Source organism: Cajanus cajan, chromosome 10, assembly GCF_000230855.2.
Source record: "Cajanus cajan strain Asha chromosome 10, NIPB_CcT2T_4, whole genome shotgun sequence".
Taxonomy (NCBI): domain Eukaryota; kingdom Viridiplantae; phylum Streptophyta; class Magnoliopsida; order Fabales; family Fabaceae; genus Cajanus; species Cajanus cajan.
Genome location: NC_138526.1, coordinates 3,228,318 through 3,300,406, shown reverse-complemented (window position 1 = coordinate 3,300,406; position 72,089 = coordinate 3,228,318). Strand labels below are relative to the sequence as shown.

The 72,089-nt window shown below is 34.7% G+C and overlaps 3 protein-coding genes and 1 pseudogene across 16 annotated transcripts; 2 read left to right on the top strand and 2 right to left on the bottom strand.

Moving 5' to 3' along the window:
* The first annotated feature begins 31,689 nt into the window (after positions 1-31,689).
* On the top strand, positions 31,690-32,133 carry LOC109806204 (VQ motif-containing protein 17-like; annotated as a pseudogene).
* A 1,981-nt stretch (positions 32,134-34,114) lies between these two features.
* CNX2 (cofactor of nitrate reductase and xanthine dehydrogenase 2) lies at positions 34,115-43,904 on the bottom strand. Of its 14 annotated transcripts, none has more exons than XR_014429976.1 (11): positions 43,682-43,900; positions 43,477-43,545; positions 43,313-43,375; positions 40,983-41,609; positions 40,598-40,765; positions 40,322-40,513; positions 36,983-37,051; positions 36,146-36,230; positions 35,904-36,022; positions 35,126-35,328; positions 34,115-34,779 (listed from the first exon to the last, which is right to left on the bottom strand). XR_014429976.1 is itself a non-coding variant. In XM_083064976.1 (9 exons), exons 2-8 carry the CDS (start codon positions 43,525-43,527, stop codon positions 36,147-36,149), a joined length of 1,254 nt encoding a protein of 417 aa, XP_082921102.1. In that variant the 5' UTR covers positions 43,528-43,545; positions 43,682-43,900; the 3' UTR covers positions 34,982-35,328; position 36,146. The 14 variants fall into 14 exon arrangements, 10 of the variants coding, with proteins under 10 accessions (XP_082921102.1, XP_082921108.1, XP_082921099.1 ...); XR_014429977.1 differs by having other exon boundaries at positions 34,115-34,565; XR_014429975.1 differs by lacking the exon at positions 34,115-34,779 and having other exon boundaries at positions 34,982-35,328.
* Positions 43,905-47,929: 4,025 nt separating this feature from the next.
* Positions 47,930-49,389, top strand: LOC145952759 (uncharacterized). Its single transcript, XM_083065723.1, has 2 exons — positions 47,930-48,428; positions 48,539-49,389. Exons 1-2 carry the CDS (start codon positions 47,930-47,932, stop codon positions 49,387-49,389), a joined length of 1,350 nt encoding a protein of 449 aa, XP_082921849.1.
* On the bottom strand, positions 48,920-50,726 carry LOC145952657 (uncharacterized). The gene is made up of 2 exons (XM_083065509.1): positions 49,754-50,726; positions 48,920-49,667 (listed from the first exon to the last, which is right to left on the bottom strand). The coding sequence occupies exons 1-2, from the start codon at positions 50,103-50,105 to the stop codon at positions 49,486-49,488; spliced, it is 534 nt and encodes a 177-aa protein (XP_082921635.1). The 5' UTR covers positions 50,106-50,726; the 3' UTR covers positions 48,920-49,485.
* Positions 50,727-72,089: the final 21,363 nt, after the last annotated feature.

Below are 72,089 nucleotides of genomic sequence, written 5' to 3'. Positions count from 1 at the left end.
AAGAAACACGTACTGTCCCTAAGGGCCCAATAGAGCACCTAAACGGGCCAAGATAGCTCTAAAAGGCCCAAAAAACTCAAAAACACTAATCCGGGGCACGAAACGGCCTTTCTCAAATTAGAACGGGTCATTCCAAGTGTTGGAATGGCTCGTTCCGAAATCGGAACAGCCTGTTTCCATTTTCAGAAAAATTTTATGCTGGACAATGTTTTTGTTCTGATAATATCTCTCGCTAATGACCTAATTTTGATGATCCGACCGTTGAAGTTAAAGACCAATGTATTAAGAAGATATAAGCAAAGTTTTAGCCTGATCCAACGGTTAATGAATGCGCTAGAGGCCTCGCAATACAGCTGAAAAATAAGAGTCTTTTATCAGACGTTGAAATTGAAGATCCATATATTGTGAGGATACCATAAGAAAGCCAACACGATCCGACGGTTAACGAGTTCTTTAGAGATCCTACATGGTGTCTAGAAAAAGATTGTATTTTTATAAAATTTAGTCCCACATTGAATAACTCTATTATGCTTTTGCCTCCTCGTTGGCTATATAAGAAACCCTTTGGCCAAGGGATTAGCACACCTCAAGTTGCATAACTTCCCCTTCTATATAAATCTTTGAGTGATAATGAGACTTTTGTAGAGTGAAGGACTGCCAAAACGCACCCCACACGCATTTGGAAAGATTCTCTTATAAAAGGCTTGCTTTGGAGGTTCTAAATTCTTTTCTTTTATTTATTGTTTTATTTATTTCATTTATTATTTTATTTATTATTTCATTTATTATTTTATTTTTCTTTATTTATTATTTTATTTATAATTCTTGTATGCAAATAAATAATCATGTAGATAATATGTATTTTTTGTCATGTAAATAATATTAAATAATAAAAGGGGATAAGGTATTTAAATTATTATTTATTATTATGTTAATATCATCGTAGGATACCGATTTAGGGTGTTGTAGGATGCCTAACACCTTCCCTACACGTAATTGACTCTCTAACCTAGGGATGGCAATGGGTAATAGTAAATCCGCCCCCGCCCCGCTAGATGAAAATTGTCCCCATATCCACCCCATATTCGTGCGGGTATCCATTGAGCGGGTATCCATGAATTTCTTGAATACCCACGGATATCCATGGATATCCATGGATATTTATAATTTTTTTAAAAAATTAAAAAATTATATTACAAATAATTTTAAGTCTATATTTAATGTCATTGAAATATTAAAAATAAAAATTCAATATTAATTTTGAACTTCTATTTAACGTTAATTTTGTTGAAATAATAATAAAAATGTAAGATAATCAATGACTTAAAATACATCAATCTTACAAGTAAGTTAAAGTCTCATCACAAAGCTACAATAATTCAATCTCATAATTCCAAATGAAAGTAAACAACTTAAAATACATAAATTTTATTGGTCCAATCAAAGCTAGAAAATTAATCAAATTATATCCAACATAATTCTATAACATGCTTAACACATGTTGGTAACTTCATCAACCTCACTTTTGTAAGAAAATAAGATGAGAGAATGTACTTTTAGGGTTATGTTGTACAAGAATAATTAGGATATTTAAGAAATATTATTAAACGGGTACCCGCGGGTATGGATGTCATCATACCCGCCCCCGCCCCATTTATAAACAGGTAAAAAATTATCCGTCCCCATTATCCGCGGGTACCCAATTAGCCTATCCATTTATTATCCATAGCGGATTTTACCCACAAATACCCACGGGTGCGGGTATTTTTACCATCCCTACTCTAACCCAATGTTGTCTATGAAGGTCATTATTGTAATTTCAAAATCTTTTCTTTTTTCAATATTTTGAGTAAAATATCGATGGTGACTCTTTCAAACTTTTTCAAAAACTATTTATCAGGGATTAGTCTAGTTTCTGGACATTCTCTAACAGATGAAATTTTCAAAATAGAGGTCCAAACCATCTGTGGGCAAGATCAGAATTTGTCGGGTTCCGACAAGAACCAATGTTTTGTGTTTTTATTGTATTTTTGGTATGTATCTTGGGTCTATTTATAGTCCATATCATGTCTTTTATGACAACATATAACCTTGCAAAGAAATGCATCTCATGAATTTTGGTTAAATGCACATTTGTAAACTCTTAACAAAGATTTGCATCCCATAAATCTTTGTGAAGAGCCATATCTCATGACTTTTCATGAATAGAAACATAACTTCATGAAAAGATACGATATTTCATTAATCTGGAAATATCTCACAATCTCCTATATATTCAAAATATATTTCATTAGGTACTTTTAAAAACCTTGATATGTATCTATTTTTAAGCACTTCCAATCACTCTAATAATGTACTTTTTCCATTCAACTCAAGACTTGATGTTACTGAAGTGTGAGTTGGGTTTCCATCATTGGTATTTAATTGGACAGGAGCTTAAGTCCCATCCTTGATGATGTTTTACACACCATATTCCGTGTCAATCCTTTCCTCAAAGTATATGTAGGATTGCTTTCCATTCTTATAAATATTATGTATATTAATCCATTTGTAAACAGATCATTTACATAATTACGCCTGAGTCTAATGTGTTTGGCCTTTTCATTATATAATTGGCCTTTGATAGTGTTAATTGACTATCACAATGTATGGACATTGGTTTCATTGGCTTTGGCCAATTGACATATCATAGAACAATTTTCTTAGTCTTTTTTCCTCCTTGCTACCTGCAACTAATGTTATGAATTTTCAACCATGGTGCATTTGGCAACACAAATTTGTTTCTTAGAATCCCAAGATATGACACCTCCACCAAAATTTAAGAACTACCTACTTGTTGAAGAATGACCTTTAATATGAGTTACCTAATTAACATCTATATAACCCTCAAACATCGAATGATACCTATTATAGTTCAAACTATAGTTTATTGTTCCCTTCAAGTATTTCAATACTCTTTGAACAACATGCCAATGGTATTTACTTGTGTTACTTGTATATCTTAATCTTCCCACAACATATGTTATGTCTGGTCAAATACATGTCATGGTATACATTAAAAACCCAATTACCTTTGAATACTCAAGTTGGGTCACTATATTCCCTTTATTTGGTACTGAATTGATGTTTTGGTCAAATGGAGCATAAATAAATTAATAACTAAAATAATCACACTTCTTTAAATTAATAATAAATTAATCAAACTAAAATAATTTTTAGAATCACATCAAATTTTTCCTAAATCTTTCATATTGAAATTTTTAAACAAAAAACTCATAGTGTTTTCCATTTCACCTATATTAGTACAAAAAATCAACATATCATATACATACAAACAAAACATGACACCTTTTTCCATTTTGGAATTTACTGTACACATTTATCAAATTCATTTAATTTAAATCCATTAACTATAGCATGACTTCATCAAACTTTCGACATCATTTCTTAGGAACTTGTCTCTTGACCTTTTACTACAAACCCTTCAAGTTATGTCATATATATCTCTTCCTCTAATTTGCCATTTAATAATGTAGTTTTGACATTCATTTGATGAATGGAAGCTAGTACCAAAAACACTTTAATGAAAGCGACCCTTACTATAGGTGCATATGTATCAAAATAGTCAAATCCTTTTTGTTTTGTGTAAATCTTTTAGCAACTAATATTGCTTTAAACTACAATGGTTCCATATACTTTCATTTCCTTTCAAAAATCATTTTACAACCTACTAGTTTTGAACCTGGTGGAAGGTCCATTAATTTCTCCTTATGGAATCCATTCCCTCTTGTATAGCTTCATTCCAAAAAAGCAACATCTTGATACTTAATTACCTCTTCAAACTTTTTTGGGTCACTTTCTATATTGTAGCAAATTAATCCATAACTATCTATGGACTATTTTTTTTATTTCAACAAGAAACATGAAAAAGTCTAATTCATAAGTTTTCTTTTTCCTAACTCTCTTACTTCTTCTACGTTTTGATATTTCCAATGGATCTTTGTTAGATACATTATTTATGAGATTATATGCATTTTAATAAACATTAACCTTAGGCCTTGGAATTGAGTTAAACTTTTATTCTTAAAAATATTGTATCTCTAGATTCAATTACTATATTTATGGGATAAGTCATTATATTCTATGATCACGAATGTATAAGATTTTATATTAATAGCATAGCCTAGAAATGCACTTTTAAAATTTCTTTTTCACCCAATTTCATTTTATTTTTTTTGGTTTAGAAACCTTTACTATTGTTCTACAACTTCAGACTTTCCAAGTAGACAAGCTTAAGATTTTTCTTTTAGAATTCGTATTGGATTATCTTGTTTCTTACATTTGAAACTCTATTTAATATGTGACATGTTGTCAATATTACTTATCCCCATATCATTTTGCTAGAGCAGAATATGATAACACAACATTTATCATTTCTCTTAATACCTTATTTTCTTATTTAAATTGTACCATTTTGTTGTGGGGAATAAGGTGCAGTTGTTTGGTGAATTATAGAAATAGACTTGAAGAAACAAGAATTATAAAACTCTCACCCTCTGTCACTCCTAAGGCATTTAATAAAGGTTTCATGTTGAAGTTCTACTTATGGCTTAAATATTTTAAATTTATCTAAAACTTCATCCTTTGAATGCATTAAATATACATAACAATATCTAGTCCAATCATCTATGAAAGTCACAAAGTATCTTTTTCCACCTGTTATAGGCCAACCATGCAAATCACAAACATCTAAATGAATTAATTCTTATATTTTAGAACTTCTTTCAACTCTTTTAGAAGTATAGTAATCTTAGTTCGCATACAAGTTGTTCATTCATAAAAAGTTCTATTTATTCTGGGAACTAAACACGAATTCATCATATAACCTAAAATTAACATGCCTTGAACAAATATGTCATAAATCACAATAGTCAACAATATAAGTAAATGTTAGTCAAGTAGCTTCATGTAACTTAAGAGGGGAGGGTGAATTAAGTTATCTAATTTTTCTTCTCTTTATTAGTTTTTCTAACTTCTTTCTTATAAAATCAATATCATAAACAATTTGTACGTAATGATGCAAAAACTTCACAACAAAATTAAAAGTATAGGGATAGAGAATTGCAAACTTGATTTTATACTGGTTCGGCCAACCTTTCCTCGTGTTGAGAATCACAGACCACCAAGGAGAACAACAATTTTCCCTTTACAGATCAATAGAAAAGATGAATGAAGTAGAACAACTCTCTTTGAAGAGTGGATTTTACACTTTGTTGATCTAGTAGAACTCTTTAGATAATATTTGCAAATGATTTTTGGCCAAGTGATTGTAAAGATAATTTTTCACAATTGAGTTCGTAACCTTTTTCTGAAAAATTATTGGTATTTATAGATGATTGTTTCATAGGTCATGACTTTTCATGAAGAGTTGTGCCTTTCTAAAATTTTCCAGAAAATAGGCTCTGGTAATCGATTACAACACTTGGTAATCGATTACAACGGTTTAATTTCAAAATGTTTGGAACGTTGTAAAATTTAAATTCAAACTTTGAAATTTTAAACTTCTGGTAATCGATTACAAGAATGGGTAATCGATTACCAGAGCACGTTTTTATAATTGAATTTTGAACATATGAGTTTTCATCCTCTGGTAATCGATTACATGTACTGGTAATCGATTACCAGACTATTAAAACTTAAGATATAGAAAAACTTCTATTTTCAAAAACTTATTTAAAAAATTATATTTGGGTTTTCTTTGAAATTCTTTATTTTAAATGGCCAAGAACTTTATGCAATATTTCTAAAGATTTCTTTTTACATATTAAGCTAGGTTGACAAGACTTATCTAAAATATTTTGAGATTTTTGTTTCTTGATCACCTTGCTTTAACTTGACCTCTTGTTTTCTTTAACTTCTTTGGCATCATCAAAATCCTTTACATACGATCTTCCACAGTAAAAATAGACTTATTATTATTATTATTATTATTAGTCACATTGAATTTGAATATGTTCTCAAAAAAGTATCCTTTCCATACAAATGTTTTCTCTTTAGGGAGAATAAACTTATCTCCCTTAAATACAAACTTGAACTTTGTTCCAGTATATCTAAAAGTTTCACATCGCTAAGGAATCAAGGCTAAAGGTAGTTTATAAACACTTTTTTTCCTTAACCCACTAAGGCATCTTTTCAAGGACAAAATTGTAACTGTCTAACGAATGTCAAAATGGACAACACCTTGGACACGGTGACCTTAATGATGTCAGCGGACTTATAATTAGAACATTGGTTCTAGAAAAAGGTCCTAGGCTAGTCTTTCCCCTTAGCCTCAATTGGGGGCTTATTTTATTATGCTTAAAAGTTTCACATCGCTTAACAATCGAGGCTAAGGGAGATTTATAAACACCTCCCCTCCATAACCTACTAAGGCATATTTTCAAGGACAAAATCGTGATGGTCAACTGAGTGCCAAAGCAGACAATATCTCAAATGCGGTGACCTTAAGGATGCCAACAAACTTACAATCAAAACATATCCTTGTCTATGTCAAATTGAGAACTTTGGAGGTTAAGAACAAACAATTTAAATTGATGAATGGCCTTATTGAAATCGCTTTCATGTTCTAAAACAACTTGGTGTTGACCATCAGTAATTTCTTTACCAACTTTAACTTTAACTGCTTCAGTGCATTATGATTCATTTTCCAAAACAACATTGATGACCTTAGTTCTATACAATTCATCTGTCAAAGTTGCGATATTCTTCACATTGGCATAAATGATACCATGGCATTGATTCACCATTTTTTTAGCATGTTGTAATTTAACCTTAACAATCTCAACCTTCTTCTTCTTTCACAACTTCTTGAAAAGTCAAGAAATTTATATCAAACTCTACTCTCAATGCATAAAATTTGTATTTCACATCATCAATTTTGATGGAGTACACTTTATTGGTTTTAGTATTTGAGACCAACAAAGCATTGTTCTTTGTTAATTTCTAACGAGTGAAAGATAACTCAGTCATCAAAGTCTTTATTCGACTATTTTCAACTTCCAACTTCTTAATCTTGTCCACCATCTTGTCAAATTTATTCTTCCAATGGTTTAGAATAGCTAACAAACGTTCTAAAAACACTTGAACAAAATCAAGGTCAACACCATGACCAAACTTCTCAATTATTACTTTATCACATAAATCCTATCTTTTTCTTTGAAAAAATCATCAACAATAAGTTTAGGGTTTCTCAATGATTTGGTGTCAATGGACATAGAGATATGATCCAATCTCCAAAAGAAAAACTAGAAGTATCATATCTTTAAAAAATTTGTTTCATAGAAATTACTGAAGAAGAATCTCTGCCTATAGCCATGGCCCCCATAGTGGGGGGGAGACAAAAAATTTAATCCAAACTTAAAAAAAAATCAACGAGAAGGTTCTCCTCACCTATACGACCATCCTCAATTGTAGAATCCATATTGGACGAGTTATTGAATCCAAGGATCAAATTGCTCAGCTCCGTAACTTCTTTAATACTTATAGGTGAACTCAAAGGTACGACAACTTGAGAGTTGATAAAATTTAAAGGTTGAGAGGCAAACTCTAGAGTCACAATAACCTTAGCAAGGGTAGCAATATCTTTTATAAAAAGGGAAACTTCAGGTTGCCTAATAAGAATATCGTCATGAACATTAGCGCCACCATTCTCAGGTTGATCATGAACATTAATGGTAACTTTTCTCTTTTTTTGGCGTGGAAGATTTGGAGCTTGAAAAATGGATTTTCAACATCAATTCGGACATCTTGGCCTCCAGTCGATCTGGAATCCTTATCAAGTAAAGCATGGAAGGATCCAACTTGAACTTATTCTTCAAATTCTTTTGGTTGTTTTTACCCATAATCCTTGTGAAGGTAGAGCAAAACATTAACTAATGAAAATAATAAAGAAACAATGATGAACTCACCAAATGATTCATAATAATCACTCTCCAAATCTTTAGAATAGTTACTTGAGCCTATAAAGTGTAAGATCTCCTTACAATCAATGGACAAAGTAACCCTTACAAGACATTTATGGCGACCTCCTTAACAGGCGAAAGGACGATACCATGAGTATCACAAACCTTATTGGGTTTGTTTACTAGTACAAAGAAAATTTGTTTTTTCTACCAACATGAAAGATGTCATCAACCTTGGGACGATTATTAAGAGGGCAAATCATAAAAAATTCACTTTTGAAATTCTTATACGAGAGACTAAATAGAGTAAAAATTCCTTGAGAATGGGTTCCATTTAATGAGATCCAACCTATAGGCTGACCATATTTCAGTTGATAGAAGTGCATAAACGTGTGCAAAGTAGGCTAAATATTCATAAGAGAACATAATACTTGAAAAGCCCTAAGGAAACCCCAACTATTAGGATGAACTTGTGTGGGAGCAACGTTAACCTTTTCACATCCAAAAGAAGTGAAAGGGGTGGATAGACCAAGATCAATAAAAGAGCATGAATACATAAATTTATAGAAAACATCAAAAGAACTAGCCAAAAATACATATTCACTCAAGGAACAAGGTTCAACAATGATAAGCACGGAAAAATGCAAGGTGACAATGACACATTTTTTTGGAGTTTATCAATATTTAGGACATTGTTGAGCTTACTTTGATATTCCCCATGTCACCTCTTACCTAATCGTACCCAGGTATGGTAATATAACGATGTGAATCATTCTTATTATGTCCATCCCTCTTCTTTTTAGAATCAAAAACAACCATAAAACCATCATCAACACTGTGAACATTCTCTAACCCCATATTTTCCCATGAAGAGTCACTACCGTCATTATTGGGAGTCTTAGAAAAGGAAGATTGTTCCCCCTTACACTAAAACCTAACCTAGGAACTTCGCAAGCAGACTTAGACATTATTTTGAAGAAATCTACTAATGCCTTACCCTTACATAAAGAAATGGGTGATGAGATAATGCACTTGGAAGAAAAGGCACAACAACAAATGAAATCTAAATGGGCTTCGAGTAAGGAAATATTTTAAGAGTAGAGAAGAAAATGATGAGTGGAGTGAGAAAGTGTAATGAATATTTATAGGTACTAGCAAAAGGGGGCAAACCAAAGACTAAAAAAAATGCACGTTTCATGGAAGTGTCGCCAAACACATGACTCTTGTCCTAAACTAAAGCCCAAAGAAGATGAAACAACATGTTTCATCTTGTGGAATCCAACGACTACAAATGTTTCAACTTTTTGAAATGAAAAGTGGTAATTAAGAACACACCCTTTCGTTACTGCAACCACATTAATACATGTATACAACAATTATCATTTTTCATATTTTTTTATTGACATGTCACTAGAGACACTAGCGCGCAGGAAAAATCCCTTTAGATGATCTTAAGTCCCTCGCGCTTATGTAAACTCGAGACTCGAGGGCTTATGTACTAACCTGAATGAGTAAGCTCGACCAATCCAACCTTTGGAGATCAATTAGTCCATCCTTAGTACGTTAGCATGATCAAAATCACATAAACCTAAACAAGTTAGTACAAGAGGAATGGTAAATGTTACAATATTGGAAAAAATAACTATATGGGAGCAATTACTAGAAATGGAGGGGTGATTGAATAGTTACTAAAGAACAATGTATGTATATTAATAAAAATAAGGCAAATGATACAATATGGACTAACTTGATCGTTAGAGTCCTTTTTGCAAGTACTCCCTCCATTGCAAAACTATTCAGAAAAGAAAAAGATCAAGGAGAAGATAGTAGGTTTTGTATCCAATATTATCACATTTTGGTAAAAACAAACTCATTCTTATTAAGTAATGGTACAAAAGCTAAATTGTTCTTAACATCAAGTACATAGTATACATCAATTAAAGTTAAGATTTTTCTCGAAGTGAATTCTAGTTCCATCGTTACTTTGACTTTGACTTAGACAATTGAAGCATTTCCCATATATAGAACATTTACAACTTTTTCCTTGATAGTCAAGAGACCTTTGTTCTTACCTTCATTTTTGAGGTGTCCTGGATTCTCATAATTGTAACAACTACCTTTCTTCTTTCTTTCTTTGTTGTTATTTCCATTGTTGTTCTTGTGAGATTTGCCAAAATATTTATTTTCTTAAAAGATTTACATGATGTCCTTTCTTTCATTATATGCATTTTCTCTTTAATAGATAGTTACTTAATATCCTCTTGTTTATGATACTCTTCTTCTAAATGATTGCAATTGTTAAGTTAGACGAAGAAACTCCCAAAAAAGTTTTGAGTAAGACAAATATAATACATGTTGTTATCTCTAACAAGTGTGTTAGTGTTTCAGAAAAACATTAGAACAGGTAAAATGAAGAACAAGACAAAAGCGTGTCAAGCACAATGTAAGGCGAAACATAAGGACTCAGACGGAAGATGGTCAATGACTAAAAAGAAATTCTAGAAGAAATTGAAAGTCTGACCATATATAAGTTTACCAGACGAAAGGAAAAGTCAATACGTTAATGACAAATGCTTAGACAAAGGTCAAAGTTTGAGCTAAATATAGACTGCCAGACGTAGATGAAAATTGTCACGCAATCACCTGAGGAGTCAAGCTTCAAAGGACAATTTGAATATCGTCCACACTCACAGAGAACACACGAAGTCATCTGAATTGTAAGAAGAAAAGAGGAAAGGAGAAAATTAAGCGCAGAACTAAAAGCATGCATGTGTCAGAAAAAGTACATTACTTTTTCAGACAAGGACAAAACTTTACAGCTATGAGACCAGAAAAGGACAAAAAGGTTCCTAGGTCTCTGCTAAACATAGACATTGCTGCTACCAAGACAAAGAACACTTCACACAAGGTCTATCACAAGAGGCGACATTTAATGCAAGAATCTGAGCATTAAATGAGAAGATCAAACTAGTCGTGAACGACTATATCTGCTTCAACGGACACTTGCAATGGGAAGATTTCACAAGACTATATAGAGGTCTCAACATCAAACCTTAGAAGGCTGGCTATTTGGCCCAAAGATGGTTCAAGCAAGAAAAAAAGTGATATCCAGCCCATGATACAACGAAACCAAAGATAGAGCGTATAGAGTCAAATATGCCATTATGTATTCATCTTTGTAAACTAAGGAGTTCTGATGGAGAAGGTAGGAAAAGTGAATGTAGTTCTTCTCCTATTCTTCACCTAGCTCGGATCCTCTTCAATGGAGATGCAAACCGAATGGAATGGAGGCTTAAGTAGATGGAGATTTTCGGAATGGAAGGAGGTTAAGCTTAGAAGGAAGTATCCAAGCTCAAGCATCAATGGATTGTTCACTTCAAAGAGAAGGAACAATGGTGAACTCCTAAAACTAGAGAGAATTCACGGTGACTTTGAGGGAGAAACTTGGCTCAATGGCTCCCAAATTTCTGAATATTCAAAGTGAATACAAAAATGTGAAGGGAGGACTTAAGTATGCACGGAAATGAAGCACATAGGCACCTAAACCAAAGCTACACAAATTTCAAACTTTGGTGCACATGTGTAAGTCCGAAAATTTAGGTACCAAGGTGCATTTAGGTCTGATTTGAGAGTCATTTAGGGTTAATTTGAGTGTCAAATGTTCAACCACCAATGGTGCAAAACATGTGACTCAAATGTAACTTAAATGGCTTCCAAATTAAACCTAGTTTAACCTAATTAGCATACTTTAGTATTCCTTGTATTTTCCTATTCTAATGACCTAATTACATTGGTAAAACAATTACAATGGAAAGGAAAAATTACAAGAATGAAAATGAGCCCAATATTGGGTACCAAAAGCCTAAAGGCCCATGAAGCCCAAAACTAGGCCCAATTAGCCTAAAACCTAAAATGCTAATGTTTCTTCCATGCATCCTCTAGATTTGAGGACAAATCTTTTTCAAGAGGGAGGGGATGATGGAATCATACTTGGGAATGCAAGAGGTGACACACTCAAAGATCCAAGAGGAGTTGGCTAGACATGAAGGTTTGGGCCAGTCAGGGCCCAATGGGCCTGATGGGCCTGGGAAGGCCCAAGTTGAACTTTTCATGGGCCATATTTTGTTATAGCTAATTTCATATGTTTTTTATACATCATGTTAGTATAAGTATCATATATTTTGGTCTTGTATTTTGGACCACATAGAATAGCATTTTAGGTTTTAGGCTAGTTGGGCCTAGTTTTGGGCTTCATGGGCCTTTGGGCTTTTGGTACCCAATATTTGATGGAAAAGGTTAGGAGGAGTGGTAGATGACTTCTCCTTAGCTTCTCCTTTGCTCGGATCTTCTTCAAGGAGATGGAAACCACAAAGATGAACACTAGATGGAGGAAGAATCTCAGATATAGAAGAGGCTTAAGCCTTGGATGGAAGCATCCAAGCTTAAGGTGCAAGGGAAAGCTCACTTCAAAGAGGAGGAAAACCTAGTAGGGTTCCTAAGGTGAAGCTTTCTCTCATGGTGACTCTTGAACGAAATTTGGCTGAATAAGCTCTTAAATTTCATTATTCTCAAAAGTGAATACAAAAGGTGAAAGAATGGCTTAAGTATGCACGGAATTGTGACCCATAGGTGCCTAAACTAAAGCCTCACAAAATGGCGCCTAAAGTTTGAATTCAAATTTGAATTTTGAATTCAAACTTTGGTGCACATGTGTAAGTCCGAAAATTTAGGTACCAAGGTGCATTTAGGTGTGATTTGAGAGTCATTTAGGGTTAATTTGAGTGGCACATGTTCAGCCACCCATGGTGCTAAACATGTGACTCAAATGTAACTTAAATGACTTCCAAGTTAAACCTAATTTAACCTAATTAGCATACTTTAGTATTCCTTGTATTTTCCTATTCTAATGACCTAATTACATTGGTCAAACAAATACAATGGAAAGGAAAAATTACAAGAATGAAAATGAGCCCAATATTGGGTACCAAAAGCCCAAAGGCCCATGAAGCCCAAAACTAGGCCCAACAAGCCTAAAACCTAAAATGCTACTCTATGTGGTCCAAAATACAAGACCAAAATATATGATACCTATACTAACATGATGTATACAAAATATATGAAAATAGCTATAACAAAATATGGCCCATGAAAAGTTCAACTTGGGCCTTCCAAGCCCATAGGGCCCATTGGGCCTAGACTGACCCAATCTTCCATGTCTAGCCCACTCCTCTTGGCTCCTTCAATATGTCACCTCTTGCCTTCCTAGGCATGATTCAATCATCCCCTCCCTCTTGAAAAGGATTTGTCCTCAAATCACGAGGATGCATGGAATAAGAATCATCACCTACATACACAACAAACCATGTATAAGAGGTGACATGTTTATGATGAGAAAATGGATTATGGATCCTAAGAGGAGTCCTTATATCTAGCCTAAGAAAAAATAAACTATCAAAATTAGACTCCCTAAAAGTAGAAATAGGCTCCTCTCCTAAGCATAACCTAGAAGTAAAACCTAAGAATGTAATAACACTATGACTAAGGCAATGAAAAGAATGATTTTTAAACACTACAATATCTTGCCTAAAATACCCTAAATGGTAGCCTAGGCTTTTCCTAAAATATAAAGAAAAGAATACTAGAAAACATCCTAAACAATTTTGAATCATATTGTTTGGTAGATAAAATGTCTTGAAAAATCTTGAAAACTCATATAAACTATTTTTGTCTTGTAGGAAAGGGTGCAAAATAAGTTCAAATAAAGATGAACTTCCCATAAGATCAAAAATAGAATATGAAATATGACAAGATGTATCTATCAAACAATATATTCCAAAATTTGGGTGCTTTATTAGAACAATTATGGTAGAAGGATTCCTAAAGAGAGGAAGGCTATCTTCCTTGGGCACCTCCAAGGAAGTAGCACAAGAAGTGGAACTAAATGTAGTCCACTCCTTCTTCACTACATCTTGAGATTCATTTTTCTTTAGAATGATTTGTTCTTGAATCTCTACTTCATGACTAGTGGTAAGATTAGAGTAAGAGTTAAGGTCTTTATTTATGAAGAGAGTATTTTGTAAATGATTTTTAGTGGTAGAACAACTCTCTTCACTCACAAGTCCTTTAGAGGAATTAATTTCCTCCTTACTCTTCCCTAAGAGCAATGCCTTTTTTCTTTCTTTTTCTCTTGTTTTTCTCAATTTTTCTTTTGCTAAAAGTTTTTCTCTCTTTTGTTTAATAATGTGAATTTCTTTCTCTAAAATTGCAATTTGTGCTTTTTTTTCAAGTTTTTCTTTTTCTTTTTTTAAAGCTTCTTGCTTTGTCCAAGGTGTTAGTGATTTAAGCCTTTGAGTAGAATGTGAAAAACCTTTTGGAGAGCTTAATTCACTACCACTTGAGAAATATTTTCTCATGATTTAAACAAAAGAATTTTTTTTTGTATATGCTATGCAAAAAGAAAATATTTTTAGACTTTTCTAGGAACAAAAATAGAACTTGGAAGTCTAAGTGTACAAATTGCACTATCAAGGGAGGTGAGCTACTAAGAGCCACTTAATAACCAAGCCTTTTCAAGTGGAAATCACTAAACTCCTTTGTGGTATCTTTGATTCCCCAAAACTTTTCACAAAAAATTTTGTATGTTTTTCACAATTTGTTTGTTTTTGAGATTAAACTAAGCGTGAGCAATTAAAACTACACAATACTAGACGTTTCAAGGCAGCAAAATAAAGCAATTAAAAGACAAGGAACTTAAAGGAAACAATGTAAGCAACTAGTCGGATATCCTAAGTGGAAGCTTGAAACATATGAAATTTCCAAGCCACTTCCACTAGCACTACACGTGAGGATGCTAACAAGGATTTAGATATACCTGACCAGCTTCTTAACACTCCCTCCAAGCTTTACAAATTGATTTTAAAATACAAGAGAGATTGCAAAATTTAAACTAGCCTAGAAAGCAATAAATGGCGGTTTTGGTGACCAATTAGTGACGGTTTTGTGTTCAACTTTTCTAACACTTGTTTAAGTGTCTTAATCCGCCACTAATCCTTCAAATTTGATGCTCCTGGACCTGCAAAGAATCACAACAAAATAGGTTAATGGTGGCTGCCTCACAAGGTGAAAGGAATGGTCACTCAAGTGAAGGAAGTTTAGGAGAAGTTTTGGTCACTAATTTAGGTCAAATTTTTAGTTCTTAGTGTCCAAAATTTTCCTACTCTTTGTTGAGCAATGCTTGATCCTTAAGCAAGGATTTGAGGCCACTTCCAGCACAGGGAAATTATTGAAAGAAAACTAGACAAGCAATAGAAGCACAATTTGGAAAGCTTATACCAAAATTGAGAGTAATAGGTGTATATGACAAGACTCAAAGAGGTTCAACAAGTAAAACTGGAAAATAAGACTCCAAATAAAGCTAGCACTCAGTTAGGAATGTTCCTAGATAGGTAATAGAGTAGATGAACAAAACAAAAAAAATTTGAAAGCAATTGGATAAGTATAGCAAAAGTAGTAGTCAAAACAATAACAAGGAATCAAATGATTTTCTATCAATACACACCTCACGACTTTTTCAATTTAAAATGTCTTATAAATTTTTTTTTAATTCTTTCTTTTTCTAGTCTCAAATTAAGACTCCAGAGAAGGTGTTTGCCTTTTGTTTCAAATTTTTTCTATGATTCCAAGCTATAGAAACCGAGACTACAAGTTAGCCAAAAATTAGGTCAAAATTCAAGTAAATTTGAGAAACTAGTGCACTAGTCTTTAGGTTTTGGTTTGGATTCCTTTTTGAGCTCTTTTTCTTTTGAACTTTAGGTCTTTTCTTTTGTTTTAGGCTCTGTTTTATCTCTGTTTTCAGCCTCTAATTTTTTTTTAAAATTGAATCCACAAGAAAGAGTGCACTAGAAGTAGAATTAAGCACTTGAAATTTTGAGTCAAAAATTTTTATAAGATTTTCAATGGAAAGTGATTTGAAAACTTAAGAACACAATGGAAACCTAACTCTAAAGAAACTTGCTAGGACTAATAGCAAATTATGAACACAATAAGGTAAAAGAAAAAGCACATATAGGTAGGCAAAAGAGAAGCAAAAACTGAGAGCAATATGTAGACACAAAGTTCAAAATAAAACTAGGTTAAACATGCTATTCAAGGAATTTGCAACATATAAAGACTAAACACAAACTTCTAAGACAAAACATAGATTCAAAACCAAAATCTAAATGCAATGCATGAGGTCCAATCACGGACACATACAAGGAATGGAGAGACTCAAAATAAACTCAAAATAAGCACAAACAAATAGTTCCTAAAACATTGATTGTGGAAGAAAATCAAGAACAATCAACAATGGATCTATGGAACAAATTTGATTCAAAACACTTAGATCCGAATAGAAACTCAAAGAAGACAAGAAGAACACAATGATCAACACAAATTCGGACACAAAAAGATGAAGCACTTATCTCCTTGAAGAACCTTGCTCTTGATACCAAAAATGATGGAAAAGGTTAGGAGGAGTGGTAGATGACTTCTCCTTAGCTTCTCCTTTGCTCGGATCTTCTTCAAGGAGATGGAAACCACAAAGATGAACACTAGATGGAGGAAGAATCTCAGATATAGAAGGGGCTTAAGCCTTGGATGGAAGCATGCAAGCTTAAGGTGCAAGGGAAAGCTCACTTCAAAGAGGAGGAAAACCTAGTAGGGTTCCTAAGGTGAAGCTTTCTCTCATGGTGACTCTTGAACGAAATTTGGCTGAATAAGCTCTCAAATTTCATTATTCTCAAAAGTGAATACAAAAGGTGAAAGAATGGCTTAAGTATGCACGGAATTGTGACCCATAGGTGCCTAAACTAAAGCCTCACAAAATGGCGCCTAAAGTTTGAATTCAAATTTGAATTTTGAATTCAAACTTTGGTGCACATGTGTAAGTCCGAAAATTTAGGTACCAAGGTGCATTTAGGTGTGATTTGAGAGTCATATAGGGTTAATTTGAGTGGCACATGTTCAGCCACCCATGGTGCTAAACATGTGACTCAAATGTAACTTAAATGACTTCCAAATTAAACCTAATTTAACCTAATTAGCATACTTTAGTATTCCTTGTATTTTCCTATTCTAATGACCTAATTACATTGGTCAAACAAATACAATGGAAAGGAAAAATTACAAGAATCAAAATGAGCCCAATATTGGGTACCAAAAGCCCAAAGGCCCATGAAGCCCAAAACTAGGCCCAACAAGCCTAAAACCTAAAATGCTACTCTATGTGGTCCAAAATACAAGACCAAAATATATAATACCTATACTAACATGATGTATACAAAATATATGAAAATAGCTATAACAAAATATGGCCCATGAAAAGTTCAACTTGGGCCTTCCAAGCCCATAGGGCCCATTGGGCCTAGGCCCAATCTTCCATGTCTAGCCCACTCCTCTTGGCTCCTTCAATATGTCACCTCTTGCCTTCCTAGGCATGATTCCATCAATATTGGGCTCATTTTCATTCTGGTAATTTTTCCTTTCCATTGTAATTGTTTGACCAATGTAATTAGGTCATTAGAATAGGAAAATACAAGGAATACTAAAGTATGCTAATTAGGTTAAACTAGGTTTAATTTGGAAGCCTTTTAAGTTACATTTGAGTCACATGTTTTGCACCATTGGTGGCTGAACATGTGACACTCAAATTAACCCTAAATGACTCTCAAATCAGACCTAAATGCACCTTGGTACCTAAATTTTCGGACTTACACATGTGCACCAAAGTTTGAATTCAAATTTCAAATTTGAATTCAAACTTTAGGCGCCAATTTCTGTAGCTTTGGTTTAGGTGCCTATGTGCTTCATTTCCGTGCATACTTAAGTCCTCCCTTCACATTTTTGTATTCACTTTGAATATTCAGAAATTTGAGAGCCATTGAGCCAAGTTTCTCCCTCAAAGTCACCGTGAATTCTCTCTAGTTTTAGGAGTTCACCATTGTTCCTTCTCTTTGAAGTGAACAATCCATTGATGCTTGAGCTTGGATACTTCCTTCTAAGCTTAACCTCCTTCCATTCCGAAAATCTCCATCTACTTAAGCCTCCATTCCATTCGATTTTCATCTCCATTGAAGAGGATCCGAGCTAGGTGAAGAATAGGAGAAGAACTACATTCACTTTTCCTACCTTCTCCATCATTTTTGGTATCAAGAGCAAGGTTCTTCAAGGAGATAAGTTCTTGTGTGTTTTGTCCGATTGTTTTGCTTTTTTTGTACTCTTGTATGTCTTCTTTGAGTTTCTATTCGGATCTAATTGTTTTGAAGTAAATTTGATCCATAGATCCATTGTTTGATTGTTCTTGATTTCTTCCACAATCAACTTGTTTAGGACCTTTTTGGTTGTGCTAATTTTGAGTTTAATTTGAGTCTCTCCATTCTTGTATGTGTTTGTGATTGGACCTCATGCATATGCATTAGATTTTGGTTTTTAATCTTGTTTTGTCTTAGAGTTTGTGTGTAGTCCTTCTATGTCACAAATTTCCTTGAATAGCATGTTGACCTAATTTTGTTTTGAGTGCATTATTCATCATTGTTGCTTTCGGTTTGCTTTCTATTGTGCCTATCTATATCTGCTTTTCCTTTTGCCTTTTTGAGTTCATAATTTGCTATTAGTTCTAGCAAATTTCTTTAGAGTTAGGTTTTCATTGTGTACTTAAGTTTTCAATTCACTTTCCATTGAAAAATCTTATAAAAATTTTTGTGACTTAAAATTTCAAGTGCTTAATTCTACTTCTAGTGCACTCTTTCTTGTGGATTCAATTTTAAAAAAAATTAAAGGCTGGAAAACAGAGATAAAACAGAGCCTAAAACAAAAGAAAAGTTCTAATGTTCAAAAGAAAAGTGTGCAAAAAGAATTCAATACAAAAACCTTTCCTTGTTTTCACTTGAATTTTGACCTAACTTGTAGTCTCGGTTTCTATAGCTTGGAATCATAGAAAAATTTGAAACAAAAGGCAAACACCTTCTCTGGAGTCTTTATTTGAGACTGGAAAAAGAAAGAATTAAAAAAAAATATATATAAGACAATTTAAAATGCAAAAGCCGTGAGGTGTTCTTGGAGAAAATTCACTTGATTCCTTGCTATTGTTTTGACTACTACTTGTGCTATACTTATCCAATTGCTTTCAAATTTTTTTTTTGTTCATCTACTCTAGTACCTATCTAGGAACATTCCTAACTGAGTGCTAGCTTTTATTTGGAGTCTTAATTTTCAGTTTTACTTGTTGAACCTCTTTGTGTCTTGTCATATACACCTATTACTCTTTACTTTTGGTATAAGCTTTCCAAATTGTGCTTTATTGCTTGTCTAGTTTTCTTTCATTAATTTCCCTGTGCTGGAATTGGCCTCAAATCCTTGCTCAAGGATCAAGCATTGCTCAACAAAGAGTAGGAAAAGTTTGGACACTAAGACTACAAAAATTTGACCTAATTTAGTGACCTAGCTTTTCCTAAACTTCCTTCACTTGAGTGACCATTCCTTTCACCTTGTGAGGCAGCCACCATTAACCTCTTTGTTGTGTTTCTTTTGCAGGTCCAGGAGCATCATATTTGAAGGATTAGTGGCGGATTAAACACTTGAATAAGTGTAGGAAATTTGAACATCAAAAATTCGTCACTAATTAGTCACTAAAGCCACCTTTTAATTGCTTTCTAGGCTAGTTTACATTTTTGCCTTAATCTCTTGTATTTTAAACTAATTTGTAAAGCTTGGAGGGAGTATTAAGAAGCTGGTCAGGTATATCTAACTCCTTGGTAGCCGACTCACGTGTAGTACTAGTGGAAGTGGCTTGGAAATTTCATATGTTTCAAGCTTCCACTTAGGGAACCCGACTAGTTACTTATCTTGCTTCCTTTAAGTTCCTTGTCTTTTAATTGCTTTATTTTGCTGCCTTGAAACGTCTAGAATTGTGTAGTTCTTAATTGTTCACGTTTAGCTTAGCTTTCAAAACAAACAAATTGTGAAAAGCATACAAAAATTTTGTGAAAAGATTTGGGGAATTGAAAGTACCACAAAGGAGTTTAGTGATTTCCACTTGAAAAGGCTTGGTTATTAAGTGGCTCTTTGTAGCTCACCTCCCTTGATAGTGCAATTTGTACACTTAGACTTCCAAGTGCTATTTTCATTCCTAGAAAATCCCAAAAACATTTTACACCTTTTTGCATAGCATACAAATTCTTATTGTTTAATCATGAGTCATCATTCTCCAAGTAGTAGTGACTTTGATACTCCTAAAAGTTTTAGAAAAATTGTCAAGGAGGTTGAAGCACTAAAACTTTGGAAGCATGAAGAAGTACTTCAAAAACAAAAAGAAAAGATTGAAAGAGAAGTACAACTTCTTGCTTTAGAAGAAAAGATTCAAAAGATTAAGCAACAAGAAGCAAAACTTTTAAAAAAATTACATAAAAACAAAAGTCAAAAAAGTTCCTCAAAAGATTCCACAAAGAGTTCCAATGACTCTCCTAGCCAAAATGAGGATAGCCTAAACCTTGATGCATATTACCAATCCCATCCTAGAAGAGTCATTAAAGAACCCAAAGTGAGGGAATCAAGGGTTGATCTCCCTTACTTTCATGGAAAAGAAAATGTGGACACCTACTTAGATTGGGAGATGAAAGTGGAGCAAATCTTCACTTGTCATCAAGTAGGTGAGGAAAGAAGAGTTCCTTTGGCCACCCTAGCTTTTCAAGGACAAGCCATGTATTGGTGGACATCCTTGGAAAGAGAGAGAAGACTTCACAATGATCCTCCCATCACTTATTGGAATGAATTGAGGAGTGCTATGAGAAGAAGGCACATTCCTTCTTATTATAGTAGGGAGCTTATGGATAAGCTCCAAAGACTCCAACAAAAGAATATGAGTGTTGAGGAGTATAGGCAAAAGATGGAGTTGTATCTCATGATGGTTGAGATAAGGGAGAAAGAAAGATTGACCATTGCTAGATTTCTAAGTGGTCTCAATTTTGACATAAGAGATAAGGTTGAGTTACTCCCTTATACCTTGATGATTTGGTCCAACTTTGTATAAGGGTGGAACAACAAAACTTGAGAAAAAACTCTTTTAAAGGCAAAACTCAATCTAGCTCTTATGTTAAGAAAGACTACAAGAGGGAGGGTCAATATGATTCTTCTAAAAAATTTGGCAAAGGTCTAGAAAAAGAAAAAGAATTTGAAAAAGAGAAAAATAAAAATATTGTCACCTCTAGTAGTAAGACTAGTGACATCAAATGCTTTAAATGTCTTGGGAGAGGCCACATAGCTTCTCAATGCCCAACTAAAAAGGTAATGATTTTGAAAGGGCAAGATGTTTATAGTAGTGTTGATGAATCTAGTTCCACTACTTCTAGTGATAGTGAATTAAGTGAGGAAGACCATCCAATTGAAAGTGCATATCCTTGTGATGGTCAACTTCTTATGATTAGAAGGCTTCTAGGAAGCCAACCTCATGAGTCTCACCTTTCACAAAGAGAGAATATTTTTCACACAAGGTGTAAAATTCTTGATAATGCTTGTTCTCTCATTGTGGATAGTGGGTCTTGTTGTAATTGTTGTAGTACAAGGTTGGTGGAGAAGCTTGGTCTTACTATTATTCCCCATTCGAAACCATATCAACTTCATTGGATTATTGAAGATGGGGACATCAATGTTGATAAGCAAGTGAAAGTCAAGTTCTCTATTGGTAACTATGAAGATCAAGTGGTTTGTGACATAGTTCTAATGGAGGCTTGTCATATTTTGTTGGGAAGGCCATGGCAATTTGATAAGAAAACCATGCACAATGGCCTTACCAATGAAATCAGTTTCACTCATAAAGAGAAGAAATTTGTACTTCATCATTTGTCTCCTTCACAAGTGATAGAGGATCAAGTACAAATGAAAAAGAAAAGAGAAGAAAAAAAAAACTTAATTAAAAAAAAGAGAAAAAGCATAAAGCTTCAAAGAAGAAGGAAGAGAAATCTCTTTCTATAGAAGGAATTCAACAAGAAACTTTAAAACAAACCCTAATTGTTGAAAAACCTTCTTACCTTCTTCTTTGTAGAGGTGTGCTTAAGTGTTATAATTTAAGCATTGAGCTTAGTTCTTTACCTCCTCAAGTTTCTCATTTATTAAAAGAATTTGATGATGTATTCCCTATTGATGGTCCAAAAGGCCTTCCTTCTTTTAGGGGTATAGAACATCAAATTGATTTTGTGCCTGGGGGTAGTCTACCCAATAGACCAGCCTATAGGACAAATCCTCAAGAAACTAAGGAGATAGAGAACCAAGTCCAAGAACTTTTGAATATATTAGATTTCTGAATACATTTCAGCCATCTTTCAAGAGTCACCGAAATCCAAGAGAGAACCATTGAGAGTGCCTTCAAAATTCTTTAGGAAAACCTAGTTTCCTTCTCTTTGAAGTGAGCAATCCCTTGAGTTTTGAGCTTGGATGCTTCCCTTTAAGGTTTAGACCTTACCTTCCGCAAGTGTTCTTCACTCTAAGGTGTTCAACATCTCGGTCTCATCTCCATTGAAGAGGATCCGTGCCTAGAAGGACCTTGGAGGAGTTCATTCATCACTTCTCCTTCTTACTTCTATCAATTTTGGTATCAGAGCAAAATTAATTTGAGAGCCATTTAAGTTAAGCTAAATAGCCTATTTATCCTATTAAGAATGATGGAAAAAAATTAGTTTAACCTAATAGCCTATTTCTCCTATTAATGTATTCTTCATATAATCCTAATCTAAAGACCGAAATACATTGGTCTAATGAATACAATGAATAGGAAAAATTACAAGAAGAAGAATGAGCCCAATATTGGGTATCAAAAGCCTAAAGCCCAAGAAGCCCAAAATTAAGCCCAAATAGCCTAAAACCTAAAATGCTACTCTATGTGGTCCAAAATACAAGACCAAAATATATGATACCTATACTAACATGATGTATACAAAATATATGAAAATAGCTATAACAAAATATGGCCCATGAAAAGTTCAACTTGGGCCTTCCCAGGCCCATTGGGCCCTGACTGGCCCAAACCTTCATGTCTAGACAACTCCTCTTGGATCTTTGAGTGTGTCACCTCTTGCATTCCCAAGTATGATTCCATCATCTGGTATCAGAAGTAAGAAAACCTAGTTTCCTTCTCACTTCAAAGAGAAGGAAACTAGGTTTTCCTAAAGAATATTGAAGGCACTCTCAATGGTTCTCTCTTGGATTTCAGTGACTCTTGAAAGATGGCTGAAATGTATTCAGAAATCTCATATATTCAAAAGTGTGTTACAAGGTGAGAAAAGTTACATTTATAGGAGAAAATTAGGGTAACTTGGCGGCACCTTTAGTGAACCAAAGTGGCGCCAAGTTTGAATTTCAAATTTGAATTTGAAATTCAAACTTTGGCCACCTCACATGATCACACGGATGCTACCCTCATCTAAGTGTCATTTAAGAGTGATTTGGATTGAATTTGAAGCTCACATGGCCGGATCCACCCCATGCCATCCATGTGACTCAAATTCAATTCAAATTACTTCTAAATAATGCTTAAATGTAGCCTATTTCTCCTATTAATGTATTCTTCATATAATCCTAATCTAAAGACCGAAATACATTGGTCTAATGAATACAATGAATAGGAAAAATTACAAGAAGAAGAATGAGCCCAATATTGGGTATCAAAAGCCTAAAGCCCAAGAAGCCCAAAATTAAGCCCAAATAGCCTAAAACCTAAAATGCTACTCTATGTGGTCCAAAATACAGGACCAAAATATATGATACCTATACTAACATGATGTATACAAAACATATGAAAATAGCTATAACAAAATATGGCCCATGAAAAGTTCAACTTGGGCCTTCCCAGGCCCATCAGGCCCATTAGGCCCTGACTGGCCCAAACCTTCATGTCTAGCCAACTCCTCTTGGATCTTTGAGTGTGTCACCTCTTGCATTCCCAAGTATGATTCCATCATCCCCTCCCTCTTGAAAAGGATTTGTCCTCAAATCTAGAGGATGCATGGAAGAAACATTAGCACCTACATGTAAAACATGCAAGGAATAAGAAGTGACATGGTAAGAAAAAAGATCATGGATCCTAAGAGGAGTCCTACTTTCTAACCTAACAAAGAAAGATAAAATATTAGACTCTCTAGAAATAGGCTCCTCTCCTAAGCATAACCTAGAAGTAAAACCTAAAAATGTGAGAACACTATGACTAAGACAATGGAAAGATTGAACAAAACAAAAAAAAATTGAAAGCAATTGGATAAGTATAGAACAATTAGTAGTCAAAATAATAACAAGGAATCAAGTGAATTTTATCCAAGAACACCTCACGGCTTTTTCAATTTAAATTGTCTTATATATATTTTTTTTAATTCTTTCTTTTTCCAGTCTCAAATTAAGACTCCAGAAAAGGTGTTTGCCTTTTGTTTCAAATTTTTCCAAGATTCCAAGCTATAGAAACCGAGACTACAAAATAGGTCAAAATCCAAGTGAAATTGAAGAAACTAGTGCACTAGTTTTAGGTTTTTTGTATTGAATTCTCTTTGCACACTTTTCTTTTGAACTTTAGAACTTTTCTTTTGTTTTAGGCTCTGTTTTATCTCTGTTTTCAGCCTCCAATTTTTTTAAAAAAAATTGAATCCACAAGAAAGAGTGCACTAGAAGTAGAATTAAGCACTTGAAATTTTGAGTCACAAAATTTTTTATAAGATTTTTCAATGGAAAGTGAATTGAAAACTCAAGTACACAATGGAAGCCTAACTCTAAAGAAACTTGCTAGGACTAATAGCAAATTATGAACACAATAAGGTAAAAGAAAAAGCACATATAGGTAGGCACAAATTAGAGCAAACCGAGAGCAACATGTAGACACAAAATTCAAAATAAAACTAGGTTAAACATGCTATTCAAGGAATTTGCAACATATAAGGACTAAACATGAACTTCTAAAACAAAACAAGATTAAAAACCAAAATCTAATGCATATGCATGAGGTCCAATCACGGACACATACAAGAATGGAGAGACTCAAAGAAAACAAAATATAAGCACAAGCAAAAAGGTCCTAATTCATGTTGATTGTGAAAGAAACTCAAAAACAATCAACCAATGGATCTATGGAACACAAGAGGATTCAAAACATATAGATCCACAATGAAACTTAAACAAGACAAGAAGAACACATTGAACACAAATTCGGACACAAAAAGATGAAGCACTTATCTCCTTGAAGAACCTTGCTCTTGATACCAAAAATGATGGAGAAGGTAGGAAAAGTGAATGTAGTTCTTCTCCTATTCTTCACCTAGCTCGGATCCTCTTCAATGGAGATGCAAACCGAATGGAATGGAGGCTTAAGTAGATGGAGATTTTCGGAATGGAAGGAGGTTAAGCTTAGAAGGAAGTATCCAAGCTCAAGCATCAATGGATTGTTCACTTCAAAGAGAAGGAACAATGGTGAACTCCTAAAACTAGAGAGAATTCACGGTGACTTTAAGGGAGAAACTTGGCTCAATGGCTCTCAAATTTCTGAATATTCAAAGTGAATACAAAAATGTGAAGGGAGGACTTAAGTATGCACGGAAATGAAGCACATAGGCACCTAAACCAAAGCTACACAAATTGGCGCCTAAAGTTTGAATTCAAATTTGAAATTTGAATTCAAACTTTGGTGCACATGTGTAAGTCCGAAAATTTAGGTACCAAGGTGCATTTAGGTCTGATTTGAGAGTCATTTAGGGTTAATTTGAGTGTCACATGTTCAGCCACCAATGGTGCAAAACATGTGACTCAAATGTAACTTAAATGGCTTCCAAATTAAACCTAGTTTAACCTAATTAGCATACTTTAGTATTCCTTGTATTTTCCTATTCTAATGACCTAATTACATTGGTCAAACAATTACAATGGAAAGGAAAAATTACAAGAATGAAAATGAGCCCAATATTGGGTACCAAAAGCCCAAAGGCCCATGAAGCCCAAAACTAGGCCCAACTAGCCTAAAACCTAAAATGCTACTCTATGTGATCCAAAATACAAGACCAAAATATATGATACCTATACTAACATGATGTATACAAAACATATGAAAATAGCTATAACAAAATATGGCCCATGAAAAGTTCAACTTGGGCCTTCCCAGGCCCATTGGGCCCTGACTGGCCCAAACCTTCATGTCTAGCCAACTCCTCTTGGATCTTTGAGTGTGTCACCTCTTGCATTCCCAAGTATGATTCCATCAAGTTCAAAACATGTGTATCTTAGGAACAAAACCTTAGTGAGTGTACCAACTTATGCATCCTCTCTAGGAGAGTAAACCAAACACTCAAACCAGATTATACATCTAACATTATAAAGCCTGAAGAGGCTAGGGAAAGAATACTTGTAAAGCCCGGAGGGGCTTGTCAAAGAATACTTACTGAGAGCCAGAAGTGGTTGAACAAAGAATACTAGCGCCGATGAGTGAAGCCGACGGGCCAAGAGTGGTCAAGAATACTTGGGGAACCAAAAGTAGTTTAAGAATACTAGCATTGGTGAGTGAAGTCAACGGGCCAAGAGTGATCAAGAATACTTGGAGAACCAGAAGTGGTTTAAGAATACTAGCGTTGGTGAGTGAAGCCAACAGGCCAAGAGTGGTCAAGAATACTTGGAGAACCAGGAATGGTTTAAGAATACTAGCATTGGTGAGTGAAGCCAACGGGTCAGGAGTGATCAAGAATACTTGGAGAACTAGAAGTGGTTTAAGAATACTAGCGTTGGTGAGTGAAGCCAACGGGCCAGGAGTGGTCGAGAATACTTGGGAAACCAGAAGTGGTTTAAGAATACTAGCGTTGGTGAGTGAAGCTAACAGGCCAGGAGTGGTCAATAATACTTGGAGAACCAGAAGTGGTTTAAGAATACTAGCGTTGGTGAGTGAAGCCAACGGGCCAGGAGTGGTCGAGAATACTCAGGTCCAGGAGTGGACGACAATACTCAATGTTCTTCATTTTGATATCTAGTGAAATCCTTCAATTGAAGGAGACTGGACGTAGCTCAGTTGAGCGAACCAGTATAAAATGATTGCATTGTTTTTCTTTTTTAACTAAGAACAAATCTTCTTTATTGATTAAATCTTTTTGAAAGACTTCGTCCAATATTTACATATCGTTAAAACCATTTTTCAGACGAAGACACAATTTCATTTAACAAAGATATTATACTGAAAAGTTTTATCTACTACTTATCCTTAAATGAAACTACCTTGAAAAGGAAAATGCAAGAACTTTAATTATCATTATAAACCATTTTCCCAACAGACGATAAAATCTTTCAAACGTAATGACCTTGTGTTAAGAAAATTCTGCATAACCATCTGACATCTAAAAGTACATTGGACGAAGAACATTACTCTTGCGAAAATGTCTTTAAAAATACTTTTGTTCACACACACACATATTCAACCCCCCTTCTTTGTGTTTCCGCTAACTTCAATTGGTATCAGAGCTTGACCCCTTGGGTTGAGCATCTAACAATGCAAGGGAATATGACGATCCATAGAAGAACGAAGGACAAAGGAAGCTAAATAGGAAGGAAGACAAATGACTGATATAGGTAAAACAGGTATCATCTTATCTAAGCAAATAAAAGAGGCTCTATATATTATGAGAGTAGATTATATTCATTGCACTATAATACTGATGCATGTATCACTTTGCATAATAAGGAACATAGTAGGAAAATAAACGCAGTAAACCACTGCGTCTAGATATTCCTATATATAAAAAAAATGTTGCAAGAAAATACAGTGTCTAAGACTCGTCGTTAGAAGAAGTACGAAAACTATTCCGTCTGAAAACTCAGTTCGTCACATTGTCATTAATGAACGAAGTGCAGTCGGGGACAAACATTCTCTACATTTGAAGGAGCACAATGATTAAATTATTAAACGACAAAATCATCGTTTGGAATGTTATCTCAAAAAGCTAATCATTTAACCTGAAATTAATGCGAGTTGCGTGACAACCCACATAAGGAAGGAAAAAGGGCACCACATCATGCGAATCATAAGGGAAATAACAAAAAAAAACAGAAAATATCCTTCTGTTTAAAAAAAAACTTATATCTTCCCTCGTATTAGAAAACGTACTCCCTACGCCTTATAACTTTGAAACTCAAAACCCTTCTCTTTTGTCTCAAATCTCTAAACCCTAATCTCTCATCTCTAGAACCCTTCTTCTCCATTGCAATGGCCACACAAACTAGAAACGCCGCAGATGTGAACATTCCTGCAGAAATGCACGAAGCTACTAACTGTGCTCACACCTTCTCTACAGAGGAAAATCCAGTTATGTACTTAGAGCATCGCTTTGACATTAACAAAATGCAAGAATGAGGAATATCTATCTATGAAGATTTGGCGAACTGTGAAATCCTTGGGTACTTCAACATGAGGGAAGTAGTCTACCCTGGTCTGATAAAATTGTTTTATGAATCTCTCAGAATCCATCAAGGATCTTTTGAAGGAAAGGTGCTCGGAATAAGGGTTAAGATATGCCCCTCCATTATCGCTCAAGCCATTGGATGTGAAAGAGCTGGGAACACTTACTGGGAAGAGTGGATTTCCGACGCTGGTGGGCTGACAAAAGTTATCAAGACTCTTCACAAAGAAGGTGAGAAAGGGCCAATAGTCTACAACAAGCTTGATGACAAGGCCAAGACTTATCAACAAATTCTAGAACAGCCAATCCAGATGGTAAAGCAGAATTGCTTACTACCAAACATCTCACAACCAATAAGGACACTAGAAAAAGAAATAGGATTGGTCTGAAAACAAAGCCACGTCCATACATTATTGACAGGACGGTCAGTGTGCTTTGTGAATGCTATCCCATCAACTGGCCTGGGCATTATGTCTTGCAGAAGCCCACCACACACGCCCTAGGGTACTACAGACCTGTATACTCATGGCTTGAAGTCAAGAGATATATTCTAAGAGGTTGTGAATGTATCTTGACTCTTAAAAAAACTCACTACCATAATGAAAAGGTATATGAAAAGATGGAAACATTAAGGTTTACTAACTATCATTTATGAATGTTGTCTTTAACCTCTAATATAAAAAGAGATATTGCAATGAGAGTAAACATTGCCCACTAAGAGAGAGAAAATGGATCACCACCCTATGTGAGAGTGATAGAGGTTTTGTAATGGGGAGGGTTTCTCAAGTTTGTTCAAAAAACTTGTAATGTGATTTGAAATAATGAATATTTATTTAGATGTTTTCTTGAATGTAGATAGGAGGTTCTAAACCATGTTAAATCCATCTCTTCATTATTTATATTTGTTTTGTTATTTTTGTATATCCACACCCTTAGATCTTCATTGTGTTAGGAGAACTTTTTTCTCCAACAGATGCAATATGGTGTCTCATTGAATCCCCTTCAGGGTACAATAAAGTTCATTGATATGGTTTGTACACCCTTAATGAAGTGTATATCGTCAATGTTAGTTTACAAAATAATAGTTTCATTTATTCTTTCAATGCATAAGGGAAGAAAATAAATGATTTGAACATAGACTATAAAGAATCTAGTGATTTGTGTTTTCATTGTATTTTGTTACATATATCTTGGATTTATTTATAGATCATCTCATGCATTTTGGTGAAGAGATATAGTCCTTCAAAGAGACACATTTCATTAATTTTTGTGAAGTGTCACGTCTATTGACTTTTAGTGAAAAATCACATCTCATGATTCTCGGTGAAGAATTATATCTCATAATCCTTAGTGAAGAGTCATATCTCATGACCTTTTATAAATAGACACATATCTTCATAAAAGAATACAATCTTTCATTAATTTTGAAAATATCTCACAAGTGATTTATAAACAATTCATATATCACATTCAACCAACTAATCGAGTAAGATATGACTTTAAATTAATGAGTATGAAATTTTTGGGTCAAACTAAAACAAAGATAAACATTTCCCAAACCATTCCTCACTCACCTCTAATTTTGGTTGATCCATATCACAATCATCCATTTTTATATTTTCTTTGTCTTTTTCTTTTTCCCTGACTCAATAATTTCAAGAGTGAAACTCAATTACATTGTACTTATTAACAGTGACTGACAAAATCCTTAATTAGGACTCATGTGCATGGGAGCAGGGACCAACACTCACCCCACGTGTGTAGTCTTATCAGACTAGAAAAGTTGCTTCTACAAGAATATTAACTTCTCAAGACACATAACATTCTCGTGTGCTTTGTTGATCCTCACAGCACCATGCAGGCTAATTTTTGCATACGCCTTTTGCACTGATCTCACTATTCCCACACATTTTTGTACTATCATTCCTCAGCTATCACATTTGTGATCTTCACTTTATTAAGAGAAAGTTTGTGGGGGTGGATGCCATTTTTCTTCATTAGTTGTATTATTGAAGAATGGTTAATGAATTATAGTTTATATGACATGTGCATAACTCTAATTCATTATGAATACCAAGATTCTAGGACTTGAATCCCTAATAAATGTTACCATCTATTAGAAATTATCTCAAATAAACCCAATAGGTATCCAACATTCACTCATACATTGTAAAGACAATCTATCTAGCATAAAACCTATCATGTTTGAAAACTTGTTTATTAATAGTCGTAGTATCGCAAATGGAATTAGTCTCTAGTCTAATGAGTTAAAGGATACCCGTAATAGGACAAAACAAGAATGAAATTATCTTAAGAATAATCTTTAAAATTATGAAAGTTTATGATTAGATTAGTATTGTTTTAACTAAATTTAAGTGTTATATAATAAAAGAAGTATTTAGCAATGATGGACTCATGATTAACTATACCACAAAAAAATTATCATATAAGGAGTAAGCTTTAATAACTATAAAAGTATCATTCACTAATAAAATTTTGTGTTCAAGTCCCAAGATGCTTGTCAGGTTGACTGAACATGAAGAACAAAGATTGGTTTGTTTTTAGATAACAAAGATTGGTGTCTTCATCGATACAGTAATAGAATTGTAACAAATGGTGCTTAAGTTACACATTTAGGAGCTAAATGGATTCTTATTGAAATTTTTTTCCTAGTCTTCTCCAAAGGGTAGAATGCATGTGATATTTGTCTCATTTGTTCAAACCAGATGCATCTCTTAATGAATACCTTGCCACAACCACACTAATAGAAATAGACTATAAACATTAAGAATAATGAATAATAGTATTATTACGTGAGTCTGTGACTTATATATAGCTTCCAAATTAACAAAGTGCATTTGGTTTATAAAATGACAAACTAAGGAATTTGGTCTAATCATTTGTTTAACATGTGGTAAAATAAGATCATGTTGAATGTAACTAGTAGGCCAAATGACCTTTGGACATGGCTCCCATATTTCTTTGTTTAAAACTATAAATGCACAGACACATTAAATAATGAAGAAAAATTACATAAGTGAGTAGGCAGAACCCATTAATGTCTTTCTCACTTTATTATTTTAATGTATTGACTATAAATTTGGTGAGATGCAATCTTAGTTCTCAAAAGACAGCTTCAAGTAAACTTTTGAATCTACATCTTATTTTCTTGCAGGATATAATTCCATTATGTTTTTTATATAATTGTAAGTTTCCATCCACTTTTCTTTCAACATTAAGAATCAACCACTACTAGACTACAACTTTCTATCGATGTTGCCAAAAAGGAGATGACAGAGCCACATACTTGTTATCCAACCTCAGCAGCTTCAAAGCTAGGAATAGGCAAAGATTTACATGTGATCTCAAAGTTCAAGCCAAAGATCAAGATAGTTCATATTTATGCTCCAAAAATCATTAAAATTGATGTTGCAAATTTTAGAGAGTTGGTTCAAAGGCTCACAGGAAAGCCAAAAGATGAAGGAGGAGTTAGAGACAAGTCCAAAACTACACTGACCAAAGATCCAACCAAGAAGACCTTGATCCTGAAAGAAGATGAAGAGTTTTTGAGTATGCAAAATGGGACAAGGGTATAAAGTGAACATAAAGAGGAAGAAGTTGAGGATAATATATGGAGGTCAAAGTCAAGTGAGAAGTTCAGTGGTTTCCTTGATGGGTTCTCAAGATTGGATGGTTATATAGAAGAGTTATGTACGATAGTGAATCAAAATTAAGGCCTTGTTTTGATTGTTGTTATTTGTATAGATTCAAGATGTGCGTTGAGCCACTGAAGAACTGATGCATCACCATTGTAGATTGAGTACTGACAATGATCTTACTTCTAATAGAGTGCATGTGCATTGATTTCAATTAGTCTGATGGAAATCTAATCCCCAAGGATCCATTTGGAAGAGGTAAGACCAAGAAGGGTGAAGGTTGATCCATAATAGAGCTCACACTTGAAGACCATTTGGCCTTTAACTAGGTCCATGGTTAGGAGGCTAGAGGAGGTTTTTACAGAGGAGGTGCTTCTTAGACCTATGCTCTTCATGAGCATTGAGTATGATTCCTCTTATTAGTCCCTTACTCTCCATTGTATATATTTTGTATGATACTTGTACATAATGGTTACTTGTATAGGTGTATTTTGCCTTTATATTTGTGAGACACTTTCTTTCTTTTCTTATAGGTTATCCCTTTGGGATTTTAGGGTATGTTACTTAGAGACTTTTACTCCATTTGATCTTGTATTAAAGGTCATTGATTTTCATATTTTTAGTAGTAGAAGTGGAGTAAAAAATAGTAAAGTGTGTAGGTGAAGCTAGCAATTGGGGTTATAGTGGGCCTAAGCTAATTTTTACATATTGGGCTTGTTTTGCTCCATTTAATCCAAGGAATTGATTTAGCTAGATCTCACCCTCATTAGGTGAACCTAACTAAACCAATTCCAACATTTTTGGATTGGATTAAGTGAAGGAAAACAAGATGGGCCGCCTAGTTCTTCTAGCTTCTCCCACACACTTAGATAGCTTGTGCTACAAGCTTCTAGCTTAGCTTGATCCCCAAGCTTCTAAGTTAGAATATTGTTTCAAAAGCTTCCAAGTTACTATACCGGTCAGCTTGAGTGTAAGAAGGCTAACCATGGTTCTCCTTGAACCATAGTTAGTCTAGCTTGCACCACAAGTTTCTCCCTCACTATATAAGCTTTTTTCTTCACTTTGTAAACACTTTTGATGATATTATAGAGAGATTTCCGAAAATTGTTCAAAATTTTCTCTCTTCCAAAAGTCTCAACCTCTTTGATTTCAATTCATTTCTCTTATCCTCTTCATACAAGAGTGTGATGAGATTTGAAGTAGCTAATCTTCCTCCAAGGAGTGGCGCCACTTGAGAGTGTTCTTCACCATTGAAGGTGAAATTCGAAGCTTCTTCTTCCATTGGAAGCTTTGGAGAAGCTTAAGGAGAATCAAGGAGTCAAAGGTTTAGGGAGAAGCTTGAAGAGGAATCAACATCAATCTGGTTCTAAACCAAGTTTCCATCATAATCATTTTGATGGTTAAGAATTATAATGAGTATACATTAACATTACTTGCCATATAATACTTTGTTCTTTGTTACTTGCTATATAACACTTGTATTGTTAGATCTCTTTCTCTTGGTAATGATTGCTTTATAGGTATTTCACACTCTAGCAAGAAATTCTAAAATTTTGCACAATCAATTTTTCCAACTCAGTTATTTTTTTCCTTCTTCAGGCTCTTTTATTTTTTTTCCTTCTAATAATCATTCCATGGGGTGCACAAGGGCAATTTTCACTTTTGCTTGCTAACCTTTTTTTTGTTTTTTTATCAATTTACTTCAATTGAAAACAAATATATAATTCAAGCTTTGATAGTCTTGGAGCAATCATCAAGTCTCCATGTCAATATAGACTTGGCACAAGTGTTTATCTCTATATAGACTTTTCAAGAGTAATGTGCTTCAGAAAGAAACACGATTACTGTTTGAAAGTGAAATAAAGATTATTATAGGCAATAAATTAAATTTTGATTAGGAATGAAAAGGAATTTGTTGAAGAAAATAGATAATAAATATATATATATATATATATAAATGTGTGTGCGTGCGTGCGCGCACGCTTAGTTTGAATTACGAAAATCAATAGTATTACGCTTTGACAACGAAAGAAAGATTATTTTAAACAATAAATTCAAATGTCAAATAGAGGATGCTTATTAGGGATAAAAAGAGATAAGAACTAATGAATGCTAAGAAGTCACCATTTGAAACTAATTAATAGTGACTAATTTTCATGACCGTAAACACATACTAGATATGTATTGTTTTCTTTATATAGTTTCTCATACTTAAGGCCAAAATTCAAATATTAAACCGTTTGGTTAAGAAATACAAGCCGCTATTACATGTCAACCAACGTTGATAAGGAATTATTTGAGATGGGATTCAATAATACAAACATTTCTGCATCTCTCAATTTTCACTCCCTTTCATAATACTTTTCCCATCTCTGATCATGGCCACCCTTCCAACGATGAAGACATGAGAAGTATGGTGCATGGAGTGGTATGTGTAATGCATTGTCTAAGCATGCAGTTCTTCCTTAAATTTTGTACATTGATGCTCATTACTTCTCATTTTCATCTTTCTGTGTTTCTCAAACAAAACCTTAATTACAACACAAGATAAGAACAAATAAAATTTATGCGACTAGAATATAGGACCAGCTTTTGTGTCAACCAGTCTAAATAGTCCACGTGATCATTCTTGGATTTTCCCGTTCATAGTAGTTTTGAGTAATATTAACAAAATGTAATCAGAATACACTTGGTTAAGTAGTATCGAAATTAAACTCATATTTTCTGCATAGAATTAACAAACAGTGCAATGAATTACTTGACGGGGTTTAAAAACATTGCATTCTTTAAACTATAAGATGCGATATCTTTGCGGGGTACAGTTATACAATGTAACACTTCAAAAATATTTGCATACCAAAACCATATTTTATGTATAATTACATATCAAAATGGAGTTTAAAATATAATATTCAAACAGGTCAAATAACTCTAGTCTAATCTCACTTCTTAATAAATTAATAATGATGCCAAATTCAGTTTGTAAAATATAACCCAAACGGGTTTGCGGGGATATGAACTGTCAACAATCCATTGGGATAATAATGATGTGAACAAAAAGTATACATACCATCATATGCTAATCCCAAAAAAATTCCCTCGAATCTATTCCGAGGTGAATGGAGTACCACTAACACATTGGCTTTTGTAGCTTTCTTTTAAGGTAATGGCAATGTTGACCTTGGATAGCAAAGTGGCTTTGACTTGTTTAGCTTTCTCTTCTTTTATTCAAGGTGTTCATAGCGTTGACTTTGGATGACAAAAACTCAGCACCTAAACCAGTTTATGTACAAGAATAATTCAAAACGGGGACAGACCACATATACAATTGCTTCAAGTTTGAAGCTTAAGCAAAAATATCATTTCGACCCCGGATAGGTCACATGATAAACGGTTATGCAAAGATAAAGAATGCACCCTTTTCTTAACGTTTTGTATACGAAATGTGCAAGAACAATCAAAATTGTCTGTTACCAGGTAAAATCAGCTACATGAATTAAACAATGTCATTGTCTTTTGTATAATTTAATTTAGATCCATTTTAACAATTTCACTTGTCTCTCTTGGTTTATCTCTATCCCTTAATGGGTTATTTTCCATCTAATCAGTTTTTTAGCTCAATCTTTTATTTATCTTTCTCTCAAATGTAGAATCATAATGCAACATTCTTGTCTCTATAACCCATATATATGAAATGCATTTACAATAATCAAGCCTTATCTCACTGTGCGAAATCAGCTACATCCATCAAACGACATAATAATAGATGAAATGCATTACTTTAAATTGATTAATAGACACAAACATATAACAAAATATTGATAGGTATAAGTGAAATTTTTTATCACCCCACATGGTGTGAGACTGACTATCAATGAATATCTTAGCCAATACTCAATTCAGGGTGCTTCTGACTGCGGCAGCTCTGGTTGCCTGATGTAAAAGCAATTTTATCAATATATGATAGCTGAAATAGAGACGAATCATTTGTGTGCCTCAGTAAATTGTAAAATAAATATTTTAAGATATTGAATGGATAGCATTTATAGGTATAGCATTTATAGGTAAAAAGAAAGACAGATGAACAGACCTTATCCACCAATATGTATCATAGGCCTATTAGCAGTCTTTGCTATGTCAAACATACCAGCATGTGAAGCTTTCTTCCTCTTCACCTGGATCAAAGAAACGGCAACATTAAGAAACATGATAGTACAAGACCCTATAAAATAGCTTAGCTAAAGTTAGCTGTACAATTTCAAGTAGTCTATGACCCACTATCGACTATTTTGCTAGAAAGCAATCACATATCTTGATAGAACTGAACAGAGACAAAAGGAAAATCATAGAACAGAAATGACTTTGTACTATATTATTCAATGGATGTGCTCAGGTCAATGTGGTCTAGAGGAAGGTGATACAAATAGCTACTTTCTCAGGGTATTTCAGAGACCCTGATCTCCCCCAAGTACCAAATGAGGCTAAAGCTTTCATAACAAGGTTCCATGCCCCCTCCTCTCTCTCCCTATGTACAGAAAGTCTAAGTGTGTGTTTGGTTTATCGTTTGAAATCCATTCAACGGACTTTTACACATTCCAATGCACTAAACAGAGAAGTAACTCTTTTGTCCCATTTGATTAAAAGCAAGTTATGTTGAACGTAACTTTTTCCCAAACACACCCTAAGTAATGCCTTTTCAGTTGGATGGTGGGGTGTGTATTATTCCCTGCTATGCTTCTCTTATTCCTAGAGTAGATTTATTTTATTAGAGATCAACTATCATACTAAATTAAAATAATGTGTGAATGAAATTCTATTCCTACATCATCATATTGAAGAGGATAATGTGGCAAAGAAATAAAAAAAACAAATTAGTAAATCATTTTAACATAATTTGGAGTTTTAACAATAAATAATAAGAGCATACCGCTGCCCCTATTATCTCCCTAAGTTCATGATCCTCAGCACCACGCCTCAAGGGATCTCTTAAACTAATCTGCAAGACAATAAGCCTATATAAGAAAATCACATAAATCTTTTGGTGAAGTTACAATTGAAAGATGCTTTATGTATTTGATGACTGATTTTTATTGTCCCTGTCAATGTCAATATCCATACATAAAGAACCTTTAACTTGACCATAATAATGGTATAGATAACATCTCTAATGACCAGCATGTCTTGTATGAGGAGAATGCTTATCAAGTACAATGAATGGAATATTTTATTATGCGCTTACTTTCAGCACCTTTCGAAAAAAAAAATGTGAGCTAAAACTCAAGTGGAAGCAAAGATGAAGTAAACAACATGCTAGAGCAGATAAAAACAAGGTTAAGAATCCAAAAGATGGATGATAGTACATCTAAGAAATTATTATAAGTAGGGTTGGGCACGGATTGGATTTGGAACATATTTTTATCCAATCCGATCAAATTTAACGGGTTAGATTGGTTTTTTTTTGTTTTTCAGTCTCCAATCCGATCCAATCATATTGGGTTTGGATTGGATCGATTTATTGGATTTATCCGTAAAATTAAAAAAGTTTTAAAATAATCACATAAGACAATTTATAAAATATATTTTCATATCATCAATTTATAAAACATTTAATATTATAAACTTGTTTATCAACATTATAAAGTAGTAAAGTACTACTTAAAACATTATAAATATCAAACTTAAAAAAATAAAAAACATCATTATATTAAAACTTAAATCTACCCAACACCACAATCTACATTTCTATCGGTCATCTTCAACATTACAAACTCAATAAAATATCTACAACATTACAAACTTAACAAAATATCCCGTGTTACAACCAACACCGCAAAAACCCTAATATGCAATTGGTATTCAACTTTCACGAATGAAAAATACTCACAATGATGCAAACAAAAAACTTGAGTTTCATTTTTGTCCTTTGATACTAAATGAATGGGTCGGTTTCAAACAAAAAAAAATAGGTTGAATGGGTCACTTATCCTTTCTGTCTTTTATAGTAGCCTAAATTTGATAACCTAAAATAAATATAATAAATGAATAATAATAATAATAATATGAATTGGATGCATTGGTTTGGTTTGGTCCCTAAAAATCAAAATCCGAAATCTGAACCAAACTAATTGGATTTCCGATTTTCAAATCCAAACCAATCCGATAGTCCGAACCTATTGAGTTTTAATTGGATCAAATTCATTAGATCATTGGATTGGATCAAATCCACGACCACTCTAATTATAAGGCATCAACTAAATGGAATATCAAATGAAATAGAATGGTGATGTAGAAGAGGAAAGGGCGAGGAATTGTATGTTCAATCCCAAAACATGAACACAATAATTCAGGACTTAATTGAGTTAGAGATCATCTAATTGCTTAATAGATCTTCCTCCAATGCAATTCAATGCGATGAATTTATTTGCTTGACTGGCCGAAAGATTATACCATCAAACTCAATGTCACTTAGTCATACAAAATTTGTAGTAATTCACAAAGCACTCATTATTGATTAAACAAAATAGTAAACCAGAAAATAATAGGAAGAAAAACAAACATCACTATTTTACAGAGGTAATCTGGAGTTAAAAAGCAAACAAATAATTACACATTCCCAAGTTGTGGCTTAAAAATGAGGATTGGTTTATCTTCACACTGCATGAGCAAAGGATAGAACATGGTCTCATTTGTTAAATTGACTTTACTTGGGGGACGTTTGATACATGGCAAATTTTTTATGCTTGGGAATCATAATTCATGAGAATAATAAATCCTAGAAATCATGATTCCCAAGTAGGCATGACAATCTAACCCGTCCCCGTGGGTACCCGCCCGATCCCGTCCCGATTTGGACGGGGAAAACCCGTGTTTATCTGGTTCGGGTTTGGGTTCGGGTTTTCCCCGATTGATGAAATCGGGGGCGGGGGCGGGGACGGGGATGTTAATACCCGCACCCATACCCGCCCCTGCCCCCGCCCCGCTTAATAATATAATTAAAAAATTATTTTTATATATATATAAACCAAAATTAAAAATATTTATATGTAAAAATTTATATTATTTTTCTTTTCTTTTATTTTTTTAAAATTATTCATATTTATTTAAAAGAAAAATAGAAGAAAAAAAAAAAGAAAAAAAATAGGAGCGGGGGCGGGGACGGGGCGAGGAAACCCGAACCCCGCCGGGGGCGGGGATGGGGACCTAGATTTTACCCCCGGCGGGTATCGGGGGCGGGGGCGGGGGCGGTTTAAATTTGCGGGGGCGGGGGCGGGGAACGTAAAACCCGCCCCCACCCCGCCCCGTTGCCATGCCTATTCCCAAGAATCATGAAAATTTGTTTGGTTGGTCATATATATTTCTGGGAATGTTTATAAATGTTACCTAAGAATCAAAGATTTTTACTATGTTAAATAAACAAATAAAGGTAACATGAAGTTTTTATCCCATTAAAACTTTTTTTTACCTTTGGAAAGTTAGTTTCTCACCTTGGGAATCATGATTCATGAAAATCATAAATCTTAGGAATCATGATTCCCAAGAATTATGGAAATTTGTTTGGTTGGTCATAAATATTTCTGGGAATGTTTATAAATGTTACCAAGAATCAAGGATTTTTACTATGTTAAACAAGCAAATAAAGGTAATGTGATGTTTTTATCCCTTTAAAACTTTTCCTTTTACCTTGGAAAAGTTAGTCTCTCACCTTCCCCATAAGAATATTTTTGTGGAAAACATATGCAAAACCACTCGTGAGAAACATGTTTCTTAGGAATGCTATTTTTTAAATAACAAACCAAACACCAAAAACTAACATTCTCAACGTCAAATCCTTGAGAAAGTAAAAAATTTTAGTGTACCAAACGCTCCTTTAATGTCATATTTGGTTTCTAAGATTTATGTCATAAATCCAACATCTGGTTGTAGAACCATAATTTTCATGTTATCAAAAGATCATGTCTTGATGCATATAAAATATTCCATTTACTAACAAAACTTCAAGATTGACTATACGAATCCACTTTCTACATGGCACTTCTTACTTTGGAAACGAATTTTTGAAGTTATGTTGGTCTATTATGAGTTGACCAGATAGTTTCCTTTTTCCCAAAATTGAGCATATATCGCATCAAGAATTGTAGCCTCACAGATTCACCAAAAACATTAAGTATTACAAATATACGTGACATCACAGATTCTAGCCCAATTGTCATCAAATTTAAGTGACATGCATAATATATTGAACTTTGATTATTTGAATATAACTTACCTCCGAAGGACCAAATAAACAGACTTTAAAGTTTCCATCAGCTAGTAGTCGCAATCTATTGCAACCGGCACAAAAATGCTCAGTCATTGATGTGATAAATGAAACTCTGCCTTCATGCCCCTCTATTGTGAAATTCTTGGCTGTATCTGTAGGGTGATCCTGAACTCTTTTTAAGCTTGTAAACTGTTTCATCTGTTTGATAATGATGGTTATAAAGGGTCTCTATTATAAGAGAATAAAACTAAAGTTAGGTGTCCAGTCTGAATTCTACCTTACCACTGTATCCAACATTTCTGAGTAGGGTACAAGTTTCTTGACATTCCAAACATTTCCATCAAAAGGCATGAACTCTATAAACCGAACATCAATTGGCTTTTCACGCGTCAACTCAACAAATTCACAGATTTCATCATCATTGAATCCACGCATTACAACACAATTGACCTAAAATGCAACAGAAACATAAAAGACACCTTAAAATTCATCCCTTCGTGACATGTGAAATTTACCGTAGAGGTTATGAACCCTTATACAAGAAAAATTTCCTTTCTGTATGATTCATTTGAATAACTTAGTGAATTTGGAAAATGGGTAGTTGCTCGTGGGGAGGTGACCAAAGAGAAACATTAGTACAAAGTAATGATACAAGACCAAAAAATACCTTGACTGGATTCAATCCAAGGTCTATGGCAGCATTAATTGAATCCATTACTTTTCCATGCCCTTGGCGTCTCGTCATAAACTCAAACTTCGCTGGTATCAGTGTGTCTAAACTAATGTTGACAGAAGTAAGCCCACATTTTTTCAGCTTTGGTAATTTTCTTGCTAGCGCTATACCATTAGTAGTCATTGACAATGTCTTCAGCCCTTTCAAGTTTGACAATTCCAAACATATGTCTTCAATATCCTTTCTAACAGTTGGCTCCCCACCTGTCAAACGTATTTTATTTACCCCAGAGCTTACAAACAGATTTGCCAATCGCAGAATCTCAGCCTTTGTTAAAAGTTGAGGGCTTGGAGTGAGTTCAACACCATCTGCTGGCATACAATACTGACACCTTAAATTGCACCTCTCTGTTAAAGATATTCTCAAGTAAGTGTGAAGCCTTCCAAATGAATCTACTAACATATCAGAGACAGAATTATCCTTTTGATGATCTTCAGACAATGAAGCACAAGATGTTGTTGCAAAAGCTCTAGCAGAATATTCATTCAAGTTGCCACTGAACCCAGCTTGATGATTAGCACTTCTGGCAGTACAGTAGGAACCCATCTCACAATTCAACTGCTTTAAGAAAATTAGTGTCACAAGACAACCACATTTTCATGAACAAAATTTGAACATATACCAATATTCTTGCACATAATCCCTAAACAAAAAACAATTCCCTTCCAGTATTCATATTGTAAATACTCAATTGGTATTACAAAGGCACAATTAAATGATTGGTTTTTGCATTTTCTCGATAGAACTGGGGGACTACAAGTTAATAACTGAGTTTAAACACATCTCAACAGCACCACCCTCCAGATTAAAACACACAGAACGAATCACTATAAAAAAAAACAATTAAATTCCCCTTAGATTTGCAATACAAAGACAAAGGTAAAAGAGTAAACAAATTATTTGTTTTTCCTTTTCAATTGACACTGACATGAACGACAGGGGGGAAATGTGTGCAAAAAAGGAAAACGTAATCACAGTGAATAGTTTATTTTAATCAAAGAAAGTCACCTTGAATAAAGAGGGGTTGATAAATTAATCTTGCACCGTTAGATTAAAAAGAAACAAAGGGCTGGGATGGGGAGTAACTTAAAAGAGTTACTCCTGAAGTTATTTGATCTTCCCTATATATATATATTACTACACCATTGAAAACTCAAGTTCAACCACATCAGGAATAAATTACTACTGATAAAAAGAGAGTAATGAGTACATATGTTATCCGGTTTAATGTGTATCAGATTTAATTAAGACTCTACATGAAAACATTATGTGGCATAACATATGGGTGTAAATCAGTAAAAACGAAAACAAAAATATAAAGCAAACAGAACCAAACTAGAATGTGAAGGAGCGGATCCAAATTGATATGTGACTGAGTGGGTAAGGAAATAACGAATGCCTACCCTGGAAAAAGCCAATAGTTGCATCATAAAAAACTGCAAGACTTGAGACAACTTAACAGAACACATGCTGCATGGTGCTCTTCAATGCTCCCCTCCTCTGAATCTTTATCCACATTTTTGTTTCATGGGAATTAAAATTAAAATGTTTTACAAATGAAATTCACCATGATTTGTGCGGACGATTGATGTCATTAAATTGAAAAATCTCTAGCAACTCCACAAAGAAATAGAAACTCATTATCTAATTAGAAACGCCAGTATGATAGTGTCAGACTCTTTTCAACACATTACATGTCAAGGGAATTATATGTAGGTCCCATTAAACAGAGAGTAAACTCTGGTTATTTACTGAAATCTACTTTAAGTTTACCCAATAATAAAAAGTGCACCTAGCCTCCCTCCATTGTGCTTAATTCAATGTCAGGCTAAACCTCAGAATCCACTCTGTTTAATTCAATCCCAGTGGCCCAACCTTAAAATCCTATAATCTTAGCGCAAACACGTTTTCATAATATACTAATTTGCGAAACTAATTTGCACTCGCGGGATGTGACTTCTGTTAGCCAAACTTAATTTTTAACACGGAGGGAAATCAAACTTAGGAACACCAAGTCGACCCCCATATTCCAGAACAGGCCTTACAGTTATTGGACCAAGAAGCTTGGCTAAGCACTTAAGCATAAACCACTTTGAAATCAAAAATAAATATAAAAATAAAAAAAATAACAAAGTTGAGAATAAATAATTCCTGAAATTTACTAGCAACACCGTCATCAGTTAAAACATAGCATCAAATAACATTCACTGAACACTTTCATCAAGCACCAAAGACGCAATGATAAGGGTAGAGCAAGAGCATACAGTGTTACTGGAGCCCGGAGTTTGGAGCCATCTAACTGAATTCGCTAGATTAGATTGTTGACCCTGTCATAAAAAAAGTAATAAATCAAAATCAGCAAGCTACACAATCAATCACACACAAACAAACATTCAAATTAAACAGTTCGCGCGTTATTCTCAATTACCGCACGAGAGCGAAGTCGAGAAAGTGCGGAAACACTTCTGAAGAAAGCCATTTGCACCAACGCAACAACCTGTATCAGCTCGTCAGCGTTAGCGAATCGAAAGAAATCGAAACATGCTAGTTAGGGTTCGAATCGAAAGAAGAGCGTACCAGTAGAAGGTAAAAGAAATAGAGAAGAAAGATCACGAATTCAGTAAAAGGAATACCTGAGATCGGTCTCCGCAATTAAATACTCAATTTGTATATATGGAAAACGGAAAAAGTTGAGAATTCCGTTTCAAAATCTCATATCTCTCAGTCTCGAACCCACTTCTCCCACGTGTGATGAAATTTCTATTCAGCCTCCTCGCTTTTGACATCAAGAAGCAAAAGTGAAACCGCAACCGCAACTGCATCATCATCAACCTTCTTGTCTTTTATTGCGTGGAAATGAGAGAAGATAAGAACATAAAGAATAAGAATATTCACAATCTGGCATTCAAATTCCAATCCTTAGTGTATTACCTCCGGTTACACCGGTAAAGTTATTGAGTGGCGTAATACTTAGTAAAAGTTACACCGGTGTCATTTGAACCCTCCTCATATATATATGAGGAGAAATCCTTTTACTCCAAGAGTAAGTCTATCTAGACTTACTCTGTTCAATAACTCATGTTCTACATCAAATTTTAATAATCCAACCGTTTAATTTAAAATTCTTAATACATAGATCAAATCTGTAAATTTTTAAAAAATTTAAAACTCATTTGATACTTCATTTCATCAATTCAAATTGATGGATAATCATAAAATCGTTTTATACATTGATTCGAATTAATGAAATGAAGTATCAAATGATTTACAAAATTCACAATTAATATAAAATTATTGAGCGATGTAATACTTAGTAAAAGTTATACCGGTATAATTATAACCCATATATATATATATATATATATATATATATAATTTAATACTATTTTGAAGATAAAATAATTGTTTAATTTTTTTTTAAAGATAAAACATAACTCATTTTATTAATCTTTTAAAATTTTAAAATATGTTTCTATAGAAATATAATTACACAAAAGTTTGTATAAATAAATATTATTTCATATTTACTTTACATAAAATAATAAAGAATTTAATTTATGATCATGGAATTTTAAGGTACTCATATTTTATTATTATTAATTTATAACTGAATTTTAAGAATTATTTTAAATTTTAATAAGTTAAAATTAAATATATAAATTATATATTTATATATCAAGTCGATTTAAGAATTAAACAAATCAAACTCAAATTCAGCTCATTCATTTATCAAAATTAATATTTAACTCAAGTTTGAATTTTTTTACTTAAATAATACTTTTTAAAAAAAATTTTACCCAAATACTAACTGTGCAAATTTATTTACATCACTAGTACGATTTACTATTCACGTTCAGAACGGGCCGTTCTGATATCAGAACGGGCTATTTCAGATGTAAAAATAACACATGACAAATGGATCAGAATGAGTCATTTTGATATCAGAACAGACCGTTCCATTTTCAAAATTAACACATGAACAGTGGGACCAGAACGGTCCATTTTGAATCCGAAATGGGTCGTTCTAGCCACTTCTGATGGATCGATGGAACAATAGACGTGAGCACACATTGATGGGTCATCAAATGCAAGGTCCATTATTTCACACACGAGAATACATGGAATGGTACATGGTCAATTCCATCTATTTCCTATATGTGCCACGACTACTACAATGCAAGCTCAGACATGAAGATTCTTGGCTAATAATGACAAGCCTAGATAACCTGCACATTACATTAGGAAGACATGTCCAAATAATATATAATTATAATAGTTTATAAGTAACATAGTGCGGGTTTTTGACCAAAGTGGGGTCGTTGACCAAGTTATTTACGTAAATGGGGTTGTTCTGAATTTATTTACGTCTTTGGGGTTGTTTACAACGGTGTCGCTATGGCCCATAGCGACACCAATGCCACGTGGCTTTTTTTTTTTTTGGCGGAGGGATGGCTGGAATGAGCCACAACAGTGTCGCTATGGGCTGGACCAACACAGTTTGTGAGCCAACAAAGATGGTGTAGCCCATAGCGACACCATTTAAGAAAAAAAACGAAAAAAAACTGAAATAATTTAAATATAACCTTAAAATAATCAACTGAGTATACTTATTATATATTTATAAATAAAAAAAATTATTTCAAAACGTAATTTTAAAAAATAGATTTAATTATTTATTTAAGTGGTGTTGTGGCCTATAGCGACACAGAGTCGCTGTGCCCACAGCGCCACTAATTAATTTTTTTTTTTTTAGTTATTAACTTATTTTGTTTGGAAATTTGTTTAATTTATATTTAGCACTTAAATATTAATTTGTAATTATAAAGTTTATTTTTCTGTAATTTATATTGTTTTTGTATATATATTTTTGTCCTTTAAATAATTTTAAATAGGCGCTGTGGCCTACAGCGACTCTTAGTGTCGTTGTGGCCCACAGCGCCAGTAATTATTATTATTTTTTTTTTAGTTATTAACTTATTTTGTTTGGAAATTTGTTTAATTTATATTTAGCACTTAAATATTAATTTGTAATTATAAAGTTTATTTTTCTGTAATTTATATTGTTTTTGTATATATATTTTTGTCCTTTAAATAATTTTAAATAGGCGTTGTGGCCTACAGCGACTCTTAGTGTCGCTGTGGCCCACAGCGCCAGTAATTTATTTATTTTTAGTTATTAACTTATTTTGTTTGGAAATTTGTTTAATTTATATTTAGCACTTAAATATTAATTTGTAATTATAAAGTTTATTTTTCTGTAATTTATATTGTTTTTGTATATATATTTTTGTCCTTTAAATAATTTTAAATAGGCGTTGTGGCCTACAGTGACTCTTAGTGTCGCTGTGGCCCACAGCGACAATATCACTATATATACCCCCCCTAGCTACGTTTTTTTCACAGTTGAAATCATATACTTATTAGTTACGTTTTGGTTGATTTAAATCTCTGAGCTAGTTACGTTTGTTTCTGATTCGGTGAGTATAATTTTGTTTTTTTTAAGATATAAATTGTAGGTATTTGCACTAATTAATTTTTTGTTGTTGCAGATATTATGGATCAAATGATTGCTTATATTTACACTGAAAAGATGTATGAAGGTGCTGAAGGTGTAACATTTGATGGACCAAAAAAAGGAATGTATATTAAACGAGGTATCACTTTGGATATATTAAAGAGAATGATTCACAACAAATTTAATCTTAACTCAAATCAAGTGATATTATCTGTAAGTTACAGATTTTTAGTTTCACAAGGTGATAACAACATATATTCTTCATTGGAATTGAGTGACGATGATGATGTACAATGCATGATAGAAGCATTTCAGAGCCAGAATGTGATGCCAATAATGGAATTATATGCTGAAATAGGTATGCAAGAATCTTCTACTTTTTCATTAGAAAATTTGTCAATTCAACGATCACCTTTGATCACAAGAGATGAAGATGAAGATGACGATGAAGATGAAGACTATCATGTTTCATCATCATATGAAACCATTGATGAATCGAATGAAGATGAAATTGATAATTGTGAACCATCTGATGATGAGGTGCAGCCAGATGTTCTTGTTAATAGTCCAATGGTTGAACCAATTTCAATGTATCCACCTACTGAAGGTAACATCAGAAAATTAAATTTGTCAATAATTTGTTATTTGTTTAAAATAAATTGTTGAAATTGATTTTATGGAAATTAATAAATTCATTATTATTAAAATAGGTGGAAGTCAATTTTGGGGTAATTTACCCCACTACACTAACATCAATTGGAATCATCCCGATGAAGAAGATATCCCAGGGATGGATGTCGGTAGTACTTGGTCAATTGGGCAAGATTTATATGTGGGGTTGGAGTTTGAGAATAAAGATGCAGTTAAAAATGCAGTCAAGCAAAATGCAATGAGAATGCATCAAAGTTTTTATGTGGTTGAGTCGAAAAAGACTAAGTGGGTTGTTAGATGTCCAAATGCACATGATGGATGTGGATGGTACATGAGAGCCATTGAGTCAAAGAGATCTGATAAGTGGACAGTGACTCAGTGGGGTGGACGTCATACGTGTTTGAACATGTCTTTGTCCCAAGATCATGCTAAGTTAGATTTTGAGTTAATTGCAACATTCATACAAGGTAAGTTCTGCAAAGTTTATAGTTTATATTAATAATAATTTCTGTTAGTGTTTACTAATATTTAATATGTAGGAATGGTTAACCAAGATCCATCAATCAAGATTAGCCTTATCCAAGAGAGAATAACATCTCAAACTGGGTTTAAAACATCTTATAGAAAGGCTTGGATGGCGAAACAAAAAGCAATTGTTAACGTTTTTGGAGATTGAGAAGAATCGTATGCTTATTTACCTCGATGGCTGCAATACATGAAAGAAATTGCTCCAGGGTCATTTTATGATCTGTGTCATGATGGGTTTTTTGTTGGTAATCTTTGTCATCGTGGTTACCGTCAATTTCACAGATTATTCTGGACATTTAAGCCGTGTTGTGATGCCTTTAATTTTTGTAAGCCGTTGATACAAGTTGATGGCACTCATCTATATGGCAAGTATCGAGGTACATTGCTCATTGCTACAACTCAAGATGGTAATAACAACGTTCTTCCTCTTACATTTGCTGTTGTTGAAGGAGAAACATTACTTGCGTGGTCGTGGTTCTTGTCTCATTTGCGGTTACATGTTACAAACAAAGAAGGGATATGTTTAATATCTGATCGACATCGTAGCATTAAATCAGCCATTGACAATGAGGCAATTGGTTGGAGACCGCCAAATGCATATCACAAGTACTGCATTAGGCACATTGCAAGTAATTTTAATACTCGATTCAAGGATGTGAAAGTTAAACAAAAACTTGTGAAGTTAGGTACGTATTGTTATTTTAAAATTTTTAATCATTTGTAAATATTTTATTGTGCATTATTTATAATTTGTGCATTATTTATAATTTGTGCATTATTTATAATTTGTATGCAGGGTATACACCGTGTAAGCACATTTTTGATCGCAATTTGCAAAAGTTTTGTGAATCTAACCCTGATGTTCAAAGGTGGATAGGAGTTATATCAAAAGACAAATGGAGTATGGCATATGATGCAGATGGTCGAAGATATGGTCACATGACAACAAATTTGTCTGAATGTGTTAACAAGGTGTTAAAGGATTGTAGAAATCTCCCTATCACTGCATTAGTTCGGTCGACGTATACCAGGTGCGCTGAATATTTTAGTAATCGTGGTAGTCGTGCTTTAGCCGATGTTTCATCTGGGAAGGTCTTCGTTTCAAAGTTGGTTGAAGCTTTGCAAAAAAATCAAGAAGAGGCTTGTTCCCACCAAGTTTGTAGATACGACATTGAATCTTCAAAATTTGAGGTTCAAGAGGCATTTGATCCAATAACACAAACAGGAGGGAAGAAATGGGTAGTGAATTTAAAGGAACGATACTGTCAATGCGGAAAGTTTACAACATTTCATTATCCTTGTTCTCATGTTATAGCTGCATGTGGTGTTGTTAGCATTGATTACTACCAGTTTATAGATCCTGTTTATACCAGTGATTATGTTTTAAAAGCCTACTCTGGTCCGTGGGAACCAATCGGAAATGAAGACTTAATCCCTCCGAGTAATGAGGATTGGATACTTGTCCCAGATCCAACATCAGTGCGCGGGAAAGGGAGACCGAAATCCACAAGAATTAGAAACGAAATGGATTGGGTTGAGAGCTCACAACGACGACCAAAATGTAGCATATGCAAACAAGAGGGTCACAACAGGCGCAATTGTCCATCTAAGTCTAATAATCAGTCGATAAGTTTTGAAGATGTTTAGAATTTGTTAAACATATTGTAATTAGTAATGTGTATTTATGATGGTCATTGTATAACATAATGTAATTACTATTGTCTATTGATAATTATACAAAATCTACTCATCATCGTCTTCCTCATCTTCCTGATGATGATGCCCTCTATCAGTAGCAGGAGTTAGAATACACCGTCGTCGTCTTTCCCTTGCAGCCCTTTGAGGATTTCTTCGAACACGTCTTTGTTCTGGCGGTGATGGGTGATGACTAGCCTCTGCAGAAAATTGTGGACGCAAATCAACACCTGCAACGTCATATTTGACACAAATTATTAATATTGATATAATTATAAGAAGAAAAGAATAACAAAATAATAAAATATGAGTAGACCTGATGTATAAGTACGACTGATATAATCATGATCATACGGAATATGAAAAGGTGCTTCCTGACTCGATTGTGTGGCATCCTGTGGCATACTTGGCTGTGGAGTCATTAAAGGGGAATGTCCAAAAATATGATCCATCATTTTTGATGACATAGTTGGTTCCGGTGATGAGTCTAAACCAAGTGACTCACAGATATGTGTAGTAGTCATCGGAACTGATGTCTCAAAACCTGGAGGGCGAGGTGGAGTGTACCAATATGTGTATTGGGACTGCGATGGATAAGTGGGCTCCTGAGAAGGAATATAATATAACCCTGCTGCTTTGTCTGGCACTGTAGGGTACATCTGATCCATCGCCTCAACTGGCGTTCTTCGTCTAGGTAACCCTCCAGCCTCCCTTGACTGTGCAGGAACATTGAAAGTCCCCACGTCATATGAACCAGGGGGAAGGGGTGCTTCCTCAGCTGGCTCAACGAATCTTACACAGAAATAATTTAATTCAATTTAAAATTTAATTAATTTTTTTAATTAAAATTTAATAACACGTTATTAAATTTAATTAATTTTTATTTTAAATTAAATTCTTTTCTACAAAAATATAAATTAAACAGAATTCAAATAAATCAATTCAAAATTAAAATATCTTTATTTTTAAAATAAATATAACTTACACAGAAATAATTTAATTCTATTTAATATTCAAATAAATTTTTTTAATTAAATTTAAATAACACGTTATTAAACAGAAAATAATTACACAAAATAAATATAAAAAATTCTAACTAAATTACAGTAACTATGTCAAATGACGTAGCCTACAGCGACTTTCAAATAATTACACAAAAAAATATAAATAATTTTAACTAAATTACAGTAACTATAAAAATTAATAAATTTAAATAAATTCTAAATTAAAGAAAATAATAAACATTAAAATACCTGAAAGCTTCAATAAATCTGGAACTCTAGAGAAATTCACAAAATAAAAATTACCCTGAAATAAAAATAAAAATATCTAAACGTTAAACAAAATTTAAAAGTAAGTAAATAATTTTTAAATAAATTAAACAGATAAATAAAAAAAAAAAAACTTACCTGATGGAGACTCGTCTGGAAACAAAAATGAGAGGGGGGGACCATCTGAGGGTAAAAACCCTTATATAGGCATTTTTTTTTTATTTTTTTACTGTATAAAGCCACGTGTCCAATTACTACTGGTTAAATCAGCGGTAATTTGACACGTGGCCACTGTAATTAATTTCTCAACCACCACCTGTGTCGCTGTGGCCTACAGCGCCCCAGTGTCGCTATAGGCCACAGCGCCACATTTTTCTTTTTTTAAATTATTCAAAAAATAGTTTTTATCAACTTTTATTTTATTTACGCATATCATAAAAATATATATTTATATATTTAGCTATTTCTGATTTTTCTTTATTTTATACATTTTTAATTTTCTATTTACGTTTTTTAATTTTTAAAATATGTGACACTGTGGCCTACAGCGTCACTACATTTTTTTTTAAAATTATTCAAAAAATAATTTTTTATCAACTTTTATTTTATTTACGCATATCATAAAAATATATATTTATATATTTAGCTATTTCTGATTTTTCTTTATTTTATACATTTTTAATTTTCTATTTACGTTTTTTAATTTTTAAAATATGTGACGCTGTGGCCTACAGCGTCACTATATTTCTGTTTTTTTTTAATTATTAAATAAATTGTTTTTTATCACATTTTTTTTATTTAGGAATATCATACAAATATGTACTTATAAATATTTACCTATTTCTCATTTTTCTTTATTTTATACATTTTTTTTTTATTTACGTTTTTTATTTTTAAAATAAGTGCCGTTGTGGCCTACAGCGCCACTATATTTCTGATTTTTTTAAAATTATTAAATAAATTGTTTTTTATCACATTTTTTTTATTTAGGAATATCATACAAATATGTACTTATAAATATTTACCTATTTCTCATTTTTCTTTATTTTATACATTTTTTTTTGTATTTACGTTTTTTATTTTTAAAATAAGTGCTGTTGTGGCCTACAGCGCCACTATATTTCTGATTTTTTTAAAAAAACTTTAATTATTAAAAAAAACTTAAATTCTTTTTTATCACATTTTAATTATTATAAATATTTTTTTTTTAAAACTGGCGCTGTACATTCTGTTTCTTTTTTTTTATTTAAATTATAACTTCTTTTTTTTATCACATTTTAATTAAAATTAATTTTTTATTAACTGGCGCTGTGGCCTACAGCGCCACTATATTTCTATTTTTTTTAAATTATTAAATAATTTGTTTTTTATCACATTTTAATTATTAAAAATAATTGTTTTTTATATATGTGGCGCTTTAGGCTACAACGACTTTATTGAAGCTGTTTTGTGGCGCTATAGGCTGTAGCGACACTATTAATATGGCTTTCATGGCTTTCCTGAAGTGTAAAAAAGGCCACGTGGCATGGGTGTCGCTATGGGCCATAGCGACACCGTTGTAAACAGCCCCAAAGGCGTAAATAAATTCAAAACAGCCCCATTTAGGTAAATAACTTGGTCAACGACCCCACTTTGGTCAAAAAGCCAACATAGTGCATTAAAAGTAAAAAATGCATAACATTAAAATTCATATTACATTGATAAAGAGACATATGCATTAAAAGTAAAAAACAATAACATTAAGATAGAGTAAATTATATAAGTTTTTTAATATTCATAATGGTGTCCAGTTCCACAACGAGGGCGACGTCTATTACGGCCTGTATTACGCCGTGAAGGTTGTTGCTCAAAAGGATTTGGTTCATCATCAAGCACTGGTCGTTGAAATGCTGCTGAAGAACTACCAGGTTCATTAGCGAATTCCAGTTGGTAAAGACATTGCGTTGTAAAGGGAAATAATAAAAAGTCATAAAATCTGTACAGCTATATTAGTTATTAGTTTTCCTTATTTTTAACAGTTGTAATTGTGTTTATATAAGACACTTTATTCATATCCTGTAATACGTTATATTGAGTATCAATATAGAAAAATACTTCTCTCTGTTTTCTCTCCTCCAAATAAATTTGTAAAAAAATCCTCTGAAGTTGTTGTAAACGAATGCCTTTTGTCAATTATGTTTTCTTGTGGAGTGATGTTGTGTGGAGGATTTGATACATGCTAATGAGTCTCTTCATACGATCGCATGGAAATTGCACCAGTTTCAAATGTTGTGGAAGTCCTTCGTTGTTGATAGGTCCTTGGATCTTGTAGTAGTCGTGACACAAATAGGAAATTGATAGGATTGGCCTTGTACCATTCCATATATTCTCGTGTTTGAAACAATGGGCCTTGTATTGGATGACCCATCAATGTGTGCTCACGTCTATTGTTCCATATGTCAGCCCATCATAAGTGGCTAGAATGGCCCGTTCCAGATTCAGAACGACTTATTCTTGTTCCACTGGTCATGTGTTAATTTTGAAAATGGAACGGCCCATTCTGATATCAGAATGGTCCGTTCTGATATCAGAATGGTCCGTTCTGATCCATTTGTCATGTGTTATTTACATTTGGAATGACCTATTCTGAATGTGAACAGTAAACAATGCTAGTGATGTAAATAAATTTGCTAAGTTGCTATTTGGATAATTTTTTTTTGGTATTCTTTCAATAAAAGAAAGTCACTCAAGTTTAGTTTATTTGATTCATAAATCAAATTTAATGAATTAATTATTGAATTGAGTTTTGAACTATTTTTGAATTCATTTTATTTATTATCACTTTTATCTTTGGTCTTAATTATAAGAAACTTATTAAACTTTTATTTGATCATAATGATAAGTAACAAATATTAATTTTTAAATTTATTTTATATCTTTCATTAAAATTTAACTTTATTTTTTATGTATTAACTTATAACTAACATTGAATATAACAACTAAAGTAAATGGTGCATTTAGATAACCACTTAGTCTAATGGTTGGGTGAAATGGGATTGAGGTAGTTAGAAGCATGAAAACCTAGGTTCAATCCTCAACCATCTTTCCTATCTTTACAAAAAAAAATGGTGTATTTAGAATAAAGGTGAATGAAAAATTTACAAATAATTTAAAATTCAAATATTTTTAAAAAAATTTAATAGTGTGTTTTGACAAGAAGTTTTAGAAATTCAAATTATGTCTAGATGGAGATTTTTTATGAAGTGATTCAACTTTTCGGATAATTTCAAGTGTTTTGGTGTTAAATGTTTTATTTCGATGTAGAATTTATAAAGAATTTAAAATTTAAATATTTGTGAAATTCCTTAAAATTGTCAAATTTGAAATTCTTTCAAAAAATTAAGAATTAATTTTTTTTTCTTTTTTCTTTTGTCTTCCTCTTCTATCTTTAAAGTTGATATAAAAAACATTAAAAATTATTTTTAATTATTAAATATTCAAAATTATTTTTTAATTATTAACATTATCTTACATTATTTTTTAATAAAATTCTTAAATATTTAAAAATTAGCTAACATTTAATTTTATAAAATTAAAATTAAAAATTTTAATATATATATATATATTTAAATTTAATTTTATCATGACGAAAATTAAATTGTTTTATCTAAATTTAAAATTTAAAATTTATAAAACAATTGAATTGACTTGTTCAAATAAGATATTTTAAAAATATTTAAAAAAATGATAGAAATGATAATCAAAATAATTTAAATTCTAAATTTTTTTCTAAAAATAAATTAATTTATTTCCATTTCTGCTTCGCTTCTTTAAAAAATTATGACTATTCTATATACTTAAATATAAATATGTTATACATTAAAATCTTTGAAATACATTAATATTTTCACATTTGTTCGTTAATTTTAATCATGAACTCAGTGGAGTACCATTAGATTAAAAAGAAACAAAAGATTAAGATGGAGAGTAACTCTTAAAGTTATTTGATTTTTTTTTATATGTAAAAAATATTTATTTATTTCATATAATAACTCATGTCTTATATTAAATTTTGACGATTTAACTATTAAATTATAAATTTTTTATAAATCAAGTCTACAAATTTAAAAAAAAAATGAAAATTACATAATATTTAATTATATAAATTCATATTAATATATAAATTTTATGATTATTTGACACATGCACACAAACATAGACACATAATTTGCTAACACACTTTCACCTTTTTTTTTATAGTTAAGATAATGTTAACTATAACTTGTCAACCCACACTAACTAAAAATTAAGTATATGTTAGCAAACCCTACTATTAGTTAAAATATTATGACTAAAATTCAAGTGAGTGTACGTTGATTAATATATATCATGAAATGAGGGAGGAAAATAACTGTTACATATTACCATGAATTCCATTTTCAATTTTATAATTTCTAAATTTTATACTTCCATTTTTTCCTTTTTGAAATTTCCTTAAATATTATTAACAAAAGCAAAATTTTATTTTAAATAATAACTGTTTTTAAATATTTAATTATGAATTAGTTTAAATTTAATGTATGTTAAGTAATTAATTTTTTTGATATTTAAGAAAATTATTTAAAATAAAGATTTTTTAGACTTTACTGCATAAAAACACTACCAAATTTAAATAAAATTGATCTTCAACTTTTTAAATAAAATATATTTAAATTTTATGGATGAAAAAATCACAATTAAGAGAAGTAATCTTCTAAGAATAATTACTCACATTCATACATAAAAATTAATTATTAATAAAATTAATAGATATATCACACTAATAATATAATAAAAATATTATTATATAAACAAGTAAGGTAGATGAAGTATCTAGCCTGAATAATGACTAGTATCAAGTTGAGCCAACAATTTACAAACTTAAATTATATTGAGCTCATTACGACATCATCCATTTTGGGCTAGTTCACATCGCTCCACTTGACCTAATTTGATAATTGATATGTAAAATTATGTTCAACATTGAAAAATTAATTTAAAGAGAAAAATGTTTTATATCATAAAATTTAAGTTATTGGTATCATGGTATGATTTATGAGTGAAACTAAATTGAATCTTTTTAAATAAAATCTTGAATTTGAGTTTTATAAATAAAAAATATATAATTAAAAGAGAAGAATCTAATAATTAAAAATGATGATCAATTATATTTCTGATAAAAATTAATTATTTATAAAATTAATAAATATTTTATATTAATAATGTAAATAACAAATTTAAATAAATAAAACAGAGAAACATATATTAATTAGACTAAAAATCTATTAGATGGGTGAGAATGCATTTAAGAAATTATTATAAGATATTAACAAATGGAGTACAAAATGAAATAAGATGTGCATGGGAATGAAAATATAATTAAATTAAAAAGAATAAAGGAAATCAATTGTATATTCCATCTAATGTTGAACAATTGAACCCAATCAATCAACGAGAAATATTATCAACATAATTTTTAATATATTTTAAATATATTTTTATTGTTAAGCTTTATTAAAAATTAATGACACTAATTTATAGATCTAGTATCTTATTATAATTTTTAATAAATTTTAATTAATAATAGAAAATATGATAAAATTCCTAATCTTGTTCTAATCACCTTCTATTAGCTTATTAAAAGATAATCTAGAGTAGTCTTTTGTTCTACTATTCTCATGAACAAAACAAAGTATTTTAATTTAAATCAATAATATATGCTATAATTTTATTTTATACATTTTCTTACTTTTACATTTTAATATTTATTTTTACAAATAGAACCACAAAGTGTAAAACCACAAAAAAAAAAACGAAATTGAGAATTAAAAATAAGAACATTTTTACAGCCTCCAAAAACATTGACCAAAAAATACTAATTTTTTAATTATTTGGACAATTTTTCAACCTCTATTCTCGGAGAATACAACATTTTCCTAAAAATAAATACTAACCTAAAAGTCAAGCGAATCAGATGCCAAGTGCAGCCTTACATTCTCCACCATAAAGAATGACCAACTTTAATTCTTAATTATATATAACTTAATTTCTCTCTACCATCGTTTCTTTTATCTCACGGTGCAAGTGACAATATTTAAGTGTTCTAATGTTCTAATGGATTTTTCTACGTCCAATTTAACAAGTAATTAAATCTTTAGTCATATTAAACATTTATTATAATTTTCACTGTCCATAAAAAAAAGTAAGTAATAGTATTTCTGTGTTAGGACACACACTTCAATTATTTTAGCAAAGCAGGTCGGGTCTTTAGTTATGGTCTTCTTGTCCGAATCCGAGTACTCCGAAACGAGGTGGGGGGTGCCTGCAAAGACACTCCGACGCTCAAGTTAGTGTTCGGCGTAATAAATGCGGTAGTTCAAAGTTAGTTACATACCTCGTTGGGGCTCTATTTATAGGTGTTCGTATTGGGCCGTGATTAAGGATTGGGCCCCGGAAGACTAGGGGGCTAATCCGATGCGTTATGCTAATTAAGCTCTCCATAATCAGCCTGGCAGAGGCGCTGAGCTTGGCCGACCACACCGACGCGTTTTACTCGTTTATGTGTGGTCGGTGGGCTCGGGTATTCGGTCTAATTATTTTACGGTTCGGGTGTTCGGCCTAGTCGGCCACCATACGGTATACAACTCCCGCAGCGTCAAGGATAGGAAAGACGAAGACGGTATAAGATGCGTGGTTCTTGATCTTGAAGAATAAGGGTGGATTTTTGTTGACGGGATTTTTGCCAAGGACTGTGTTGGATGACGTCTGGGACATGACCTTAACCATGTGAAATCATGCCGAGGCCTTTGATGGGGGACGGCTAAGTCATGATCTAAGTATGAAGGCGTGTCGAGGCCTCGCGTGGGCGATGCCTAGACTAAGGGCTCGGATGTAAGAAGCTGTGTCGGGGTCTCGAGTAATTGGAAATTACACCGAGACCTTGGCAGAGTCGGGTCGAGTTCTTGATGGATGGTGTCTAGGATATGACCTAGACCACGTGAAATCATGTCGAGGCCTTTGATGGGGTATGGCTAAGCCGTGACCTGTGAAGTATTAAGGCGTCCCGAGGCCTCGGGGTGGGCGATGTCTGGACCGAGGGCTCCGACGTAAGAAGCTGCGTCGAGGCCTCGAATGATTGGAACTTACACCGAGACCTAGGCAGGTGTGGCTTTCCACATTGGCCTTGGCGGTTACAGGCCCAACGGTTACTAAATCTGGACCGTTGGATGGCCCAGATCGAACGGTTAGGGGTTCGAGACGTCTTTTCACCTTCCCAGTTTACCTCGCCTATAAATAGGAGGGGGGCTGCATGGGAATTTACTCGCTATAAATTTCCCGAGCTCTCTCGAAATCAGATTCGTCCGAGCACACCGAGCAAGGTAATTTTTGTAGTCTTTATTTTTAGTAATAAATGGACAAGGGTTATATTTCGGCTAGGAGTTGGATGTCATTGGAAGCGTCGGACGCCTCGTCAGATAGAGAACGGTCAGACTCAAGTGAGATATCAAGGTTACCTCCACTACAATGCGAAGTGGTTTTTCCTTCCGATCACCCCGAACAAGAGGACAGTGGGGACGAGGTGGTTGAGGTCTCGCCACCGCATAACTTGGGTATGGCTCTGGCACGGGCTATTGAGGTTGATGATAGAGTTTAAGCCTGGTCGGCCAGCCTCACCTACATGTTGTGGAAACCGTCGATGCCGCTGCCAGTGGGGATGAGCTGGAAGTGGTCGGTGATGATCGTGGTAAAAGGGTGGCCGGGCCGAGTGTTCGGCCGTGGGTGAAGATTGACTATGGGACAGTGGAGATGTCTGGGTATGAGTGGGTTGACGGAGAGGTCGGCATATATTTTTCAAAGTTATCTGACCAAGGTTTGTTGGACACATTTGTGTCTTTAGAAAAGTGTTTTGGGAGTGGGGGGAACGAGTTTCCTTTACTTGCCGAAGCGTGCACAGACGACGGATCGGACACCGATTTCGTGTTCTTAGGGCCAAAGGTGGACGAAGACGACTACTTCTATGCCTATATGTGTTGGTTCGAGGATCTCGGCGTACAGTTGCCATTCGATGACTTCCAGATGGGGGTGCTCCGAGTCCTGAACGTGGCGCCGACTCAGCTACACCCGAACGCTTGGGCGGCTATGCAAGAGTTCCGAAATCTTTATTTATGCCTGGGCCTTACGCCTTGGCCGTTGGCGTTCCTGTATTATTATACCTGTCATCCGAGCAAACTGGTGAAGTGGGTATCGTTAGCCCAGGTGCTGAAGCGTGGGTTCCTTCGGTCTTTCACCTCCTCTTACAAAGGGTTCAAGAGCGGATTCTTTAAGGTTCGCTAGGGGTCGGACATGAGGAATTGCTTCTATGACCGAGAAGACTCCCCACTATTTCCTTTTTACTGGACGAGAAGTCTGACGCGTTACGAGGTGATGCCCTTATCAAAGCTACCCGCCGAGGACGTAGAGATCGTGGAGGTTCTCGACAAGCTACCGAAGGGTTTGCCTGTCCGAAGTCTCCTAGATATTTTCGAGACATCTCACTTCGAGATGGTCTTGCTAGGTATGTGGTTTAGGCTTCGGTAGTGTAGCAGTGTTTTGAATTGATGTTAAGATTTGTTTTGTTGCAGGTTTGATGGCCGGAGGCAAGCTTGATGTAACTGCTATGGTCGCCCAAAGGGCGAAGGAGGCGAAGGCTAGCGGGAAGGTACCGCCGGCAAGGTCGGCCCTGAAAGTGCAGCGGGATAGGCCTGCTAACGTGGTCATTCCTTTGGCCGATGCCAAGAAAAAGGGGAGCACTTCTCGGGTAAGGGCGGCCGAGCAGAATATTGAGCCGGAGCGTCCGAGCTCCTCTACCAAGCGTCCAAAGCAACTATCATTGGAGCAGTCGGGCTGCGGGGCCTTTGCCATTCCAGCCGTGGTTGCCGGCTTGAATTTTCTTGCTCTGGATATTCAGACCGAGAACCTGCTCGGTCTGAACCTTGCCACCGGTGGCGGTCTACAGTATTTGGAAGGCATGTCTGCCGAGACCGCGTACAAGCTATTTTGTGAGCTTGACACTCTGATAGACTATGGCCAAGGCCAAGGAATCCAAGAGGTGATATACTAAAAGAACCAAGAGGAATGGGATGATCTTAAAGACCTTTTTCTTATGTTTGTACATATAGTAGTTTCTTTGTATAGGCTTATTTTTGCCTTTGTATTAGTGAGACATTTTACTTGCTTTTATTAGTGATTGTATAATGTTTTTAGGGTGGGTTACTTAGAGAGTTTAACTCCATTTAACCTCCTTTGTTGATACATTCATTTTATATTTTTTCAGTAGGGAAAAAGGGGTGACATTTAGCAATGCTTGAGGGTGTGACTAGCAATTGGGCCAGAATTGGGCCTAGGCAAAATTTTGCATATTAGACTCATTTTTCTCCTAATTTTCATAGATTTAATTTAGCTAGGTCTCATCATTATATGATGAACCTAACTAAACCAAATCAAAGAATTTCAAAATAATTCATGGAGCATTTTGGAGCCTAATCCACCTAGCTATATTCTTAGTTTTTGGCCGAAATTTTGCTAAGTCTCTTCTTCAAGTTTTGAAGCTTCTTCTCCAAGTTTCTAAACCTTGGTAGGGTGGGCTGACCTTACCATGGTTCTTAAGTGAACCATGGTCAAGGTTAGCTTCTCCTACAAGTTTTAAAAACCATGGATGGTTAGCTACACCTTACCATGGTTCCTAGTGAACCATGGTTAAGGTTAGCTTCTCCTAGAAGCTACCTCTCCCTATATAATTGTAAATCTGACCTAAACCTTCACTTTTGGACATTTATGAGAATAAGAATTCAGAATTCTCTCTCATTTTCAAGAGTCAAATTCGTGAGAAAAACTTCTCCTAGCTTTCTCTCAAAGTTCGTTCTCCTAGAAGCTTGGTTCCTCAAGCTTCTCCACTTCTTCAAGAGGTAACCGAACCTCTCTTAGGTGCTTCTCCACCATTGGAGAATCCTCCAAGGTGATTCCGCCACCTTCAAGGAGTTCAACCTCATGGAGCATTTCGGTCCTTGCATGGAAAGCTTGGAAGAATATCAATCCTCTCCAAGTACTTCCATCAGTTTTCACTTCTTCAAGAGGTGACCGAACTTCCTTAGGTGTTTCTCCTCCATTGAAGCTTCTTCAAAGGAGAATTCTAAGGTCAAAAACGTGACAACCTCATGGAGCATATTCGGTCCTTGCATGGAAGCTTGGAAGAACATCAATCTTCTCCAAGTGCTTCCATCAGTTTTGGTATCAGAGCCTAGTGCTCTTGAGGTTTGGTGTTCTAATTTTTTTTGTTGAATCCGTGTTGTTTCTTCCTTCTCCTATGTCTAAATATGTGTTTGCTGCATGGATCTAAATTTTCTAAATTTTTTTTGATAGATCCTATATGTTTCATGAGAAGTAATTGATTCATATTTTGCTTGTTTCCAATTCTTGTGAATCAATTCGGTTTGTGCCTTTAGGACTCTTGTTCTTGTGCATTTTTTGATGTTTGTTTGAGTCTCTCCATTCCTTAACATGTGTCCGTGATTGGACAACATTCATATTGCATTAGTTTTATTTTTGAATCACTTGTTTTGTCATAGAAGTCATGTGTAGTCCTTTTCATGTTGAAAATTCCTAGACTAGCTTGTTGATCTAATTTTTTGTGTGTGTTGTTTGTGTCTGAAACTTTGTGTATTTTCTTATTAAATCTGAACCTTACCTATATGTGCTTTTGATTTACATATTTGAGTTCATGATTTGCTATTAGTTCTAGCAAATTTCCTAGAGTTAGGTTTCTATTATGTCTTATTAAAAGTTGTCAAAAAAAATTGTTAAACACTTTTCCTACTAGGCTTCTTTGTGTCTTGTTGTGTGGCTGAAACTTATTTTCATTTTTGAAACATTAAAACAGAGACAAAAAATAGGTGTAAGTGTTCTAAATGCATATGAGTGCTTAAAATTTTGATCTAAAAACACTACAAAATTGCGAAACACTAGTTACAAAATGCATGTGAACACCTCTTGTTTTGTGTAAAATTTTTGTTGCAGTTTTTCTAACCTAAAACCGAGACTTATAAGTGTTCAAAAGGCATTTAAACTCCTGATTAATCAAAGATAAGAAGTGAAAAATATTTTGCAAAAAGAAAAGAAATAAAATAGTAAAAGAAAAAGCCAAAAGGAGTGAAAAATCTAGTGAAGCTAGCTCTCGGTTTTGGTGTGTGTTTGCTTACATATTTTCGGTCCAGCCACATAAATTGAGTCTTAATTTTGTTTCTAATCTTAGCTTTGATTTTGTAATCCATTCTAGTACCTTTCATAGGTTATCCTTTGTGTGCTAGCTTTCTAAATTTGCCTTAATTTTTTGTTTGTCATTTTTTGTGGAGCTCCTTCTAGTTTGTCACATTTTACTCTACCATTTGGTGTAGCCATTCTAAATTGTTCCTTTTCAGTTTTTGTACTAATATTCCAGCATCTTAAGGTGTGTTGAGTGCCTCTTGGAAGGTGTTGAAGGCCAAGCTTAAGGATAGCCAATATTGAAGGATTTTGGTGGTGACCTAGGAGCTTGTTTCTCATTGGATTGGATTCTTGGAAATTCAAACACCTAGGAGTAACCAACATCAAGGTTGCTTCTAAAGAGGAGTGAAACACATTGTGAGGCTGCAAGCTAGGTGGCTGAATTGGAGAAATAAGGAGCAAGAATTTTGAAAATTTTTGTGAAAATTTAGAGATTAATTTTAGTGACGGAATTTTTAGTTTCTAAAATTTGTTTTTCCTTACAAAATTCGTCTCTAAAATTTGTTTCTAATTAGTGGCTAATTTGTTTTTCTTTGAAATTAAGTGCAGCCACTAATTTCATTTGAATGTGAATTTACATTTCATTTGGAGTGTGAATTTGCATTTCATTTGAAGAAAATTTGAATTTCATTTTTCTTGTAATTTTTGATTTCCAAATTTTTGTACAAGGCCTTCATTAAGGAGTGTCTTGGAGTGCCTTTGGTGTATCTCCATCTCTCCTTAAGTGTTCCCATAGTAAATTCGTTTAGTACTTGTGAGAGGGTCCTTGAAGGTCTTTAGGTGCCTTTCAAGCTCTCACCTAGGTTTAATTGCTTAATCGCCTAGTTTATGTTTTATTGTCTTTAAGATTTTAAGCAATTTATGTTTTCATGCAATTTATGTTTTCATGCAATTTATGTTTTCAAGCAATTTATGTTTTCAAGTCTTTAAGTTTTGATAGCATTGCTTAATTGTACACATTAGGCACTTTCTTGTTATTTTCTTTGAAAAATATTTTTGTGAAAATTGTTTTGTACAGGGCAAAAGTACAAGGGGGTTTAGAGATTTTTACTTGAAGAGACTTGGTTATTAAGTGGCTCGATAGTAGCTCACCTCCCTCCAAAGTTCAATTTGTACTCTTAGATCTCCAAGTGCCAAATCTAAAGCACTTCAAAAATCTTATTTTCATAAAAACTATTTTTGTGTGGAAAAATCTTCTTGAATTAAAATGTCTCAAAATTCCTCCAATAGTGAAAGTGATGGCTCTCCAAAAAGTCTTTCATATATCACTAAAGAGCTCAAATCACTTAAGCTATGGAAAAAGCAAGAGTCCATTCAAAGTGAAAAAGAAAAGATTGAAAGAGAATGACAACTTGCTTATCTTGAGGAAGAATTGAGAATTTTAAAACAAGAAGAAGAAAAATTGAAAGAAAATATGAGAAAACATAGAAAAAAGAGTAGGAGTTCACATTCACAATACACATCTCCTAATGAAAGCCTTAATGTGGGTAACCATTATCAACCTTCCTCCAAAAGAACTATTAAACCTAGGGAATCCAAGGTGGATCTCCCTCAATTTTTTGGGAAGGATGATGTGGAGGCCTACCTTAATTGGGAGATGAAGGTAGAACAACTCTTTGCTTGCCATAGGGTAAGTGAAGAAAGAAAAGTCCCTCTTGCAACCCTTAGCTTTCAAGGGCATGCAATGTATTGGTGGACCTCTTTGGAAAGAGAAAGACGTCTCCACAATGATCCTCCTATCCAATATTGGAATGATCTTAGGAGTGCATTGAGGAGGAGACACATTCCCTCTTACTATGGCAAGGAGCTTATGAATAAGCTCCAAATGCTCCAACAAAAGGATATGTCTGTAGAACAGTACAGGCAACAAATGGAGCTTTACATGATGAGGGCATGTATTAGAGAAGAGGAAGCCACTACAGTAGCCAGATTCATGAGTGGTCTTAACTTAGAGATTAGAGACCAAGTGGAGCTACTACCCTACAGGGACCTAAATGACTTGGTCCAACTTTGTGTAAGGGTAGAATAACAAATGTTGAGAAAATCTTCTAAAAGAGAAAGCTCTCACTCTAGATCTCTTAAGAAAGACTAGTTAGAGGAGGAAAAACATTTTGAAAAGAAAATTATTTCAGAACCCTCCAAAGAATTGGCTAAGAAGAAGGAAAAAAACAAAGAAAAGGATAAATATCTCATCACTCCACAAACTAGCACAAAGACTAGTGATATTAAATGTTTCAAGTGTCTAGGGAGAGGCCACATTGCTTCTCAATGCCCTACAAAGAAAGTCATGATCTTAAGGGGGCATGACACTTATAGTAGTCAAGAAGAGACTACTACCTCCTCTTCTAGTGAGAGTGAGGTTGAAGCAAAGCTTCAAAGGACCAAAGTGGAGCCAGTTTATCCTTATGAAGGAGAGCTCCTAATGCTTAAGAGAATCCTTCATAATCAACCTAGTGGTACCCTATCACAAAGATAGAACATCTTTCATACAAGATGTAATGTTTTAAATAATGCTTGTTCTCTCATTGTTGATAGTGGTTCATGGTGCAACTGTTGTAGCACTAGGTTGGTTAAAAAGTTGAGTCTAATTACTATGCCACATCCTCAACCTTATCATTTGCAATTGCTTAATAAGGATGGTGACATAGTAGTTGACCAACAAGTGAAGGTCAAGTTTTCCATTGGGAAGTATGAGGACCAAGCTTTATGTGATATAGTACCAATGGAAGCTTGTCATATTTTGTTAGGAAGACCATGGCAATTTGAAAAGAAAACTGTACATGATGGTTTTACTAATGAAATTACCTTCACTCACAAGGAAAAGAAATTTGTACTTTATCCTCTCTCACCTCAACAAGTGGCAGAGGATCAAGCACAAATGAAAAACAAAAGAAAAAGAGAAAAGGTAGGGAAGAGTAAAGAGGAAGAAATATCCTCTAAGGGAATTATGTCTAAAGAGAATTGCTTTATCACTAAAGAACCTATGAAAACTATTCTCTCTATTCATAAAGACCTTAACTCTTACCCTCACGCTACCACTAGTCTTGAAGAAGAGATTCACAAATCCATTATTTTTAAAGAAAAAGAATCTCAACTTCAAGATTTTGTGAAAGAGAAGTGGACTTCATTTAGTTCTACTTCTCATACTACTTCCTTGGTGGTGCCCAAGGTAGATAGTCTTCCTACCTTAGTTGTGTCAATAATGCACCCAATTTATGGAATATATTATTTATTGGATATAACATATGAACCTTCAAGGTTCCTTGTGACAAATCCTTTTCATAACTATCCAACAAATAATTTAATCCAAAATTGTTTAGGAAATTTCTTAGTAGTATTTTCATTATTTTCTAGGAAATGCCTAGGTTACCACATAGGGTACTTTAGGAAAGATGTTTTAGTTTTTAGGATTAAGTCTTTAGTGTGCTATAGTTTTAGTTTTAGCACATTTTTAGGGTTTAGTAATATACCTAGTCTATGTTTAGGAGAGGATCCTATTCATTATATTAGTAGTTCTAGTGTCATAGATTTCTTTAGGTTCCACGAAAGGATTCCTTCTAGGATATTCCTTTCACATTTATTTGTTGAAAATATCACCTCTGATGAATTTTATTATATATTTGTAGGTATGACCAATAATCATGAGGACCCTCGAGATTTGAGGTCAAATCCTTTTCAAGAGGGAGGGGATGATAGACTATGGCCAAGGCCAAGGAATCCAAGAGGTGATATACTAAAAGAACCAAGAGGAATGAGATGATCTTAAAGACCTTTTTCTTATGTTTGTACATATAATAGTTTCTTTATATAGGCTTATTTTTGCCTTTATATTTGTGAGGCACTTTACTTGCTTTTATTAGTGATTGTATAATGTTTTTAGGGTGGGTTACTTGGAGAGTTTAACTCCATTTAACCTCCCTAGATGATACATTCATTTTATATTTTTTCAGTAGGGAAAAAGGGGTGGCATTTAGCAATGCTTGAGGGTGTGACTAGCAATTGGGCCAGAATTGGGCCTAGGCAAAATTTTGCATATTAGACTCATTTTGCTCCTAATTTTTCATAGATTTGATTTAGCTAGGTCTCATCATTATATGATGAACCTAACTAAACCAAATCAAAGAATTTCAAAATAATTCATGGAGCATTTTGGAGCCTAATCCACCTAGCTATATTCTTAGTTTTTGGCCAAAATTTTGCTAAGTTTCTTCTTCAAGTTTTGAAGCTTCTCCTCCAAGTTTCTAAACCTTGGTAGGGTGGGATGACCTTACCATGGTTCTTAAGTGAACCATGGTCAAGGTTAGCTTCTCCTACAAGTTTTAGAAACCATGGATGGTTAGCTACACCTTACCATGGTTCCTAGTAAACCATGGTTAAGGTTAGCTTCTCCTAGAAGCTACCTCTCCCTATATAATTGTAAATCTGACCTAAACCTTCACTTTTGGACATTTATGAGAATAAGAATTCAGAATTCTCTCTCATTTTTCAAGAGTCAATTTCGTGAGAACCTAGTTCCTAGTTCTCTCTCAAGGTTCCTTCTCCTAGAAGCTTGGTTCCTCAAGCTTCTTCACTTCTTCAAGAGGTGACCGAACTTCCTTAGGTGTTTCTCCTCCATTGAAGCTTCTTCAAAGGAGAATTCTAAGGTCAAAAACGTGACAACCTCATGGAGCATATTCGGTCCTTGCATGGAAGCTTGGAAGAACATCAATCTTCTCCAAGTGCTTCCATCACACTCGAACTTCTCTAGTTGCCAAGCACGTCATGAACCGGCACGCCATTTCAGAGGAAAGGCTTCATGGCCGACTTAAGGAGGCCAAGGCCACGGTGAAGGATGCGCTGGTTGCAAATGCCAAGTTGATAGAGTCGGCTGAAGAATTGAAGCGGACCGCCGATGCCTACCAAAGGGAGGCTGACAACCTCAAGTTGGCCCTTCAAAGGATGAAGACCGACGCCTCTTCCTCTGTCAGCGAGATTGCTCGGTTAAAGGAAGCTACCGCTTAGTTTGAGGCTGAGGCCACCGAGCAGATCCTCAGCCAACATGATGCCGGATTCCAGCATGCTGTCAGGCAAGCCTACCATTTTTGTGAGGTCCCGGCTGATTTTCAGTTCGATGTCAGCCGAGATTTCTTGGGATGTAAGTTCATGAGCTATGCCGAGTTCCCCCAAGGGGCCCAACCCGACAAAGAGGCTCCTCGGCGAGGTATTTCGACTCGGGCACCGACACCACCCACAAGAGAGGAGGATCTGATCATCGATGTGGTTGGAGATGGCAATCCTAAGGATTTGGCCGCGTTGTAGGGAGTCGGCTTTGCCGGAAGTAGGGTAGGTTCAAGACTGATTTTTTGTAACCGGGCCGTTAGTGCCTTTTGTAATTTTGGCTGTTGGTGCCGGAAAACAACTTGTTTTTGTTAGTAGCAGCTCTGGTCGGCCAAACTTTTATAATGAACTTGTTGATTTTTTGCATGTTTATAAACGCCTAGTACTGTAGATATAGACCGACTGAAATGTATGATCGAAGGGGTGAATTTCGGGAATTTTGTTGATGATTGACGCGCATTGTGTTCGTTTGTACGAGTGTACAGTTTTCGTGAGTGTTCGGTTTGAACATGTAGCAATTTGGTACGTGGTGAGGAGCGTGCAAGAGTGTTCAGCCTGAGCGTGCTCAGCCTATACGCGTGAGTGGTCGGCATGCCCGTGTTTGGCCTGAAGGTGTGAACGAGGGGGTAAGCCGCAAATTTGAACGTTACAATAAACTGTTATGTTGACGAACGTTCGGACTGCGATATTTCGGGTTAATGTCGAGTGTTAGATCATGCGAGGGTGATTGACCTCGGAGTGTTCGTCCATCACGTGCGTTTCAGGGTTTAACAGGTTGAATTATGCTAGTGTAGTGCTCGGCCTAGGTAATCCTGTGGGGCTCGCGCGCGTTTGAGTGGTCGGCCGAGGATTGGTCGTTGTTGGTACATTAACATGTAGTGCTCGGCCCAGGTACATCCCTAGCCGAGGAGGGTACTCGGGAGGGAAACCTTTTGGGCTCGCGTACGTGTTTGGGTGGTCGGCACAGGGTTGCTCGATGTCGGCACGTAAGCCTTTAACGCTTGAGCCAGGTACATCCTTAGCCGAGGAGGGTGCTCGGGAGGGAAACCTTTTGGACTCGCGTGCGCGTTTGAGTGGTCGGCCGAGGGTTGCTTGGTGTCGGCACGTAAGCATTTAGCGCTTGGGCCAGGTACATCCTTAGCCGAGGAGGGTACTCGGGAGGGAAACCTTTTGGGCTCGCGTGCGCGTTTGAGTGGTCGGCCGAGGGTTGCTCGGTGTCGGCACATAAGCGTTTAGCGCTCAAGCCAGGTACATCCTTAGCTGAGGAGGGTACTTGGGAGGGAAGTCTTTTGGGCTCGCGTGCACGTTTGAGTAGTCGGCTGAGGGTTGCTCGGTGTCGGCACTTAAGCATTTAGTGCTCGGTCCAGGTACATCCTTAGCCGAGGAGGGTACTCAGAAGGGAAACCTTTTGGGCTCGCATACGTGTTTGGGTGGTCGGCACAGGGTTGCTTGGTGTCGGCACGTAAGCGTTTAGCGCTCGAGCCAGGTACATCTTAGCCGAGGAGGGTGCTCGGGAGGGAAACCTTTTGGGCTCGCGTGCGCGTTTGAGTGGTCGGCTGAGGGTTGCTTGGTGTCGGTACGTAAGCGTTTAGTAGTCAGCTTTGCATGTTTATGACCTAAACGTAATGTTAGATAGGAAATGAAATAACATTCAAAATTGTCTTTGTATTAACCGAGTGCCTCATTAAAAACCTTGCCGACCCAAAACCCTTCTTAGGGAAAAAAGAGTCGGTCAAGGAAAAAAGTGCACTATTACATCAACTGTAATACATCTTTAAGTGGGTTGTGTTCCAGGTCCTAGGGATAGGCTCTCCGGAGAGGTACTCTAGCTTGTACGCTCCATTGTTGAGGTTGTGCCTAACTCGGAAAGGTCCGTCTGAGTTTGGGGCTAATTTTCCTTATCTCGGATCTTTTCTTGCCTCGCCTGTGGCTCTCCACACAAGGTCTCCCTCTCGGAATTCTTTAGGCTTCACCTTGCTGTCGAATCTTCTCTTGTAACGTTGTTTGGTGGCCTCGGCTATGATTTGTGTACGGTCCTGCACGTCTTCTAGCTCGTCCAGGTTTACTCGGAGCTCGGCTTCATTATTTGATTCGTCGTAGTGGACTCGGCGGAACGAAGGTTCACCGATCTCTACCGGGATCATTGCATCGGACCCATAGACCAATCTGAAGGGGGTTTCGCGTGTGGTCGATTGGGGCGTGCATCTGTAAGCCCACAACACCTCAGGCAATTGCTTGGTCCATGCTCCCTTTGCTTCCCCTAGCCGCTTCTTCAACTCCTTCAAGATCACTTTATTAGCAGACTCGGCCTGGCCATTTGTCTGCGGGTGTTCGACCAAAGTGGTCTTGTGCTGTATTCCTAGGCCGGATAGGAATTCGTTGAGTCTTCGGTCGGTAAATTAAAGGCCGTTGTCGGTTATCAGGGTGTGCGGGATGCCAAAACGTGTTATGATGTTCCTCTAGAAGAATTTTTGCACTTGATGAGCCGAGATACACGCCAAGGGCTCGGCTTCAATCCACTTGGTAAACAGGTCCATGGCGACTATGAGGAATTTGCATTGTCCTTTAGCAACCGGGAATGGTCCGAGTATGTCGGCCCCCCAAGTGGCGAACAACCATGCTAGAGGAATGCAATGTAGCTGCTCGGCAGGTCGTTGGATTAAGTCGGCATATTTTTGACACGGTTGACACTTCTTTATAAATGTTGCGCAATCGGTGTTCATGGTCGGCCAGTAGTATCCAGCGCGTAAAGTTTGCTGACAGTTGACCTCGCTCCTGAGTGCATTCCACAAATGCCTTCGTGTACCTCTCTCATCACATAGTCTGATGGAAGAGAAATGGAGAAGTGGAAGATGTAGCTTCTCCTTAGCTCTCCTTATGCACGGATCTTCAATCAAGGAGATAGGACCGAAAACTTGAACACCTTTGGAAGAGGAATTCGTGAGGATTAGAAGCTCTAATCCATGGACGGAAGCATCCAAGCACAAGTCTCAAGGGATTGCACACTTCAAAGAGAAGGAAGCTAGGTTTCCTAAGGGAATTGAAGGCACTCTCTTAAGGTTTTCTCTCTTGGATGGTTTCGGTGACTCTTGAGGGAATTTGGCTGAATACAAGTTCAGAAAATTCATATATTCAAAAGTGTTTACAAAAGGTGGGAAAAGATACACTTATAGGAAGCAATTAGGTTAACTTTGGGCGGCAATTTCAAATCAACCAAATTGGCGCCTAGTTTGAATTTCAAGTTTGAATTTGAAATTCAAACTTTGGCTTCCAACGTGACTAATTCAGATGCTACCCTCATTTAGGAGTCATTTAGAAGTGATTTGAGGTGAATTTGGAGCTCACATGGCCGGATCCATCCCATGCAAACCATGTGACTCAAATTCAACTCAAATTACTTCTAAATGATGTCTAAATGAAACCTAATTCTCCTATTAATGTTTTCTTCATATAATCCTATTCTAGTGACCGAAATACATTGGTCTAATGAATACAATGAATAGAGAAAAATATAAGAAGAAGAATGAGCCCAATATTGGGTATCAAAAGCCCAAAGCCCAAGAAGCCCAAAATTAAGCCCAAAACACCTAAACCCTAATCTATGGTCAAAATACAAGACCAACATGAAAATAGATTCCTATACTAAGAAAGTACAATTAGACATGGTGTATAATCAATCAAGCCCAAGTGAGAAGCACCCTAGGCCCACCAAGCCCATTGGGCCCACTAAGCTCTGAAGCAGTCAAATCTTCAAGTAACCTCCTGGCCATAGCTCTAGTGGTTGGGCCTTTAGCCCATGCTCTTCCATCATAGTCGGTCTCGGCGGGGTCTAGGCACTTGAGGAGCGGGGTCGAGAATCCGCACTTGTATAGCAAGCCTGCAATGATGACGTACCTGCTAGCTTGCGTTCTTAGCCGTTTGGCTTCAGTCGGGTTGGTCGGGGCGACGCCAATTGATGTGCTTCCTCTTGGATGCACATGGATTCTTCACTCCTTCTCGGATTCCTTAGATGATTCTTCAAGGATTTGAGACGCCTCAAAGGAGCAAGGTGACCTAGGCTTGCATACAAGCTAAGTCCTAAGAAGATAAGGTGTCCTAGCTCTACAAGGAGAAGCTCTCAAGGAGGGTAGAGGCTAGGATCAAAGTGACTTCGGAGAAGAGATTTCTTTGAGAAGAATACTCATTCAATAATGTCCAAAAGTAGCTACATAACTCGGTCATAAGGAACTTATAGGCTAAATTAGGTTAAGGGTTTAAGTTGGGTTTACCTAGAGTTAAGTAAAACCATGGTATGGTTATCTTAACTCTAGGCGCCAAAATTTGAATTCTAAAATTCAAATTTTGGTGCCAACCGGTCACCCCCCCACGTGCACACATTTGGCATGTAATTAGGAGGCCATTTGAGTTGCATTTCGGATCACACCATGTGCATGTGTTGCACATGGCCGAAATGCACACCAAATGTGCTTCTAATTAGATGCTAATGTAATTTCACATGTAACTCTAATTAACCTAAATTCAAATGACCTTCAAATGAAATTCCTATACTACTAGGCCGAAAATACAAGGCCCAAAAGAAATACATGGCACTAAGGCCCACTCCTATACTAACCCTAATCTAATGGGCTTGATACAAAGCCCAACAAAATAAAGTGGTAGGCTTTCCTTGGGCTTGGGCCCACTCTTCATGCATCCTTCTTGCCATTGCTCTAGTAGTTGGGCCCTTAGCCCATGGGCCTCCTCCATCATCCCCTCCCTCTTGAAGAGGATTTGACCTCAAATCCAGAGCATCCTCCTCTAGGGTAACTAGTCCTGTAAACAAAGAGAGATCAGAAACATTGAAACTAGAACTAACACCATACTCAGAAGGGAGATCTAGAACATAGGCATTGTTATTGATTTTCCTAAGGATTTGGAAGGGTCCATCTCCTCTAGGACTAAGCTTGGACTTTCTTTTGGAAGGAAATC

Bases quoted from the DNA above. Each gene is read 5' to 3' on its own strand.
- LOC145952657 (XM_083065509.1), bottom strand. From the start codon at position 50,105: ATGGATCAGATGTACCCTACAGTGCCAGACAAAGCAGCAGGGTTATAT. The intron at 49,668-49,753 runs GTCTACTCATAT...ATGACGTTGCAG, and splicing joins CAGTCGTACTTATACATCAG to GTGTTGATTTGCGTCCACAA.
- CNX2 (XM_083064976.1), bottom strand. From the start codon at position 43,527: ATGGCTTTCTTCAGAAGTGTTTCCGCACTTTCTCGACTTCGCTCTCGT. The intron at 40,766-40,982 runs GTATTTTTTGGT...GTTGCATTTTAG, and splicing joins TTGGATTGAATCCAGTCAAG to GTCAATTGTGTTGTAATGCG. The intron at 37,052-40,321 runs GTAAGTTATATT...ATTGTCTTGCAG, and splicing joins GTTTATTTGGTCCTTCGGAG to ATTAGTTTAAGAGATCCCTT.
- LOC145952759 (XM_083065723.1), top strand. From the start codon at position 47,930: ATGAAAGAAATTGCTCCAGGGTCATTTTATGATCTGTGTCATGATGGG. The intron at 48,429-48,538 runs GTACGTATTGTT...ATTTGTATGCAG, and splicing joins ACAAAAACTTGTGAAGTTAG to GGTATACACCGTGTAAGCAC.